Source organism: Dasypus novemcinctus, chromosome 6 (genome assembly GCF_030445035.2).
Source record: "Dasypus novemcinctus isolate mDasNov1 chromosome 6, mDasNov1.1.hap2, whole genome shotgun sequence".
NCBI classification, from domain to species: domain Eukaryota; kingdom Metazoa; phylum Chordata; class Mammalia; order Cingulata; family Dasypodidae; genus Dasypus; species Dasypus novemcinctus.
The window spans coordinates 51780265-51852353 of NC_080678.1; the positions used below are offsets into that span (position 1 = coordinate 51780265).

The 72089-nt window shown below is 39.5% G+C and overlaps 1 protein-coding gene across 1 annotated transcript; it reads right to left on the minus strand.

Moving 5' to 3' along the window:
- Positions 1 to 1619: 1619 nt before the first annotated feature.
- On the minus strand, positions 1620 to 9744 carry IFIT2 (interferon induced protein with tetratricopeptide repeats 2). Its single transcript, XM_004461418.4, has 2 exons — positions 9655 to 9744; positions 1620 to 3815 (listed from the first exon to the last, which is right to left on the minus strand). Exons 1-2 carry the CDS (start codon positions 9657 to 9659, stop codon positions 2402 to 2404), a joined length of 1419 nt encoding a protein of 472 aa, XP_004461475.2. The 5' UTR covers positions 9660 to 9744; the 3' UTR covers positions 1620 to 2401.
- Between the last annotated feature and the right edge of the window lie 62345 nt (positions 9745 to 72089).

Here is a 72089-nt window from a genome sequence, read left to right on the forward strand (position 1 = left end):
ATTGTTACAGTAGTTGGAAGTTTTGATGGGAAATGCCTTTGAATTTTATATAATGTTTTAATTGCTTAATATAAAAATGTTAATATACTCTGAAATTTAAACTAATTGCAACAGGCAAACATTTTGCAACTGAGAGTGTGGCTGATGTTGTGACCTAGGGTCAGCTGACTCTGTTTTGTTTTGTGTCAACCCTGATGTGAGTCTCGGTCCATCATTGTCTACTCAGAAAATCCCAATCATGCCAAGCATAAAATGAATTTCATGGTTTCCCTGAAAATGTTCACGTTTAAAAGAACTTTTTATACACAACATATCTAGTTGAAAACCAAAACAACCCTCCATTATTGGTATCATTTCCTAGGTCCTTGTATTAGCCATTGGCCACCAAGTTAGTCTTTCATTCTGGTAAGTTCCTACTATTATTTTGAAACTGGGCTCATCAAACTTTTTTCTTTTTCTTTTTCACAAAGCAAGTCTCATCCTACAAAGAAATTTTGCTAATAGCTAAAGTAATACAATTTTTCTCCATATGACAACAATCTACAATGACAAATTGGCAACCCACTCTCTCTTTCTCTGTGGTAGGGGACAGTCCTAGTGTGACCTGCTGTCTGTCTTTAGGACCTACAAATACATCCTGAGCTCAGAACCAGGTATACTGACCTGGCAGAATAAAACACAATGCCCTAGTAGATGAGGGGACCGCTGGTATATTCCTTCTCCTATTGTGCTGAGCATATGTAATTATTCCCTGAAGACAGTCTGACTCTGGAATGCATGTTTTATGAGATCCCACTCACACTTCCATGGTATATCTGGCCCTGGAATGGAGGAAGTGGGTTTCTCCCACTGGCACACAGATACTAGAGGGGAGTGCTGCATATGGTACATCTCCCTGAGTTGTCCACAGATTGAGACCTACTGGCTATGGGGGACCAGTGGCCATTGGTGAAGCTGACCTTGTTCTGCCTATTCTCTATGTGAGTAAAAAGTCTTTCCATCAGAATCTGGGTGGTGCTTTTGCTGGCAACCATGACACCTGTATTGGAGCAGGCTGGCATCTCTTTAGGAATCTCTCCTTCTGACTGACACTCTTGCTTACTCTTTGCCTCTCCCTACTGGTGAAACATTTATTTTTCCATACAAGTTTTAAGAAAGGCATTATTTTTCTTTCTAGCTCATTGTAAAGAAACACTTTCAACTTTTTATAAGCTGTATTACAATTGCACACAGAGTGGAGATGACATCTCCCCATATGCCACCTGAAAGTCTTCTACTATGATTCTCTAATGTCATTTCTTTTCCTAGATATATCCTTTTTAGATTTGACTGGTCTCTGCTCTGTTTTTTAAACTATGTTGCCACCTCAATTAATAGGACACTTGAGCTCATGCTGTGTAGGACACTCTAGATTGAAGATTGGCTGGGGAGGAGGTGGGGGCTGGAGGTGAGAGAGAGAGGATACTGTGTTCTCTCCAGGCTTTGGTCCCCCAGCCTTTTGATGGACAGACTTTAGTGTCTATATAATATCAACCTGTGCAGTATCTAAAATGACTCCAAGTGTTGTAGAATTTGAGAGGGGTTCAATTATTTGCATATAGAAAACCAGGACTCAGGAATGATTTTGAGAAGGAAAAATGGTTTATTGACAGCCAGCCGGACTTGGGAGCTTTCTGTTGCAAACCCGAGCCCAAACAAGAATTTTGAGATCCTTTTATACAGAGGAAGGACTAAATCGTTCTTTTTTCAGTGCTCAATAGGTTTGAATTAGCATATATATCTTCCACATCCTAGGTAAGCTTTTAGCATGGACTTCATACATTTTAGATAAGCTTTTAGCACATTTGGTTTGCATTTCCCCTGAATATTTAAAGTTTATAGAGTTTGCATTGATAAACTATTTGCTGGGACTGGAGTCGTTGCCCTGGTTACCAAGGGCAGGCTGCAGCCTCTCACCATCCCACACCCACAAGTCAGGACAGACAGCTTAAGTTAAGGTTATCTCTGAAGAGACAAAGAGCCTCCCACCCATAGCCCACATCACAAGGGTGGAAAAGTTGCAAAAATGGACTACCACATTGTGGAAGTGAATGGTCTGACTGCTTTGTGAGATACAGAAACAAGCCCAAGGCATCACACCTCCCAAAAGTTCAGCGGAGAAATAGCCTCGTTCCCAAGCCCCTGAATCTACACCCTTATCTGGTCCCTCCTCCAGAACCTCTTGGCTTTCTCCATGATCCAGCAATTCAGGTATAAACACCTGGCCCAACAGGGTTCTTCCAAACTCCCGTGTCTGTTCTGCTTAGTCCATGCTTATGCCTTACCGGTTGTTAAATATTTGGACTACTATCCTGGTGGAGGGGTTTTGACTCCCAAGAGTAGCCCTGCAGACATTATATCTCTATTCCTCATTCCCTATCTCAGCTAAAGATGCAAAGGGACGAGGGCTTCCACAGGCCAAATCCCTCTTGGAGTCTTCATCTGCTTGCTGCATTTCTCCATTTGACTCATGAAGGAACTCCAAGATACTCAAAGCCTTAGAATCTGCTACATCCTGAGAAAGCCGCATTACAGAAATTTTTTGCAGTTTGATTTTCATCTTTTCTTTCTCTTTTGAAATATGGTTTATTTTTATGCCCTCTATAAAATGGTGGATGGCCTTGTCTTCACACATCATTTGATATAGCTGAAAGTTGCCATATTGCAGATGGAGCACTTGTTTCATTCGAGGATGAAGATCTTTGCTGAATTCTTTTTGGAAGTAATACTCTGCTTTTTCATACTGACCTCCTTGAATATAAAGGCCTGCAAGATACATGCAGACATGGGAGAGATTTCCATTGATCTCATCAGCTTGCTTTAAATGATCCACAGCTCGTTCTATTAGTTCCTCTAACATCTCTTTTTCCCCATTCGTCTTGCACCTTCCTGCTTTCAGTATTTGGAGGACTTTTGCCCTATAGCAGCATCCGATATGACAATTTAGGTAGGCATTATTTGGCATGTATTCTAAAGCCTTTTTAAGTAATTCTATAGCTCTATCCAGAGCATTTTTACTTCGATAAAATTTTGCTGCACTGCAAAGGACATCTGTTGCACATGGGACTTTCTTTAAGGCTTCTTCAACTAACCTTTCTCCTTCACCTTCTTCATTCATCTTTTGAAGTTTCAGAGCTAAGAGAATTTTAACATACTGGTTGTCAGGATTCAGCCCAATTGCCTTTCTCAGAGGGTCAGTAGGGTTCTGAAGTGGTGGCCAGTTGTCCAGACGGTAGCTTGCAATTGCCAGTCCAGATGTGAATTCAGGATCCATTGGTTTTTTTCCCAGTGCCTTCTCAAAACACACCTTAGCCCTTTCATTCTGCTTTCTTCCACACTTTAACCGTGTCCACCCTTCCTCACAATCCAGCTCAGGACACTCAATTCTATAGGGACTGGAGAACTTCTTACAGACTTGTTTCACCTTATCTATGTACTCTTGTGCTTCTGAGACTCTACCCATGTGATAATAGACCCAGGCATAGTTTCCCCAGGTGACCAGACTTCTGATTTCTGCTTGGGCAGCATGCTGTTGTTGGATTAACTCTTCAGCTTGCTGTAAATATTCCAGAGCTGCCTCGTTTTGGCCTCTGCAGTGGTTTATATAGGCCAGTATGTTGTATGTTGTGGCTATGAATTCACTGTTCTGAAACTCAATCTGGTTACACACTTTATCCTCATAATCATCCAAGGATTCTTCCTCCTTTACCAAGTTCCAAGTGAAATGGCATTTCAGTTGCCGCAGGCTGCTCTCCAAGGAATTCTTAGTGATCTCACTGTAAAGAAAAATAGAAAGATGGATACTCTGAGATACAGCACAAGTTCATTGGATAAGAAATGTGGAGCATGGCAAATATGATACTCCACCTCCTAAATGATGTTAACTCAAGTCAAAAAAGAACGGAGTCTCCTCTTTCCTTTTTAAATTTTACCTCAGGTGTCAAATACCTAGTGAAAAAGGAATTTAGTGATGGTAGTGAAAGACTTGGGGAGAGGGCAGTAGATAGCATCCTGTCCAGAGGCTTAGTTGTGCTAAAAAAGGCGGCTTTTGTTCTTAGCTGCTCTCTGCCTTTGAGGGCCACCCCAGGGGTTGCCAAATCTTTGGGGAGGGGGTGGGATTTCAACAGAAGTTTCACTTTATTTATGTGGTTTTTAAGAAGGAAGGCTGTTTGTTTGCTTTTTGTTTCTGTTTTTTTTTCTTATCTAGCATTTACTTTTATATTTTGGAAACTTTTAGCTTTCATTTTTTCCACTCTTTATGTTTAGTTATGTTGATTAAAATTTGTTATCCCTCTGAAATTCAACTCTATCTTCTATATTTATAGTTCCTTACTTTTCCTTATTTTGCCTTTTAAAAAATATTTATTGATTTTTATTTCTTGTCTAATTTCTTCAACTTTTCAAATATCCTTAATTGATTCCTTTGCCTAAACAAACTTTTTGAGATTTTTCTTTATCAATTGGCTTTTTGTCTCTTTATTGTTTTAATATTCTCTATTCTAACTTTTTTGTGGCTTTTCCTATTTTAGCCATTTAAATGTTATTTTCTAACCATTCTTATTTATAATCATTTCTCCTGGTTTTATATTATTCTACTTCTTAACATATGTTAGCCATGTCTTAAACTTTTGTTTTACAGAAAGTGTAACCATTTTGTTCATTTCTTTTGTACCGCTACATCTGAACTAACAATTTCTGTTAACACACTTTGTTGAGATAATCTATTAATACATTTGCATTTGTTGTTTTAATTTTCTTTTAAAACTTTTTTTCCCTCCTATGTTTGATTTTTTTAAAAAAACTATTGTGGAAACATATATATAGCATAAAATTTCCCATTTTAACCATCTTTAAGTGTACAGATCAGTGGTACTAATTACATTTACAATGTTGGACTTCTATTTCTACCCTCCGTTACCAATACTTTTTCTGCACCCCATCAGAAACTCTATACCTATAAAGCAGTGATTCCCCATTTTCCCTGTCTTCTGGCTCTTGGTAACCTCTAATCTGCTTTCTGTCTATGAATTTACCTATTCTAAATATTTCATGTAAGTGGAATCATTCAATATTTGTCCTTTTATGTCTGGCTTATTTCACTCAGCATAATGTTTTCAATGTTCATCCATGTTGTAGCATGTATCAGAACTTCTTTCCTTTTTACAGCTGAATAATATTCCAATGTATGTATTTATCATGTTTGTTATCATTCTTCTGTTGATGGACCTTTTGGCTATTTTGAATAATGCGGTTATGAACATTGGTGTACAGATATTTGTTTGAATGCTTGTTTCCAATTCTTTTTTGGCTATATACCTAGAAGTGGAATTTCTGAGTTATGTGGTATTTCTATGTTTAACTTAATTTCTATGTTTAACCAAAAAATTGTTTTCTATAATGGCTGTGCTATTTTACATTCCCCTGCAGTTTGCTTTTATAATAGCAAGTAACAATGGGTGGCTTACAGGGAAGCTAGCTCCTTTTCTTATGGGAGAGCTCTTTTTCCTTTAGATGCCTTTGCAACTTGTCTGAATTGATTTTTCATCCCCTTCCATGTAAATTCTCAAAAATAATTAAATAAGTAACAAGGAAACAAAATCAGCAAAGGGAACAATAAAATCCTATATCCTGAGTAACTTCAGAGGTAGGTTAAAAATCATTCCATGTCCCAAAATGTTTCTCCTCATTGAGGTCCTAAAATATTGCTTTTTCTCAGATAAAAAAATATATGGTGTATAATAACCAGCTCTCTTATCAAGAGTGTATATTCTAAATATGGATTCTGACATATACAACTAATAGGTTTCTGGAAAACCATGCAAAGAGACTAGGACCACTTGTGAAATATTTTAGATGTAAGATTGCATTCATGTTTGTTTCATTTTTTATACAGCATGACCTGCCTCAGCCTCTAGTTGGTGGGCACCAAAACTCAAGAGGAAGCTGGAAATGGAACTGAGAGGGAGTGAAGCTGCGAGAGTGAGTCTTCGTGTATTTGGGAGAGTGGAGGCCTGCTGTTGGCTACATTCTGGAAGACTGACATATTCTGTAATACACCCTGCACAGAGAGTGACCCAGAAGTACATAAAGAAGATACAGGATCTTCTTGAGTCCCTCAAGTGCCTCAGTGTCCTGGTCTAAGTCCTCCTAAGGTCGTTGTTGTCCTGTACCTGGGTTTTAGGAAGCAAGCCAGGAACTTTAAACCAGTTCCTGCTCTTTTCTATTTCTGGAAACAAAAGGAGACTTAACTACCCCAAGTAGAATTAACAAACAATAGGAGAAGAAATACCAGTAGGGGAGGCACCCTCGTTCTTTAAAAAGCCCAGACAGGTCTTAGTGCCAAACTAGGTTGTTTAAATCTCTTGATGTAACATTAAGGGAGGGACCCTGGAGAGTGCCTGCCTTGGCATCTGGCACGGTAATGACAATAGCCCCCCATTGGAAAGTTCTTTTCCTTGCTGATCTGTCTTCCAGTTCAGTGAGGTTATAGAAGTTTTCCTTAGCATAGAGCTCTTAGCTCCTTTCTCATTTTATAGAGGATATTGAGAGAGGAAAAGAGTTGAGAATATATCCAACACATATAACATATTGTCAGTTATGCATTTGCAGGAATGATACAATATCCTTATGTAATACCCTTATGTAAAATCCCTTCGATTTTTTATTATTCGAATAAAAATTTAAAGATAAAACATAGAACTTTACAATATATTGAACCCTATTGTAGAAATGGACTATAATTAATAGTAAAGGTATAAGAATGTTTTTATCATGAATTATAACAGATGTATGATTCTAATACAAGGTTGTAATAATAGGGAAGTATATGGGGAAAATATACCTAATGTAAATAAAGGAAGATAGAACTGTTTTAATAATCTTTCATTAGTTGTAACAAAGGTAACTACTGTTAAAAAATAGTAAAATTATTTGAAAAAAGAGCTATCAACTGGCCATTTACTTTCCATCTGACCACGGGGGAGAGAGGGTGGCTCACCAGCCCTAGCTGCCGTACCAGCCCTTCTAGCTTGCTATACCTTTGCTCTATCGCTGTTTTTCTTATTTTCAAACTTAGAGACAAATCTGTTAAGACACACAAAAACAACAACAACAACAACAAAAAAAACTATCATTTATAGTAACAAATATGGGAATCCTGTATTTTATACATGATTGTTCTGTAAACCCATAACTGCTCTAGTTTGAAAAAAAAACTAAACTAAACAAAACTACCTTTGGAGCAACCATTCAAAAGGCATCCAATTTCATTGCTTGATCATGGGTTTTTATTTCCACTGGCGAAGCAGAGCAACTAGCCCCAGACACTTACTGCCCTGGGCTTTGATTTATGCGATTTAGGCTCCTGATCCTTTGAGAAGGTCCAACCATGTACGTAACAACAGCTCCTTCCGCTGTTTCTGAATGAAAGCCACAGTGACATTGTGGCTCAGACCTATAAGCTGCCACTGTCTTAGAGTACTGCTACTCAATATGTGGTTCTAAGACCAGCAGTACCGGCATCAGCTGGGAACTTCTTAGAAATGTACATCTCTGGCCACAACCCAGATCTACTAAATCGGAATCTCTAGGATGTTAGTCCAAGAATGGTCTTTAACAAGCACTCCAGGTGACTGTTATGCATGCTCAAGTTTGAAAACCACTGTCTTAGAGTGCAGGGACAACCCAGGGAAAGCCCCTATTACTGAAAGAATCATGGAAAGTGCGAAGAGGGAAAGATGGGTCTGTAATGTTTTGGGAAAAATTTCTAAGATCATGTTAAAATTCTAAGAATTAGGAACAAGGGCTCAATAGATTCTGGGAAACTACAGAAACAGACATCTGTAAATGTCTCTAATCTTTTTCTGTCAGGCAGACAGGCAGACTAGCAGAAAAAAAAAGCTAATTTCATATGACCTTTCTACACCTGCCTCTTCTGTTACTTTTACCAGATCTGTGGTTGATGCTGGGGTTGGTATATACTCAGGAGACCTGAATCTCTGGACTCTCCATGTGACAGCCAGGCCCTGATCCTCAGCAGACTTGCAACTCCTACTGTCTGGTTTATTGGACTTACCCTGGCCAGCTAACAGGGAGGTGAAGAAGATCAACCATCACACCAGGGAGCCAAGAGTGCCTATAACTGCAAGCAGGAGAATTGCATCCATCATCCATGTGGAATCTAAGCCCCCTCTTGATATAGAGGGGGAGTGGACATAACCATTCCAGGGTCCACAGGATGGAGGAATAGAGTATGGATTAGAGTGGACTTACTGATATTTTACTATAAAACTATTGTGATTAGTAATGGAAGAAATTGTAGCACTGATGTGGAGAAAGTGGCCATGGTAGCTGCTGAGGGTAGGGAGAGGGAAGAAGAGATATGATGTGGGGGCATTTTCAGGACTTGGAGTTGTCCTGGGTGGTGCTGCAGGGACAGATGCTGGACATTATATGTCCTGCCATGGCCCACTGGGTGGATTGGGGGAGAGTGTGAACTACAATGTAAACCACTATCCATGTGGTGCAGCAGTGCTCCCAAATGTATTCACCAAATGCAATGAATGTGCCACGATGATGAAAGAGGCTGTTGATGTGGGAGGAGTGGGGTGAGGGGGTGGGGGGTATACGGGGACCTCATATTTTTTTAATGTAACATTTGAAAAAAAATGAAGGAAAAAAAGCATCATTTCAAAAAAACAAGGTCAGAAAATTAATAGAAGGGTGTGGCCTCTAGGATGTAAGCTCTGGGGCTGGTACCCTGGGTCCCAGAGCCTCCAGGACTGAGGTTTAGATAGCCATGTCCAACTACCCCACCCTCAAACTGGAGACAGGAAAATCTCCCTTCTTACTCAATGAACTAACACTTCCTCCCTAGGGCAATCTTATGCTTCTGGGGGAGGAGGGGATTGTGGAGATGGAAACTATTTTCTCAGCACTCCATCTCCAATAATAAACACTTTAGAAAGGAGGATTCTAGCCAATCAGTACACTTTGGGAGTAAAAACATTTCTGTTAGTTTACCAGCTCTAATGCAAATCTGAGATGAGTGTGTACATTAAAAATAAAATTCATTTTAGCATAAAGTGGTGGTGTTCTGCTGAGTATATCTTTAACAACATCTGCTGAAAATACGTCAGTCTTTTGTTAAATAATAATTTTATTAAAGGCTCTTGACTTAATCCCTTCAAATAAGATGAAAGGAGTGACAGTCTATAAGAGCAGTTCCCCAAATCCGTTTTTAAATGAGGCACCTTCTTGATTATATGTAAATGTGCTTCTCTCTCTGCTCTTTCCCTTCATGCCACACTTCTATTTCTACCTCAGCTCTCAGCCCCACTCCCTAACCTCCCACCCCTGTGAACAGTTCTGACATGTCTTTAGGAAGCTTGACTCTGTGAAGCAGAAAATGACTTTGGAATAAAAATGCCAGCATTGATAAGACAGATTTATGACCTACATAGAAAGGTACATATAGAGGCAGAGTGAGGCTAGAAAACAAACACTAAAACAGAAAAATTCATGAACTTGCCTTCAGTGGGAGTATGGCTACTTAGGATTAGCATTCAAGATTGATTAGGCATTTCCAACAAAATCAGAGAAGAAGGGAGATAGTACCTCATGATTGCTGTGCACTGCCCAGCTGCTCTGCAAGGCTGTTGTTCAGGCTGCTGTACTCCTCAGCTGTCTTCCTCTCTACCTCAGATCAGTGCTCAAGAGACCTATATGTAAAAGCATCCCCTGCTTCCTTCCCTTGTTTGCTGAGATTATTTTTAGGAAAGAGAAACTGAAACCAGAAACTGAAATATTGATTCGAAATTGGGAAGAGTGCTGAGGAGGGTAAATGAGGTAAGAACCAACCCATCAGTGACCCTGCCTGGCCAGTGAGTTATGAGAACATCCTCTTTGCAGACTGGATCTATGCCCTAGGTCTGCTCACATCAAGAAAGGCCAACTCTGAGCAGGATACATTTACAAAGCAGTTCTGTGATGGCCGCAAGGTCAGGGATTTTCCTGTTTGTTCACTGCTGAAACTCAGGTTCCTGCAATAATACCTGGCAGGCGGCGGGCATTCAAACAGTAGTTGTTGAATGAATGAATACATAAGTAGAACTGTGGGCTCTGAGGTCAATCCTTCTGGGTTTGAAACCAGGCTCCATTTATATCCTGGGAGACTCTGGGCAAATTATTGAATGTCTCTGTGCTTAGTTTCTTCCCCTTTGAAATGGGGTTAATAATGTTACTAAGTCAGGGGAAGACTTCATGAGTTAATACAAGAAGGTTACTTAGAACAATGCCTGGCTCATAAGTAAATGTTAGTTTCTATTATAATTAATAACTAAAATCATTAACCAGAGACCAGAAAGGAAGATTTTGGTGTTTGCCTTTTCCAGAGCTTTAGCTTTTCTAACATTCCATGATCCAATGTGATCATGAATTTCAACTGAGCAATTTCTAACATCTCTAAATACTCTTGGCTTCACTCTGCCCCACATTTAAAATCCCTGCATGTACCTCTGAATTCAGCACCTACACATCGCAATTTCCAGCCAAAGTGGTTTTGTTTTGTTATTGTTGCTATTTTTTTTTTTTAGGATGGGAGAAATGTGTTTTCCTTGTTGCTAATTACCAAAACTGAGGTTGCTGAGGTAGATTATGCTGTCTTAGAGAATGTGTTATTTATGCTAGATGCTTCTGCCTAGAGCAGGGTAGAAGCAAAGGCTTTAATTCTTGAAAATCCTCTCCCCTTCAATTCAAAATGCACAGCTAAACCTAGACCCGTTGGAAACCCCCAGTTTTAGATCCTGTTTCACAGTTACAAGTTCTAGAGCTTAGATGGACCCCAAATGAGACAGACTGACTGGAAGATAGATGATTATTATGTATTTATAGAAATGCTCGTTAGGTATACAAGCAACGCTGAAACAGGAAACTTGGAACATTGTGCATGTATATTTGAATTTGCATTCAAGAAAACTATTGGATAAGCATGTTTAAATATAATTAACAAGGGCACTGCCTGAGAAAAGCATGGAGAAAGCTCTTACCCAATGTCACTGTGTTATGAAGTGTCTAGTATGCTGATTTACTCTTCAGAAATCTGCATGGCCAGTGCCTGCGTGGCCAGTGCTGTTACAGATGGGATCCATCAGCTGATCTGACAGCTGAGTTAGCATGACAGTATGCAGAAAAATAGAATCTGAGAAGGGAAACCAATTCTCTACTGGCAATATAACTATTCTGAGGAAAATGAAACTTATCCAGTGAGAGTTCTGATTACTGGTGGCTACAAATCTTTATGTATTTGTGGCTTAGTGTACAGCCTGGGGCTGCCCCTGCCTAGGCTGGGTGTTACCAGGGTTAGGACCTGGAGCAGCTGCCTCAGCTACAGGGTGGTAGAATGAAGTAGTCTTCACAGTATGGCACACCACCGGCAGGATCTGCATTAAAGCTGAGGTGGGGAGCAGGTGTAGCTCAGTGGTTGAGCACCTGCTTCCCCTGTATGACATTGCGGGTAGTGTCCAGTGAAATTTGTGTTACTCTGCCTTCCAGGTAATTCTGATACATGCTGAAGTTTGAAAACTACACAATAAGTAGTAAGTGAAAATATTTTGCTCCATGAAATAAAACTCTTTTTCCTTGAGCTTTTTCAAATTTTGTTTTGTGTCTATCTGAAGAATATTTGACTAGATCTTTCTCTACCTAGAGGGTTAGTTGCTAGTTCAATAACATTCATACATGCTATACAAATTCACAGGAATCTCCATGGGTTCTCTTGATCTTCACAATGGCCAACAATTTAGGAATCATGTGTTCCCACATGATGCAACATTCTTTTCTTCTTCAATTCACAGGTAGACGTGTTTATAATCATTCTCCAATAAACTTTTGCTAAATTGAGATATTAAATAGTTAATAAAATACCTCCACCATATCTGTTTTTTAAAAGTTTAATTCAACACTATTTTCAATACTCATTTTTTAATGCAGTTGGACAGTTTTTGGGAATTTGATGGGAGTAAATGATTTTAGTCCTCCAAGCCCTAAGCAGAAAAAAAGATTCCCCAAGCAATTTGGATTCCTGCCCCTGTTAGAACACTAGCAGTGTTGTTGGGTTTTTTTTTGTTTGTTTTTTTTTTTTTTTGTTCATCCATTCATTAGTTTATTCACTCATATATTAAGAGTAACTACTTATAGAGTACCTAGTATGTGCTAGGCACCCATCTAGGTTACGTCAGTAAACAAAGATCCCTGCCTTCATGGAGAAAACAATAGATGTAATACATCATTTAATTAGATGGTAGATAATGAGTGCTATGAAAAAAATGAACAAGTTGAGAAGGTAAGAAGAATTAGATATGGGAGGAAAAAGAGGGCCCAAGGTCTAATAGCTATGAAGTGATAGTTCTGGGAGCCTTTCTATGCCTTAATTTCTTTTTTGGTAAAATGGGAATTGTATTGGTACTTACCACATAGGGTTTTTATGAAGATTGAAAATGTAATTATATATCAAGCCCAGAGAACAGTGCCTGGCACACAGCAAAGACTCAAGAAGGGTTAGGTATTATTACCTACTATTGCCACCACTCCCAACTAGGAATGGCATTTACTTCTAGGTCCAGGGGCCAATCATTTCATGTGGAGTTTTGACTATAGTGTTGTCAGATATTGATGGCTGCCACTGTGTTGTTATTTCAGATTCTCTTTTTCTCTTTATTCTCTTTCTTGGCCACAGTGAGAAACCAGAATACTTATCCAGATGAAGATGAGTTAGAGTCTGTATATAACGGGATATTTGTGTTATCAGAGAAACAGAAAAGTTTAACCCAGACATAAATATTACAAAGTTTGAGAAAATCAAGATTTTGGGAATGTGTACAAAAGAGAAGAAATATTGCTTTCATAGGGGTCCTGAGTTAGTACAAGCCTAGTCGGTATAATAAAGTATCTTAAAAATATAAATGACAACAGAAAAGATGTTTATTTCTTGCTCACATAACCACCAAGGCTGTTCTTCCTGGAGACCAGGCAGTTTTCCTCCATCTAGCAGTTCAAGGACACAGCTTTCTTCTATCTTGTGGCTCTGCCATCTCCCAGGGCCTCAAAATTGAGGTTAGGGAAGTTATTTCTGCTTCTTAATCATCTTGACCTGGAAGTGGCACACGTCATTTCAATACATATTCCCCTGAGAAGAATGAGTTCATGGTCCACATAGATGTAAGGAGAGGTTGGGAAATGTAGTTCCTGACTAGGCTGCACCTCTCTAGTGACATCTTCGTGTTATGCAAGGGGGAACACTAATTAAACTCCTGTGAACTGCTTCTGTAGCAAAGAGCCATACATACCATTATTCCAAAACATAGACACACTCACATGTTCCCCAAGGCAGTCAACCCAGAGTCCATGGCAATCAGTAGAGGACTTATTCAATCATTCATGTATTTGTCAATTTGATTACTAGAATTAAGAGTTTTAAAATCAAAGCTTCTAAGTATTTCACACTTTCAAACCAGACATTACACCTTCTTTTGGACTCCTTTTGTGCTTACTAAAGGGTTGCAGGATGGGAAAGGTTAATATTCCATTCAGCAACTTTCTTAAAATGATCCACAGCACTTTTCATCATTTCCTGGAGTTTTTCTTCATCCTTATTTGTTGTGCATTTTCGTGCCCTCTGTATTTGTCTGATTTTTGCTTTGTAGCAGCATCCAATCTGAAGATATTGGTAGACATTGTTTGACACTGATTCCAAAGCCCTTTTAAGCAATTCTATAGCTCTGTCCATAGTACATTTATTTCATAAATATTTGGCTGCATTGCAGAGTACATCTATTGGACATAGGGTTTTTGTTAAGGCCTCTTCAACAATCTTGTCTCCTTTGGCTTCTTTCTTGATCTGAAGAGTTAGAGCCAGAAGAACATTAATATACTGTTTATCATATTTAGCTGGATGGCCTCGCTCAGAAGGTGAATGGTGTTTACTGTTGGTTCTTTATCACCCAGACAATAGAGCAGGGGTTCTTAACCTTTTTAGTTCCACAGATTCCTTTCCCAGTCAGGTGAAAACCATGGACCACTTCTCAGAATGTAGTGGCAGATAGTTTTATGACACTCAACATCAGCATGTCTTCAAATTAAATTTTAGGATTATTCAAAATTACTCCAAGCTCAAGGACCCAATGAAAATTTCCATGGACCCCTGGTTAAGAACCCCTGTGATATGAATGTGATTGCCAATCCAAGGAAGAATTCTGGGTTGGTGGGTGTTGGAGAAAAATGGTGCTGACTGGGCCATGGAGACTGATTGCAGGCATAAAGTTTATTGGGAAGCTCTCCCAACAGAGGGGGTCTGAAGAACAGACTTCAGCCCACTCCTTGAAGGGCGGGGGGGGATTTGAATTTATACAGAACTTTCCTAGATGGGGAAATGATAGTTGGTGGGAAGGGGTTGAGGTTCAGGGGCCAATAGGAATCTCTGGAGGTGAAAATTTTCCCTTGTATGTCTAGAGGGTGGTGGGTTAGGGAGTTAGGTTTTCTTGGAATGCTGCAGGAGCAGGTGTTCCTTTGATCTGCAGGGTGTAAAGGTTTTTATCTCCCTTTGACATGCAGGTAGTGAATGTTTCCATTTCTCTTTGATATGCAGGTAGTGAAGGTCTCCATCTCCTTTACTCCTGTCTCTATGTGGTTTGTTTGTTCAACTTTAGGTTGTGCTGTGCCCTCAGACACACAGGCTTATGGGAGAGGGGGTTTCGCTTTCTCCAATGCATTTCAGGGGGAACTGAGCTACAGCTTGTTAATTACTGCAAACCTAGTGAGGAGGAACCTCTAACATTACTGACTCTTTGTTTATATGTATATATATTGGGGGACATGGGTATTTGGGTATATAGTACTGGGCAGGATGGGTGGGTAAGGGGATTTGGGGTGTTGGCTTGATCTGGCTATTTCCTGCTCTCAAGGGGTGGAGAAAAGAAGTTCCCTTCCATCCTGTACAGTGGGCTGTTGTTTCAGGTCCCGCAGGGGTTGATATTGTTGTTCACGCAGGAGAAAGGCACCATTTATGTATTCCTGGGTTGTTGACTGTACGATTTGGTGTATAAATCAGATAAGAAGCTGTAAGAGACAAGGACTAAAAAGAAGCAGCAGCAATACTATTAGTAATGGTCTTATAATGGGTAAAAGTATTGATTTTAAGGGTGAAGAAAGTAAGAAAGGAATGAGAATAACCATGACTGATTTCCGGAGTTATTATCTTGGGTTCTCTGAATGATTTTTATGTTTTTTTCCAAGACTTTAAGACTTTCTTTTATCTAACCAGATCTGTTAATGTAAAAACAACAGGTTTTATTTATGATTGCACAGGTGCTTAGGACATCCTGTTGGATTAGGGTCAGGGATGGGGTTTTGGGGTTATCAGTTATCTGTTATTGGGGCAGGGGAAACTTAAAATTCTCAGCTCTGTTTGATATGGTTGGGTGGAGAGGGAGAGCAGGAAGGCATTGTGGGATTTAGCTATTGTTCCTTTTTCCACAATGAGATATTTTGGCTTCTGGCTCTATAGCTGGCATTGTATTTTTGCAGCAGGAGAAGATCATGTACATGATTATGGGTGACATCTTTGATGGTTGTCTGGATAAACTGAGTTATTGTATGGAAGATGTGAGGACCTACTGATAGGAGAATGAGAATTATAATTGTGGTAAGGAGAGGAATTAATCAGGAAATTTAGGGTGGGCTATGGGCTTATTGCCTCCAGGAGTCTGAGGAGAAGGAATGATAAGATTATACATTCAGCATTAAACATTAATGGCATTAATGGTTGACAGTGAAATTAAATGATTTGATGGGTTTATATACATAGAGTTTTAGCTGACATAGGAGACTTTAGATTATTAACTGTGGTTTCATAATGATGTTTTTGAGTGATTTTTCATGTATTTAAGATTCCCAACCAGCAGAGCTGCATTGACCAGTACGGTGATCAAAATTACCACATTTCCCCCAGTTTATATAGTTTGAAGCATAGGGAACAACAATTTATTATTATGTCCCCTTTTGGGCTTGGGGCAGCTGGCACTTTAACTTGTAATTTAAACTTAGTCCATTGTTGTAAGGATTCAGTTACAAAGTTACAAGAGTCCCTTTGCAGTGTCTGCATACCTTGCCCCTTCTGAGAGAGGGAGGAGTCTGATGTAATCCACTTGCCATTGTGCTACTGTTGAGGAATAAAAAGCATAAACTTACAAAATATCTAACAAGCCACTCCTACCCCTGCTTCTGTGGATCGGCCTGTGAGGGCATGGCCTTGCAGAAGAATATCAAATAACTCCCACCCCTGTTTCCATAAATCAGCATGTGAAAATATGGCCTAGTAGAAAGATATCAAACGAGTGACTTCATCCCCCTGCTTCTATAAATCAACCTGCAACCTTGCAGCTGCCTTCTGCCTCTCTAAACCCCCTGCTTGCAAAATTTTGCCTAGCAACGTGTTAGCCAATGAACAAAAGTTATGCTGACCCCACCTGAAATCCTATATAAACCTATGAAAACTGGAAAAAGGGGCTCAGAATTTGGAGATTGACTCTCCTCTGGGCCCCTGCATAATAAAACTGTTCATCCACCTTTCTGGAGTACCGGTTGTGCGTTTCTACGGCTCAGAACTCCTGGCTTTGCTGTAACACTGATGTGGGCTATGGGTGGTAGGCTCTTTGTCTCTTCAGAAATAACCTTAACCTAAGCTGTCTGTCCTGACTTGTGGGTGTGGGATGGTGAGAGGCTGCAGCCCTGCCCTTGGTAACCATGGCAACGACCCCAGTCCCAGGAAACAGTTTATCAATGCAAACTCTATAAACTTCAATTATTCAGGGAAAATGCAAACCAAAGGTGCTAAAAGCTTCTCTAGAATGTATGAAGTCCATGCTAAAAGCTTACCTAGGATGTGGAAGATATATGCTAATTCAAGCCTGTTGAGAACTGAAACAAAGAACAATTTAGCCCTTCCTCTGTATAAAAGGAACTCAAAATTCTTGTTCGGGGCTTGGGTTTGAAACAAAAAGCTCCCAAGTCCAGCCGGCCATCAATAAACCATTTTTCCTTCTCAAAATCATTCCTGAGTCCTGGCCTTTCTATACACAAATAATTGAACCTCTCTCAAATTCTACTATATTTTTGGGGGCTCTCCCGGGATTGCAAACGAAGGCCAGAGATGGTAGCATTTTGCTGCCCCTTCCAAATCCCCAAGGAAGCCGGGAGGACTCGGGTGAACCCCAAATCTGGTGCCCCTGGATTAAGTTTAATCCAGAAAAGATGTGGGCCCCACCGGAATCTTCCCGACAAAAATCAAGGGCAATGGAAGGTCTGAAGACAAAGATTCTGGGAACGAAAAAGAACTCTGAACATGGAAGAAGATAAGACTCCCCTGGTGAGCACAGTCTGGAGAACCCCAGCTTTAATTGCTAGGGAGGGAGGCTGATCACCTCCTGAGAGAACCCTAGTAGCCCCAGAAAACTGGGGGGAAGCCGTTCTCTCTAGGTCTGGAAAAAGGTCTGGTGTTTTGGGTTTGTCTAACTGCATGTTAGAATCTGGTACTGGTCTTATATCCACTGAAGGAGTGGTGGCTTGATTATAATAAGAAGGGTTGTTTATAGGTTCGAGTCCTAACATCCTAGAAATTGGTCTGGATTTAAAAAAATTTGGTTACAGGAAAATGGTTTGGCTTTTCTAATGAAGCTTAGGCTGGGTGTAAAGTTAAACATTGAAAAAGGTCTAGCTGGAATCTTTTGTTATGGTGCTGAACTGCGAATGAATTGTCTTTATGCCAGATGTTAATGTTAAGTGTTCTCTCTAAGATTTGTGATGGCTGTGGGGGCAGCCATGCTGAAAAAAAACATATATAGAGAACTTGTGGGTCAGATTAGTGGCCTTTGTGCTTCTGTCTGTGTCAGCTCAATGCTGGTGTTGGAGTTGGGTGGTTATGTAAAGTAGTGGAATTTAATTGAGCTGGAACCCTCCCTTGCCATTGGCAAGGGGGTGAATTGATTATGGGGCAAAACTGAGGAGCCTGGATGTTTGCGGAGTCTGGAGTCTGGATGTTTATGCATGCTCTGTTGCCTCATCTCTGGTCTGTCCCTTTGCTGGGGTTTGAAGGCCGTCTGTGTCTACGCCATGCAACTGGGTTTGTTGGGGCTGTCCCAGTCAGGGTGGCTGGGTCCCTGGGAGGGGTGCCGAATTTGAGTAGGTTCTGTCTGCCCATTTTGGCAAAAACCTGGAAAGGGGGGAGCAGCTTGCCCCTTTCCAGTGAGTCCACACCTTCTATTCATAAGCCGCACTCCTATTTGATCGCTGTGCACCCGACTGCCTGGATGGGGGAAGGTGAAAGGGATGAAAAGCAGAATCAAAATAAATGCAGTAAATTTCCCTCCCTAGGGTGTCAAAGGCCTTGCATTCTGCCGAGGTTCTTTACTTTTCCAAATCTCTCTCTCTGTAAGACTGTAGAAATACTTTGAAATGTTTTAGAACTGTAAACTTGTCTAAAAAAAGAAGGCTATTGCTTGAAACAATAAACCTCTCATCACTTGATAGCCTTTTCAATGGTCTGGCTGGGAACTTCAGGGTTGTAAGACTACAGAGGGAAAAGGAAAAAAAAGAATAAAATGCCACTTTGAAATCTGTGTTTGGCTTTTGTCAGTTGCTGGTGCCTAAGAATTCATGGTAAAAAGGTAAAAACGTAGTTTAAAATGAATCTTTAAATGCCAATACTCTCTTACTGGTGAATTAAATGCTTAACTCACAAATGAGAATTTGTTCCAGTACTAGGAAAAGGCAGAACTTCACAAGATTGTTACTAATAAAATTCTTGTAGCTTAATTAATAAAAGTATCCAATTCACCTTAAAGTTAAAACTTAATAAAAACTATAACTAAGAATTAAGATCATTTATAAATGCATTTATATTATAATACAGTGGAAAGATAATAACTGAAATTTAAACTGGGTAAATTTAACCTGAAACTATTATTGTAAGTGTAAATTCTAAACTAACCTTACCTTCATTTATGGTTACTTCAAGCCTAGCCTCACCCCTTCCCTTCCCTTTGCCTATAGTTATTTCATAACAGCTTCTGCCCCTATGGTCCAGGGAAAGGCATACTTGGGAACATCCCTGTCTCCTGTCCTATTGTTATTAGTAACCCTGCTTTCTCTCATGAATCCAAGTGTAAACTAAATTGCTGCCTGGAGGAATTCCTAGCCCTTGGGTTTAAATGACCACTGGAGTTTTATTATCTCCCAAGGACTGGGGGAATAAAGGAAGTCTCCTGCCTTGACTGTCAGTGTTCCTAAAAGTGGCAATTTATGAGAGAAACCAGTCTCCCTGAGGCTTCAAATAGCCTCGGTAAATATACATAGAATTAATCTTGTTGCTTATCAAAATTCTGCTAAATTCAAAAAATATAAAGTTCTGAAACAAAAGAAAATGGTGCTAAAGCATTGGGAACATTTTGGTTACAGGCCATTAGTAAAGAAACAAAATTCTTGTGCAAAACTGCACAGTCATAGTGCAAATTAAGAAAAGTTTCAAAAGTCTTCAAAATGTTTTGCAGTCACACTTATTTTGTAAAAAAAAAAGAAGTTTTTAGTAACTAAAGTTATGTTTTTGTGTCAAACTATTCATGTCTGCCTATTTGCTCAAATTGTTGAGGTTAAATATGCAGTTATAAAGTAGTATATATTTCTGGAACCCAAATTAAGCTAAACAGTATATAAAATAATGCAAATTATAAGTAACATCAATGAGTTGTGTTTCTGTGTCTAACTATTTGTGTCTGCCCATTTGCTCAGTATATTTCTTCATACATCAGGATGATAATATCAAATTAACAAATGAAAATTCTTAAAAGAGCTCTATTCAAATTGTTAAAAATTAAATATGCAGTTATATATGTGAATAATATTCCTGGAGCCCAAATTTAGACTAAGCAGGATGAAAAAGTCATATGAAAATCTGATTATAGGTACTAATGGGAAAGGGCCTCCTCTTTGCAAGAGCTTTGAAGGCAGGACTGGGTGTGGCAAATTAAACCTATCTACTAAGCTGGGAAATTAAGAATCAGTTTGCCCTATAATTTCCCAGTTAAAACCTTTTGATAGCTATAAAATAAGGGTAATTAGTGGCTCTGTTGACAAATTTCAGTTAATAAAGAAAAGTCCATAAAAACTATGGAGAAATCTTTCCTGGATTATGATTAAACATATTAGGTAATTGTGTAATGTGTTTTGAAACCTGGTAGTCAGTATGCTTTTAAAAATTATTCATTTTCATAACATAAACAAAGGGAAAAAGTTTAAGCTTCCTGTAAAGAAAAAAAAGAGAACATTCCTTGCATAAAATATAACATTTTCAATTTTATTTAGCTTGAGTGTAATTTCCCATAGTTTATAAGTTACCCATTAACTAAATTAACATTATATGTACAAAATCTTTAGAGTAATAAAAATTGTAAGTTCACGTTAATGGAATTAAGCTAAAGACAAAAGATTGTAGATATGCTCTCTTAAATAAATAAAGTAAATTTCTTTGATTAATAATTATAATTTAATAAGTTTATTCTAATGTAAGGTAACTAGTCAATGTGGTTGTAGTCAATTATAAAGAGTTTGTAAAACATCTTCCAAACTAAAAATGTTTAAATAGTTCTAGTTCTAGAAGTCATTGTTAACTAAAAATTTGGATTGGTATTGGTGGCAAAGAATAACTTTGTGATAATAAAACCTGTCTGAAGGCCACCACAAGGTGCATATTTAAGTAAATGGTAATAAAAAGTTATCTTGATTCCATTGGGAATATTCTGTTTTCATTTTAACAATGAAAAATTGTTTTTCCCCCCTATTACTAAAGTAAAATACCTACTATTATCTTCATGGTAAAATTGTATAAGTAAACAGTCATTTGATATATGATGTGTTGCATTAAATTGTTTAAAATATATATAAAAACAAGAAATAAACTTTAACATTGTCAAACTCTTTTGTGCATTCAAACCAGTCCTTGTATACATTACAGGTTGCCTCTCCATGTGAGTTATTGGCTAGGCTGGCCACTGACCCCTCAATTAGAAATATTTACTATATCAGCCTCTAGTTCTGCTCCTTAAGTTGATGGAAACTATGTTGCAGTTTCAAGCTCCTGCAGCAGCTGATGATGACTTGGTACAGCCAAGTGTACAATAGATATCGCCTCCAAACTGGTACTGTTCCATAGCGCCAGAGAGCACGATGCACCAGGCTGGTAGAATACTGGAAACTCTCTCTAGGATCAACAATGCTGCGACTTGCTCACTGTGTGAAGAACATGCTAAGTGGAACCATGATACCAGGATACTGTAGGTAAAACTTATACACAATTGGCATTATGGCCTGCTCCCATGGAGAGGTAACACGTAAAGTATTACAAACCTGAAACTTAAAACTATTCATTGCAACTCAGAATCCTTATGCATTAAATAATACATTAATTAATATTAAAGTGCTGTACTTTTATCTGTACTACATATATGCCTAATAATTTTAACGTTATCTTTTCTATTCTGGATCAAGTTCAAAAGTATATTAGACATGTTAAATTCCTGGTAACTTTAATTTCTAAATAGTTAATAAACATGTCTATAAAATAAGGCAACGGTCTTAGCCAGGCTCAGCCAACTTACTATTCTACTGTACTCTACTGTGTAGCAAAAATAAGGCTTGCTTGCCAATAATGGGTCACCTATTAAACAGTCAAAATTACCAGAAATCATACAATTAAAACCAAAATGTAAAAAATCTTTATTCTTAGTTCTGATCCACTCCCACAGCTAAAATCTAAGAAAATTTCCATCTTAGTGCACTAATCCTGAATGAAACCAACTGTCCAAAAGGAGCATCTAACAGAACACGTTGAGTGCCAATTATTAAACAGCCTGAAATGCATCTTCAAAACAAATCTAAGTATCTATTGCAATTTCTCTCTGAAAATAACTTAGAGAAAAAAATATGTATATATACTATTCCCACCAGCTTTTAAAAAGGGGTGCCATCTTTATAAGCACCTAATCTTGTCTACCTCTGTAGACCAATGTTCTCTTTTAAAAACAGGTATTCCAAAATTTTAATTAAGTTTGTTTCTTTCAGAATGAACATCTTATTAACCATATGAAAACTTCATCCAACTTCATATAGAATGCCAGATCCATCTTCCTCCAGTTAAAATAAAATAAAAGTTTTACACCTTTAAGTAATGACTACAGCCCATGGCCAGCAGGAAGCAGTTACAGAAAAGAGATCATCTTCCTTCAGCACCCCTTTAAGATTAAAGGTGTAAACTCTTTTAGGATAAAACAAAATTAATAGATGGATTTGGAGCCTAACTGGAATTCTGCATGAACACCGGTGGCCCCAGGATAACTGCAGGCCCCGCCACAGGATTCTGCTGTCCAGAATAAAAATTTCTAAACTTCTGAAAACAGGATCCTGGATGCTACACTAAAAATTAATAAATAAAGTAATCAATCAAAACAACAAATAGCCATCCACCTCATAGCTCCAACAATAATTATGCCAAAGTTTAGCAAGTTAAACTTCGGCATAAGGGGGGAAATGATGTGGGTTATGGGTGGGAGGCTCTTTGTCTCTTCAGAGATATCCTTAACCTAAGCTGTCTGTCCTGACTTGTGGGTGTGGGATGGTGAGAGGCTGCAGCCCTGCCCTTGGTAACCATGGCAACGACTCCAGTCCCAGGAAACAGTTTATCAATGCAAACTCTATAAACTTTAAATATTCAGGGGAAATGCAAACCAAATGTGCTAAAGCTTATCTAGAATGAATGAAGTCCATGCTAAAAGCTTACCTAGGATGTGGAAGATATATGCTAATTCAAGCCTATTGAGAACTGAAACAAAAGGACCATTTGGCCTTTCCTCTTTTTTATAAAAGGAACTCAAAAATCTTGTCCCGGGCTCGGGTTTGAAACAGAAAGCTCCCGAGTCTGACCGGCTGTCAATAAACCATTTTTCCTTCTCAAAATCAATCCTGAGTCCTGGTCTTTCTATACGCAAATAATTGAACCTCTCTCAAATTCTACTACAACACTGCTGAAGTCTGTGCTCAGGCAGTATGTCTCATCCAGTGAGGTCATTGTCACAGTCATTGGAGTGAGCATGATGGACACTCATGGTGATGTTCATGAGCTGCTGGTGAGTGACAGGCAATTGGAACTGCTGACCTGGGCACTACAAGGTCTGGTATCCACGATATTTGCTTTTTCGGTTGAGCCCCCTGCTGCTTTTGTGTTTTAAGGTGTAGCCCTGGATTTTCGTGAGGGCATCTGCCTTAACAGTCCCAAGAGAGATGTTAGAGGAGGGGGCAAGGATATGATAGTTACCTGTCACTGCTGGCAGGCATCTCAGGTGTTCTTCCACGGATTTCTCTTCTCCACAGAGGGCAGCTCACAACAGTTCATTGTTTTTGTCTTGCACTTTGGTTTCTTCTCACAATTGTGACTAAAACTCAAGTCGTATTTGTTTAGAAAGTTCCCCCTGCCACAAACTTCACCCAAAGCCAATATTGGTACTGGCTACATCAAATTCACAGGGTAAGTTAAGATCCACCCCCTTAGTGCTTGAATCTGTGTTATTGTTTTAAAAGCAGCCTGTTGTGGGTGGGTGGGGAGGCTTTCATTTCCATGCCCAACTTTTTCTGATTAACACATATAATGGTTTTAATATCTGAGCTAAATGAGGGACAAAGGGTTTTCAGTATCCCAATAATATGAGAAAACATTATACTTCATCAGTTACAATTACAGGGTACAGTTTTTTGTTTTACTTAACTAAACACCATTTAAGAATGTGATAGACAGTCAGGACTTTGTAGCTTGTCCTAATTGTCTGCCTACCTCAGGCTCTTAACATAAATCAGTTGTTTTATTTTAGGACAAAAATATTATCTTTTTCTTAACAATAAAACATTCTATACACCCTACATACATAAGTTACTAAAATGATTTTGGAAACTGTCTCAAAGCAAATTTTTAGAATATTCAATTATCATGATTATATTAATTAGCAGATATTTTATTTTAGCAGTGCAGGAAAAACTACTTTTCTCATTATTTTATGAAAACTTAAGATTTCCAATAGAATTAAAATTATTTTTTCCCTATTACCACTGTAATATGCACATTGAGATGGCTTCTAATCATCAATTCAGTTTCTGTTTAATAATGACTTTTTGTAATTAGCTATTTGAATGTTTCAGTATAAGCAATGCTTTTCCAAACTTTTTATAACTATTCATAACTGTATATAGTTACTTCATTTCAAGACAAACTCCGCCTTTGCAGAACACATTCCCTTACTCAATGCTACTACAATACCTTCTACAACTTGCCATATGCATTCAAGTTTTGTCTTACATATTTTCCTTCTATTTTACGAAAACCCACCATCTTATCTTAGGACAAAATACACTTTTTGGAACAAATTTATTAAATTTCAGTCAGCACTCCTACAAACTTTTCACTTTTTTCAATATCTTACATTTCATTCTGTGAAGAAAAATAAACTTCATTTTAATTTAGACAAGAACCATCTTTTATGAAGAGATTTGTAGCAATTTTATCAGTCAAGACATAATTTTCATCACTTTAAAGATTTTATTAGCATTCATACCTATTTATTAATATAAGTACTTCTTTAATTTTTGGCCATTTGAACAGAGGTCTTTTAGGAATGAACATACCATCCGGAGGTATTAAAATATACATTAGCAGTGAACAAACAAACACAAAAGAATTACAACACACAGGAACATAAAGTTTATTAATTTGACTCAAAATTCTTACTCCTTTGGTATGGCTATTTTTACTGCCTTTAAGAATTTTTTTTTTTAATCAATGTTGATTGTAATATGCAACTTTGTTTTTGGAAACACTTTCACTAGTAATCAAGAACAGTTAGGAATATTTGAGCAGATAAATGCAATTAAACTTTAACAGTTTAGATAGACAGATATTTAGCACATATATTTTGGATTATTGCCTTTTAGGAATATACTTAGACTTAGGAGTCACCTGAAAGCTTATTTGTAAGAGGCGAGCAATTGTAAGTTAAGGAAGGTTATTAGAGACAGCTGGATATTGGTAAGTTGAGAGGCATCTGAGGAATAGGATCTGAGAAGGTGTTTGATTTTGGAGAGATCAGACTGAGAAGGGGATGTGCTTTCTGCCTCAGCCACTTCCTGGAGAGGGAGGACAGGAGCTGGGGAAGGAGCCTGGAGAGTAGGGAGTTGGGCTTGGGAGTGGGTGGTGGGTGGGGAGAAGGGAGCGGGTTCACAGGGAGATGCGGGAGCACTGGAGGAGGATGGAGTAAGTTGGGGTGCTGATGAGGCATACAGTAGTGGAGGAGAGGCGTGATCGGAGAGATCTGAGTTGGAAGAAGGGTTTTCCATGTACGGAAGGCAAGGAGGGGCAGGGCGGGGAGGTGAGCTCCAGCTCCACTGCCTGTATGAGGAGGGGAGAAAGTTGGGGCAGAAGGCGGTGAGGCCCAGAGGGGGAAGAAGATGAGCTTGAGACTGAGGAAGGTGGGGTTGGACATGAAGTCCAAGGAATATGTGGAGGAAGTGCAGGGAGAGTCTGATCAGCTGGATCAAAGTTCAGGTTTTGGGGGGATTTGGGGGGTAGAAAGGAAGATGAAGAAAGCTTTTGAAGAGGTTTTTGGTGTAAAAGAAGAACAGGATTGACAGAGGGAGGGGCGGATACAAAGATGAGAGAAGGCTGACTATAAGGAATCGCGCATGTCTGCCACTGCTCTGGATAAAGTTCTTTAAGCCTTGGAGAACTTGGGAATTAAAAGTGTGGTTTTCACCATTGACTTTCATTGTCCAATTGGTATTGCAGCCACACAAAGATTGAATAAAAAATGAGTTTTTTGGGTCTGATGTCTCCTTTCAGGTACAGCATTCAAGGTTGTGAAGGAGACAGCCCAGAGGCATGGTTTTGCGGGGGGGGGGGGGGGGGGGCAAACTTGAACTCCCCATTTTAGGTGGCTGGGGTGAGACTAAGGATGTCTAGGACAGGGGAGATTCTGAGTGAGACAGGCATCCCCGAATCAGTCAAGTATCTCTAAGGAAACAGGAAGCTGCTCTTGGAGCCAGCCATCTCTGGAGCCAAAGGGTTTCTTCCCAGGATGCAGGCATACTGCCTACCGTGGCCCTCGGGAAATGGTGAGCATCCTGACCTAGCACAAGCTTTTCCCAGTGAGTTGTCCTGGACAATGGAAAAGGAGAGAGAGACACACAGCAGGATCCTCGGTGGAGAAATCCTTAACTCACCCAGCCAAGATTCGATGTCCAGTGTTGGATGGGCATTCAGCCATGGCAGAGGGGAGATTCCTCACAAGTCAGTCAGTCTTAACATGACCCCAGTCCTGGGTTTTTGGCACCACATGTTGGAGAAAAACAGTGCTGACTGGGACATGGAGACGGATTGCAGACAGAAAGTTTATTGGGAAGTTCTCCCTATGGAGGGAATCTGAAGAATGGACTTCAGCACACTCCTGGAAGGGGGGGATTTGAATTTATACAGAACTTTCCTAGGCAGGGAAATGATAGTTGGTGGGAGGGGATTGAGGGTCCGAGTGAGGTGCAGGGGCCAATAGAAAGCCCTAGAGGTGAAAATTTTCCCTCATATGGCTAGAGGGTGGTGGGTTAGGGAGTTAGGTTTTCTTGGAATGCTGCAGGAGCAGGTGTTCCTTTGGTCTACAGGGAGCAAAGGTTTTTATCTCCCTTTGATATGCAGGTAGTGAAGGTTTCCATTTTCCTTTGATATGCAGGTAGTGAAGGTCTCCATCTTCCTTTACTCCCATCTCTGTGTGGTTTCTTTGTTCAACCTTTGTGTTAGTGCTGTGCCCTCAGACACGTAGGCTTATGGGGGAGGGGGTTTGGCTATCTCCAATGCATATCAGGGGGAATTGAGCTACAACTTGTTAATTATTGCAAACCTAGTAAGGGGGAAACTCTAACAGTGGGTTTCTCTTGCAGAACTTTATTGAAACACTCCTTAGTCCATTCATAATACTTTTCGCCCCATTTTAAAAGTGCCCATTCTTCTTCACAGTCAATCTCTGTGCATTTGGTTCTATAGCAGCTTGCAATCTTCTTGCAAAGATTTCCCACTTTGTCACTATAAGCCTGTGATTCTGGAAGTCTCCCCATACAATAATAGACCCAGGATAGTTTCCATAGGTGACCAGATATCTGATTTTTTGCTTGGTGGGTCTGTCCCTGCAGAATAAACTCCTTTACTTGCTGGAATTATTCCAGAGACTCCTTGTTCTGGCCTGTGAGGTGTTTAACATGGGAAAAAAGCTTGTACATGATTGCTTTGAAGGCTGTGTTTAGAGACTCATTCTGATCACACACACTGTCTTCTGAATCATCTAAGAAATTTTGTTCATCGTATAGATTTCAAGTGAAGTGGCATTTCAATTGTGGTAAGATATTTTCCAAGGAATGTTTGGTGATGTGAGTGAGCAGATGGACAGAGCAACAGATTTGGGGCATGGCCCTTGACCACTTCTGAGAAGGTGCTAATCAGAATATGAGAGCCTTTTCAATCCTCTAACCACCCTCAAATACTAGTAGCTTACCCATGGTCATGTGGCCTCTTTTGTATACTGTTTCAAGCTGCCTCAGAGAAGGTGATGTGAGAACTGATGGACCAGGCATGGGGGGAGGAGAAATGCTTGTCATACTAGCACAGAAAGCCAGCACTGATCACTAACAACACTGGCTGAAAATTGACTCAGCAGTCCCCAGCAGGCCAAATCATGTGTAGGAGACCATTTCTTTCCACCCAGATTAGATTCATTCCTAGATTTGACTGAATAGTCAGTTCCTCCTGCCAACCTATCTAAACACAAGCCTATCAGTCAGAGGAAAAGGAGGGAGATAGAAAGAGAAGAGGACAAACACACATCTATACAGAGTTGGGGTGGGAGGAGTAGGGAGGAAGGAGAGAGAAATATTTGCTTTTGTCAAGTAACTATCACAAGAGAGATGAATACATGTATCAGTAAAAAGGAATAGTTCAGAAAGTTACTCTGTGCCCAAAAGATGATTAAAAAAATTTTTCTTACAGAAGTTTTATGTAGGTTTACAGAAAAACCATGACTAACATACAAAGTTCCCATATAACAAGCAATTATTAACACCTTGTATTAGTGTGGGGCATTTGTTGCAATTGATGAAAGAACAGTTTAATAATTATACTATTAAGTATAGTCCATGGTTCACCCTAGGGTTCACTGTGTTGTACAGTCCTGTCCTATGGATTTTCTCTTCCATTAATTTTGTTTTTTTTAATGTTACATTTGAATCTAAGTTGCTTTATGACAATTTTTAATTCTTCCACTTCCTAAATGTGTACTATGTGCTGTCTTCTCACCAATAGCAGGTGTGCAGTTCAAAAAATTTTGTTAAACATACAGAAGCACATTGATTTGTGTGAGAAGATGATCAAACTCTATAGCTAAGACAAAAGCAGGTTAGTGTGTGTTCTACCATATATATAATACAATAGAACCTTGGGAAAGAAGATAGATAATGACAATAAACCCAAGAACTAACATCTGTTGAGCACGATTATGTGCCAGACACTGTTCTGGGTCCTTTACAAGTCTTAACCTAGAGGAACAAGGGCTGTTATTATCTCCAATTTGCAGATGAGGGAACTGGAGCACAGGGGGCGTTAAGTAACTTGCTTGAGGTCACATAGTTTACTAAGTGACAGGAGTGAAATTTGAAACCAGGCAGTTCAGCTTTGAAGTCAAAACTCTTAACCATTAATCTAAAGCTATAGATAGCAGCTACGTAAATATCATTCCCTTATTTAACAAGTTATGTGTGTGTTATAGCTACAAATGTTTGTTGAACAAATGCATGAAGTTATATATCTACCTGTGTCTGTCCATCATTCACGTATTCAATAAATATTTGGCCAGGTGCCATTTTAGGGACTAGGTACTAGGTACTTAGCAATACAGAAGATATACGAGGTCCTTATTCATTTGCAACTCACATTCCAGTGGGAGAAGACAGCAAAAACATAACAAACAAGGGACTATACAAGAAAATATCCAGTTGTGATCAGTGCTGTCCTGATGAAATTAAAATCTACAGCATTGGTCAGGAGTTGCCTGGGTATGGGGGTGGTGGTGGGGGCTGACTTACTTTAGATAGGGTAGTTAGAAGAGACCTCTCTGAGGAGGACATTTTTAAGCTGAAACATAAATGAAAAGAATGAACTAGGCATGCAAAAACCTGGGGGGTGGGAATGGGAGCCTTTTCAGGCATAGAGAAGAGCGAGTACAAAGACCTCAAGGCAGACATGAACTGGCTCATTCTTGTTCAGGAAAAAGGCCAGTGTGGCCATTGTTAGGGGGTGAGTCCTGTGAAATAAGATCTGAGAAAACAGGCAGTAACTTGACCACATGGGGACTCATCAGCAGGGTAAGTGGCTTGGATGTTATTCTAAGGTAAATATAAAGCCAATGGGGGCGCTTAAGCAGAGGAGTAACTAGATTTTATATATATTTCTTCTTTTTTTTTTAAAGATTTATTTATTTATTTATTTCTCTCCCCTTCTCCCCACCCCCCGATCCCAGTTGTTTGTTCTCTGTGTCTATTTGCTGTGTCTTCTTTGTCCGCTTTTGTTGTTGTCAGCGGCATGGGAATCTGTGTTTCTTTTTGTTGCGTCATCTTGTTGTGTCAGCTCTCCATGTGTGCAGCACCATTCCTGGGCAGGCTGCACTTTCTTTGGCGCTGGGCGGCTCTCCTTACAGGGCGCACTCCTTGCGCGTGGGACTCCCCTACGCGGGGGTCACCCCTGTGTGTCAGGGCACTCCTTGTGCGCATCAGCACTGTGCATGGGCCAGCTCCACACGGGTCAAGGAGGCCTGGGGTTTGAACCGTGGACCTTCCATGTGGTAGACGGACGCCCTAACCACTGGGCCAAGTCTGCTGCCTAGATTTTATATATATTTGAACAAGATCATTCTGGCTGCTATGTGGAGAATAGACTTTAGGACGGCAAGTGTAGGAACTGGCAGAAGTTACAGCAGTGGTCCAGGCCAGGAGTGATGGTGCTGGGTTTAGTGTGCTAGCAGAAGAGAGTGAAAGAAGTGAAAAGAGTTGGGATCTATTTTTTGAAGATAGACCCAATAGGACTTGCTGAAGATTCGATGTGAGGTGCAAGGTAAAAAGAGAAATTAAGGATTTTATTATGTTTTTTGCTTGAGCAGCTATTAATAACTGGACAGTGGTAACATTTATTGAGATGGAGAATACTAGAAAAGAAGTAGGTTCATGGGAGAAACCCGGAGTTTTGTTTTGGAATTGTTAAATTGAAATGCCTATTGGACATCCAAATGGAAATGTTAAGTCAATAAATGGGTATGATGAATGAGTCTAGAAAATAAACTGAGACAATGACAAAGATGGCCCTACCCATATGGGCCCAGCTTCAGATAGACAAAAATAGTATAACATGGGCAAACCTGCATGAACTGTCTGCATACTGCTTACCCCTATAAGAGGACTCCCAAGGATGTCTATGCATTCCCAGCCCCAAATTATTCCCCTCTCCTTTTTTCTTGTCATCTCGGTCCCAGAATTTTGTTCCACTGAACAGTTTAGAGGGTCAGAAGTCTGGGCTTATCCCCTGGGTTCCATGCTTGAGAGAAGAGATAAACAAATCTCACTAAATGTTATTATTCAACCACCACCCTGTTCTTTACAAGGTCTACCTGTGAAGAGACTTACTAGGGCCTCTCTCTTTGTAGCAGGAGCTCCAGGACCTCTGTGCCTGTCCCTCTCTGGGATAAGTGGAAAGTAAAGGGTCCACAGTAATGAATTTCCTTTACTTCTCTTTCCTCCCAGGTTGTCCCTTCTTTACATTCTGACTATTGATAAAATACCATAATACCACGTGCAGTTCCAGTGTTTAAGGGCTTAGAGAATGTAGTCAAACACACATATGCATGCACTTGATTAATTGATATAGGATTGTATTTGCTCCATGATATTGTGTAAGAAACTACCTCTCTTAAAAATAAGAAGGGATGATGTAATACTCTGGGGCTAAAACCATTTCTAGTCCTGATGGGGCAAGAGAAGGGAGAAGTTACTGGAATCCAAAAAGAGAGTTGTAAATAGAAGACCAACTGCCAGGAGCTGTAGACCTTATGAGAGGAAAATTCTGCAGGGTGAAGCCCCAGGAGTAAATACCTCAATATTTCCCCTTCCCTCTGATCTCCTGCTGGGCTTCCCTTTGGTCAAACTCACTGGGTAGCCAGAGAAGAGTGGAGTTCAGTAATGTCTATAAAGGTTGGCCAACTGGGTCACAGAGCACCATGCAAAAGGATGGAGAATGGATTTGGAGGGGCAAATGGTGACTATTTAGTACAGATTCCATGAGCCCATGGCTTTCAGGACAGAGTAAAAAAATTGGAATAATGGCCCAAATGTTCTGTATTCCCTACCTGCTAGGCCCACCACCCTTTCCCTCTGGTCAGTAGTCAAATACCTTATAGCTACAAAGATAATGTAAATTCCATACAGAGATGGAAGGAAATGCCAAAACTACCTTGGCCCCCCTCTCCTTTTTCTGAAATCTCCTACTAATAGCTTGTCTAGGAAATTTCATCTCATTTAAATAGGAGTAATAAAATAGGAGTAAACATCATATCCATTCAAAGATTCTATAAAAAAGAAGTAAAAAAAGAACACACAACTCTTGGACATATGAAGGAAACTCAGAAAAAAAAAAAAATTCCCTGAAACAAAATACATCTCAGCACTAATTTTAAAAATTGTTGAAGCATTTATAGCCATGAAAGAAAATCACTTGTTTTTTTTCATATTGATGAATTAATGTAACATACAGATTTGTACTATGTATGTATGAGTGTGTATGTGAGTGTGTGTGTGTATTTTTAAGGGAATAGGTGGGTATCAAAGAAAAAACTAAATCAAGATGAAGAATTTCACAGCATGGTAAGGAGAAACGTGAAAGTGTTCTTAGGCAAACAGGAAATGAAGCAGGGAAAGATTACTTGTACCACTGCTAAGTGGACGAGGGAGATTTTGTCAGTTTTACCTGGAATTATATGCTTTCTCAATAATGTACATTCAAGAATTACATTTTAAATTTTTAGTTGTTTTTGTTTTTCTTCTTCAAGAAATTCCAGTGCTGTGTATGTTGGATGTCCTTTCCCTATATTTTGTATATCTATCACTATCTCCCTAATCCTTTCCCTGTCTTTATTTCTATCTTATTTTCTTTACTTTTGTCCTTTTTAAAATCCTATCTTGGGAAGCGGACTTGGCCCAGTGGTTAGGGCATCCATCCACCACATGGGAAGTCCGCAGTTCAAACCCCGGGCCTCCTTGATCCGTGTGGAGCTGGCCCACGCGCAGTGCTGATATGCTCAAGGAGTGCCATGCCACGCAGGGGTATCCCCGCGTAGGAGAGCCCCATGCACAAGGAGTGAGCCCCATAAGGAGAGCTGCCCAGCGCGAAAGAAAGTGCAGCCTGCCCAGGAATAGCGCTGCACACACAGAGAGTTGACACAGCAAGATGATGCAACAAAAAGAAACACAGATTCCCAGTGCCACTGACAACAACAGAAGAAGACAAAGAAGCACACACAGCAAATAGACACAGAAAACAGACAACTGGGGGGGAGGAAGGGAGAGATAAAAAAAACAAACAAATAAATTGATATAAAAAAATAAAAATCCTATCTTTAACTCATTTTGCTTTCTTATAATTTCTTCTTCACTTCTGAAGTGGCATTGTCACCTGAGGCTGGGGATTGAACTCTGGACCTTATATGTGGGAAGTGAGCACTCAACCACTGAGTCACATCAGCTTCCCTGAACTGGTTTTATTGTTTGTTTTGCTTGTTGTTTGTTTTTGTTTTTTTCAGGAGACACTGGGAACTGAACCTAGGACCTCCTATTTGGGAGGCAGGCCCTCAACTGCTTGAGCTACATCCGCTCCCCCAATATCTTTCTTGACCAACTCCGAAATCCTCAAATTTGAACTTACTATAAGGCCTAAGCAGATAGAAGTCATTGTTTGCTTGCAATGATCTATTGTTCAAATTTAAAATACTGTAAAATAAACAAATGACTTCCCTATCCTCCAACATACCTCCCAGATCTGCTCCCTGTTCCCATGGATTTCTCATTGTGGGTTACTGAACTATATTTTGAAGTTTTTTATCTGGTGGCACTTGCCTAATAGTACCTACTTAGTGCACACAGGGTGGGACCTTACCTGCTGGTGAGGGCAGCTTTTTCCTCCATTACCCAATGAGGAGACAGACTGTCAGGGAGACAACTGCAAAAGTGAGGAAAGATTCAGGCAAGCCAGACATGTTAATAGGGAGAGTTTGAATAGATTTAGTGCCCCTAAAGGAAATTCACAGTGCATTTCGCCTTAGAAGGGCACTGTAGTCTCACAGTTCAGCTGAATTTATTCCCACTTAGCTTTTCCCAAACTTATTCGATTATTGGAAATCCTTCTTAGAGATACCTACTAAACTCCTGTTAAAATTCTGTGGCACAGGAGTTTAGGAAATGCTGACTTAGACTTTGAAGGAGCAAGTTGTTTACGAACTGACTTCTGAAGAGATGTTGCAGAAGACAGTATCTGCCAAGTTAAGGAGAGTTGGGCTAAGGTCTGTGTTTGTTTTCTTGAGTTCTCATGTAATGGAACCAGTCTTGTTGAGCAAATTGAGATTCAAATCATAGCATCTAGATTCAAAGCAATTCTTCTAGAATTACCTACCTACCTGCTATCATCATTCTTACTGAACTATTAATGATCCCCAAGTATGTATGTGTGTGTGTTTGTGTGTGTGTGTGTAAAGGGAAGAGACAAATATATAAATGTATAAATAGATCTATCGATAGATATTTACATATATTCATATCTATCTCTCTATATCTATCTAGCTATCATCTATCTATCTATCTATTTGAGAACTTTAGCTCAGACTAAATAATAATTCCAACAGGTTACTGGATGTCTTCACCTGGTATTGTCATAAATCAGGAGTTGGGAAACTACAACTTGTGGACTAAATCCTCTCCTCTGCTTATTTTGTATGGCTCTTGAACTGAGAATATTTTTTACATTTGTACATTTTTATATTTTTAAAGGGTTATAAATATACACACACATAGAAAACATATGAAATGCCTAAAATATTTACTATTTGGCTCTTTACAGAAAAAGTCTGTTGATCTCTATCATAAATGAACTGAATAGGTCTAAAATGGAACTTACCTTTCCCCCAAAACTCCTTTTCTTTTTCTAGGCCCTGTTTTCATGAAAAGCCCCACAACCCATCCAATCATCCAAGCCAACTCATAGATTAGTAAAAATCTGAAAGAATATTTTATGTTTACTGTCCACAATGACCAAGATCTGCTTAGGGAAAAGTTGTCACCATTAGAATATGTTTTCCTCAATAGGATACTCTGTTTCCTCTTCTCCATTCTTCTTGCTAATGAACCCAAGGATAGGCTAGCACTCCTGGTCTGCAGCAGGTGTCATTTGTCTTCATGGATTATTTGATAGCTCTGAAAGCTGCTTTATTGCAGTTTAGGAATTATTTCCCTGTAGGAGTTAATTAATTTTTGAATTCTCTTTGAAAGTGATGTCCTGCTTTTTCATATTCCACTGCCTCTGTGTACATATGGGCCAAGTATGGACAGGTAGCAGAAATATTCTCACTGGACTTAGTAGCTACCTCTAAAGAATTTATAGCATGCTCCGTTTGAATTGGTATATTTCATTCATTCCCATTTGTTTCATATTCTTTTGTACTTTCTATTTGTTTTGTTTTGTTTTTTTCCTTCCAAGAATAGTCTCAGATCTGGTGAAGCAGGTAGGCTATTATGACAGTTTGAAGATTTTGGTGGATTCCAGAAAATATTATGTACTTGAAGCTAATCCATTCCTGTGGTTATGAGACCCTTTGATTGGATTAGATTCAGTAGAGGGAGCTTTGATTAGATTACTTTATTGAGGCACGACCTGGGTGGGTCTTGGTCCTTTTGCTGGAGTCCTTTATAAATGGGAGAGAGAAAAAGCCATAGACACACTGACACATAGCTAAAGGCAATGGAGAGAGAGAAATTCCCGGAGACTAAGAGAGAGGTTCCAGAGGCCAGAGGCTGGAATCAGCAGAGTACAGAGGCTCAAAAAGAGGTCCCTGAGAGGCCCCAAGAGAGGAGGTCTTGAAGAGAGGGGAGAGATGAGCCATATGCCTGATCACCCAGAGCTGACCTTGGGGAGAAAGTAAGCCTGAAAGAGAAGGCAGAGACCTAGGTGAGCAGATGCCTCCATATACCTTCCCATGTGGAAAGAGTCTAGGATCACCAGTAGCCAATCTTCAGTGAGACAGCATCTCTCATAATGCCTTGATTTGAACACTTTCACAGCTACAGAACTATAAGCTTTTAATGTAATAAATCTCCATTATCAAAGCTAATACATTTCCGGTACATTGCTCCCACCAGCCTTTTCCAAACTAAAACAGCTGGTTTTGGTGAGAATTCATAAACTTTAAAAAGTAACTCAGAGTTTTTTCCAGATATCCTTTTCTGTGTTAAAATCTGCCCACACTGCAAAGTATCTCTCGGTTGTGGAGTTTGCCTCAAGACCTCTACTCTTACCCCTATAATTCTGTTTCTTCATGGTTCTTCTGAAAGTTCAAGACCAAAAGAAAAGTTAAAGTACTGGTTGTCGGGATTCAGCTCAAAGACTTTTCTCAGGAGATATATGGATTTCTCTGTTGGTTGTTCTCTGTCTTTCCTTCTGGCTTGGTAAGAAGCCCTGGTCTTTAACTGAGAGTAATAGCAGGACCTTGCATCCTAACAGTGCATTTAGAAATCTGTAGTGTCTGCCTCCTTGCAGATGGGAGCCTTCTCTACTCTCATTTTCCTCCGTCTCCCACTCAGGTAGAAAGCTAAGCTGTGGATGCTTCTCCAAATCTCCCCAACTGAAGGCTGCTCAGGGCCTTCAACACTCTCTTCATCCCAAATGGTAATTTGTTCTCTCTTCTCTTCTAGAGATTAAATTGGTGGGAAATGGAACTCTTAGATGCTAAAGAGGAAGGAAGAGCAAGCTTCCGTTCATTTTTAAAGCTTTGGAGCCTCAAATGTACACATCACATCAAACAGGATCTCATGGCCAGTACTGCTCAGAACACGTCTCACTTCCTTCTTTTCGAGTATTTCTGTTAACATAGCAAAAAAAAAAAAAAACCTTAATTTTCTGGGGGCAAACCACCCTCTTGAGTAAGCTGCTGTAAAGCCACAAGCAGTTGTTGGCAAAAAAGTCTCCATTCTGTCTGTTGATATGTATGCAGATATTATGAGCACTTAGACTATATATAGATTATTTATATATTTAGTTTATTATATGTTTATTTTTACTTAGTTATATTTATATATTCATTGTTATTATATATAATATATAAAGTATTAGTGTTTTATCTTATATACAACATTTTTATATGTAAATAGAATAATTTAACATTTAAATATATGTACCTATTATAAATATTATATTTATAATATATTATAGATATTAATGTATTAGATATATTTCTATATTATATTTTAAGATAATATTTAAGACAATATATAATTATTTTACTTATAACTAATAATATTAAAATAATTATTTTATATTTTATTTTATTTTATTATATATTATATATGACATAAATCTCTATATTCTAAGCTTAAGACTTTACATTTTCCACAATTCTACTATAATTTATGAGATTCAAATTGCTTTAGAAAATATAAAGATTCGGAGGCTGTCTTTGTAATTTCATTTACATACATTTATTTATTTATTCATTTTTGGGTAATATAACAGAATGACAGAACATTGTCAGTTCCTCCAACTCTGAAGTAAAATAGAGCAACTTTTTAGCTCTGTGACCTTGAGAAAGTTACTTAACATCTCTCTGCCTATGCTTCCTATCCCCTATGTTTGTTGAAAGGATTAAGTAAGATAAACCAAGAAAAACATCGAGGTATCTGGTAACCTGTTAGTAAATGTTAGGTATATTATATTATTACATGAGCATTTCGTGGGTCCTCTTCCAGTTTCCCTGACACGCTGGAGCAGAGAGAGATTCCTAATCTTATATGCAGGCCGCCTGGCATGGTGACTCAGATGCCAGTCATTCTTGGTTGGGATTTTAGCTCTTGGAAGCATTCCAACCCTGGCCTCTTTAGCTTGTCAAAAGTCTTCTGTAAGAAGAGCAATAGTCTTGTAACTTATTCTTTGTTTTTTTCCAGCATAGATATGAAGTCATTTGAACTGAGGAAGTAAAACCAACCTCTTTTTTTACTTTGAGAAAACATTAAATTACTTGGGTAAGAATTGTTCCTCTTGTCCTGCAGTGACTCCCTTGCTGGTCTTAACAAGGCTCTTGGCTCAAGCCTGGTTCACACCAGGAGCATACTGTGATCAAGGAGAGAGAGGCAGGATTATAGGAGGGGTTCTCAAAATAACAAGCCATCACATTTTGTCCCTCACATTTATATAGCTCTTTATATTTTAAAACTAGTTTTGTAATTCAGATTAGTGAGGCTGGACACTTGAAAAAACAGTCAGGGGAGCAACAAACTATGTTATCCTTACCCGCTCCCATTGAGAGCAGTGGGGAGGAGGTTGTTATTTGGGCAAGTAAAAGACTTGTGGGAAGTTAGGAGACTTTTCAGGCAGAGTTCAAACTGGAAGTTGTGCTTTGTTTACTTGGAAGATGAATGAATGAGTGGATGAGTGAAAGAAGACACCTTACTGCTTCCATCCCAGTCCTAGCCCTAAACCTAATCATGACCAGCAGAGGCTGTTTTAAATAGTTTCATCCGTTTAAAAAGGATTGTCAATAATTGTTCTCATTACTTTCTCTGTATTTTTCTGAGCAGGTAAGGATAAATTCAGAATTAATCTTTTGTCCATCCATCTATCTTTTCTCAGTCATTAATTCACTTAGTCAACAATTAGTGAATTTTGGCTGTGTGTCTTACATTGTCCTATTCCTCTAATGTTCTGATTTTAATGCAAATACAAATAAAAATAGCTAACAGTTATTGATCTCTAACTGTGTGCCAGAATTGTTTTAGATGTTCCACGTATACTGTTGAGTTTAATTTCTGAAACAGTTTCATGGTATATATGGTGAATATCCCATTTTCAGAGATGAAGAAACAAACAAAAGGGACTAAATAACTTGCGTAGAGCTGCACACTTGCAATGGTATTGGCTCTTTGCATCAGCTTCCAGTTGTCTGGCTCCAGAACCAGGAAGTAGATTAGGAAGAGGCAAGTGGGGCACCTATGGTGCAAAATTTAAAGAGGGACCCACCTTACTTGCTGATTCTTCTCTTGCACAATCCTAAAAGTATCTACTTAAATATTCTTCCCTAGGTGCCTCACTTGTTGTGACCGTATCTTCCCTGCTAGAAACATCTTCAGGATCCTACTGTTGTTCATCTCTGTAGCCCCAGGCTCTAGAAGAGGGGCTAGACTGACATTTGCTACAAAATCAGGCTACAATGAACAAACCTTGCTAGTTTGTGGGGAAAAGTCTATTGATGCATTGCCTGGTTGTGCCTCCTCCAGTTATGAGAGTAAGGATACCTTTACGTTAAGGAGGTTTGAAGGATGTTCATTGCCATCATCTGTGATGTTGGGCAAGGGCCGTATCAGGTTTCTGGTATTTTTATTATTTCTTTGTAAACTGTCTTTGGATGTTAATTTCTATTTGTTTTAGAATAAACATTTTTATACACACATATAAATGAATGGAACTGTGGAGTTAGTCAACCTTCCCAAATTCTATCTGGACCAACTATTAGTTGAAGAGATAATATGTGAAGAGGCAATTGGTAATAGTCAAGAATTGTGTCAATACTAACTATCATCTTTTTTCTGTTTTCAGTATAATGAGAAGTGAATGACAGAGAAATACCAGTAAAATAATGAATTAGAGTTATAAGAACTGACTTTGAGGGTTCTTAACAAGGCATTGTTTTACTCAATAAATCAAAACAAAGAAATATATTACCCCACTTTAATAACATTAATAAAAATAAATTTTAAAACTAGTATATACATCTGCATATATATATATGTGTATGTGTATACATACTGCATGGGATTATATAAGAATGGAGGAAAACAACAAACAAAATCTATTAAGCTGAAAAGAGGGGGCAAATGTGGTCCAAGTGGGAAGAAAGGGAGATGGAGCAGCTAAGCAAGAAAAACAGAGAAGACAGCACACCAAAGCGCTTATATATGATCATATTTGTGTACTTCTGCATTACGTAAAATTATATATGTATGAGGAGTACATGAACTAAGAAATTAACTTGAAAGATGTAAGAAAATATTCCTTTGGACATGTGAGGTGGGTGAATATAGCAGGACTTCAGGAGAAGTCCTGTGCTATGCTTGCTCTGGGGACCATCTTACTCCCTTTTCGACCCCACTCTGGGGTTGTCAGGCTAGAAAATGTATCACAGTTATGTACTGTGTTGCCTTGCTAGAGATGAAATTTCTGCATGGGTTTTTTTTTTTTTTTTTCATTTTTTAAAAACCCTCCTTCTTTAGCAAGAAAGATTTCTGAGAGCCACCTTGGGATTCCTGAAGGTAGTCTCTATTAAAGGTAGGAAAAAACAACTTTCAACTAAGATACCTTCCTTAGAAGGTACACAGCTTAGAGAAACCCCATGAAAAGTCTACAAAGATGAAAAAGGTCACCTCAGAGGGTCAGGCACAAGGCAATTATTGGGAAAAATGGAGCCTAACAATTTCTATTGTGGTTTGAGGGTTTAAAAGATTAGGCAGACCACTGGGGGATCGGATGGATGGAGCAAAGCGATCACCTCCCGAGATACCTACAAGGCTTGATCACATAACAGAGAAGAGTTATAATAGGATTGTTGTGGAGATTGACTGGAGAAAGGAAGACTCAATGGGCCACACTCAGGGGTCAATATAGGACACAGTAATTGCCCTCTACCCCAAACTTTTGTAATACTTGAATTTTTCAAAATGGAAACTCTGGAGTAGGTTACCATTATGCCTTCCCTAGGAGTGGTGTACCAGGTAACAAATTTAGGGAACATCAGCCCTGGACCCATCTCTGAGTAGAGGTCAAAACTGTTGCTAACTGTATTGGGTGTGAGTCAAGAACAGATTTAATACACACACACATATGTGTATATATATAATAGCTTGATCAGGTAAGCTTGGCTGTTTGCTTCAGACTCTTCACTAGGGAAAGTGCAGGAAGATGGTACTGAGGAAGATTCCAAATTAGCAGAAGGGACTAGGAAAACCAAGTTGAAAATATACCCTAAAATCCTGACATCTTTCCTAGTTGCTAAAACCAATTTTGGGGGGAAAGTGGGTGAGCAGATTGGGTGGAATCTCCTGCTGTCTCTACTCTTTCACGTGCCTCAATATTAAATACTCTTTAATGTCACAGTCGCTCACTCAGGAATGCAGTTTGTGGTTTAATGTCATTCCCTGGGATGATTGACATTTTGGGCCAAATAATTGTGATGGGGGGCTGTCCCGTATATTGTAAGGTCTTCAGCAGCATCCTGGCCTCTGCCTACAGATGATGTCAGTATTATCCTTCCCTCCAGCTGTGACAATCAAAAGATGTCTTCAACGTCATCCTTTGGGGGGTAAAGTTGCTCTTGGTTGAGAACCACTGTTGGCCATGATCTTTCCCGATTCAGTCAGAGTCAACCATTTTGTCAGGGTGAGTTAGGACAGTCACTGCTGGGGCTCACCATAAGGTGAATGTTAGGTGAGTATTGCACTGCTGAAATAGCTTCCCTTCCTTCCCTGGAGAGGGGGTAGGAAGAGGTAGGCTGGGGGAAAGAGTAAAGGACTGTATTATGATTTACTGAGCTCCTCCTATATAGCCAAAGTTCTGGAGAATTTTACAAGGTTTATCTAATTATCATTGACATTCTTATTAGACATCAGAGAAAAGAGGGCCTCAGAGAAATGGAATGAATTGCCCTAGGTCACAGAACCAGAAAGTGGAGGAACAAGAAGTCTCAACTGGTTCTGTGGAGTTCCTGCACAGCACTCAGCCTTCCAGGCTGATAAGGAGCTAAAGTGACAATTTTTGTTCAAATTGCTACTGTTCAGAATTGAGACCATGTAAGAAAAGAACTTTTCTTTCCAAACTTCAACCTCACCCTCATCCATCTCCTGCCCTATTGTTAACATCTACAAATCTTAGTTTTGATGATGGATTGAGTTACAGTCTGGTGTGTTTACCCCTTTGGGGCCTGCTGTCCAGATCTTGCAGAGTATTTTTTATCATCTGGCAAGGCTGCCCCAGCTGGCTCCAGTGTCAGTAAAGCCCAAGCTCAAAAATCATACCATATTTTCAGAATTAGCAGATATTTCCTTCGATGTGGGAGACACTGTGATGGTGACTTTATATACATTATCTCTTTTAATTCTCACAAAAAGCCTACAGGGAGAAATGGAAGGACTGTAACCATGATGGAGTATTGAGCCTTAATTTAGGTACTTTACATATTTTACCCTATGTAACACCCTAGCAATCCCATATATAATTATTAATACTACTTCCATCTCACTGGTACAGAAACCTGGGCTCAGAGAATTTAGTGGACTTGCCTAAGGTCTAACAACTGGTAATCCACTTTTGTGTGAGGAAGTCTAAGTGGTTTTCACCATAGCCCAGGGCCTGCCTAGCCTCATGTATGGCTTTCTATGCTCTTCCCACAATCTCCTTCTCCAGATCCTCCTCTCAAAATGCCTTATACCACTCTGTGCCTTTTCCCATGCTGTTCTTTCTGCTTGGAATGAATTTATCCCCTTGATTTCCATGGCCAATACCTCCTTGCCTTTCAAAACTCTGCATATCCTTTTTTTATGCATTCTATACAGACCACTGCCCCTAAAGAGAGAATTAACCATCCCTTGTAGCACGGTGACACCATTTGTATACTTCTATCATAGTACCATATATCCCTTTATTCTCTCATTTGGTCACATGTCTATCTCCTGCTACTACAACTAGACACTTCCTTGGTGCAACACACTTTAATCAATTTTGGGTGTCTATTACTTAGCACCTAGCGGAGCACATAGAAGGTGCTCCATGAGTGGATACAGAGTGAATGAATGATGAAAAGCATCTACACAGATGTAAGGTGAACTAATTTTTAATATTATCTTTATTATATCATAATAACGAAAAGGAATTCCATTAACATGTATAAAGATCATGGGGAGGGTGAACTAGCATCAAATAGATGGACCATACCCAGAGGATGAGATGTGGGGTCAGAAGTCAGGGCTTTCTTCCCAGAGAAGACAAGTTCCAGGTTCAGTCCTGAAGCCAGGTGTGCAAAGGGATTAGTAGAAATCTGGAGGAACAATTTAAGGGAGATGGGATAAGGTTGTGAATAAAGCAGTGAGGAAGGAATGCTACAATATGTACAGGGTAGGGGAGTAAGTGAGTTGGCTACAACATAGGGGCCTTTTCTACAATAGGAGCTGAACAAATTTTACAGAAAGCATGACAAGGTTTTATAGCCAGGTAACATCCTACAAGTCAGTTTTCTTTCTGTGAATGGCACCTGATTCTGTGTTCTGAAGCTGGGTGCCAAGTTGTCTGTGATCTGGTAACATGGGAGGCATCTTTTCCACCCTGGTCAGAGCTCACAAGGGAAAAGCAGGAAATAGTGGTGTGGGTTGAATTGTGTGCCCTACCCCAAAAGATATATTGATGTGCTAGCACCCAGCACCTCAGAATGTAACCCTCTTTGGGAATAGTCATTGCAAATGGAATTAGCTAAAAATAAGGTTCTGCTGGAATAGGGTGGGCCCCTAACTCAATATGACTAGTGTCCTTGTAAACACGAAAAAGGAAATTTCGATGGAGACATAGACACAGGAGGGGAGTATACCCTATGAAGATGAAGACAAGAAAGAAGGCCATGTGGAGATGGAGTCAAAGATTGGAGTTTTGCTGCTATAATCCAAGGAATGCCAAGGATTGCCAGCCACCACCAGAAGCTAGGAGGGAGGCATGGAGCTGATTCTTCCAACAGACTGCAGAGGGAGCACGGCACGGCCAACCCCTTGATTTCAGAATAGTAGCCTCCAGAACAATAAATTTCTGTTGTTTCTAGCCACTCAGTTTGTGGAACTTTGTTACAGCAGCCTTGGAAAATCAGACAAGTGAGTGTCCAGAGAATCAAAAACAGCCGAGTGAAGGCAGGCCTTCTTCAGTCAGAATTTGGCCAGGTCCACAGAAAATCCTGATTTTGCTTCTCCCACCCCCTTAGCCTGAACATATCCTAAACTCATCGAGCCACTTCTTCCTCATTCATGAAATGGTGATAAGATTATTGTAGTTTTAAATGAAACCCTGTTGACAGGGCCTGACACAGAGTAAGCACTCAATAAATGTTGGCTCTATTATGACATGGTGACATGGTGGTTCTAAAGGATAACAGTGAACAAGTTGCACAGCTACAAGATTCCTGGTATCCCCTTTTCTCCTGCCACATCTCTACACCACCACTACCACCGCCACTACCAAACTGAACTGTAGAGTGAAGCAAAGAAATATTTACCTCATGATTTTAATATATGTAGCTGCTGGCCTCAGTGAGTCAAACCCTTTCATGACTCTTGAAGAATTTAGCTCTTGGTATTGACTCAACGATGTGTTCTTTAGCTCACAAGGAGCCCAATATGAGGATTGCTTCTGTGTTGTGACGTATTTTATTTCTGCATGTATTTAAAGTTATCTCCTTATTACTTCTGGGAAGAATGAAATATATACAGCAAAGTACCTGGGCAAGAATTGTACTCTCCCTTTTGCTGTTGCAATGCCTTTGTTTGGACAAAGTCTTTGATTCCAAGCAGGTGGGGGATGGTTGGGAAAAAAGACTGATTCAGTTATGGGCCCTCAAAGTGGCAATATTCTCTCTTATCTCCCATGCACGAAACTTTATACAGTGCTGTAAACTTTTTTTTAAAAATTGGGAATGAAATAATTAAGTAGCAAAAGTCCAAGAGATAGTGTGACAGTTTGAGATTATTTTATGAATCCCCAAAAAAGAGGATTGTGTTTGTAAACTAATCTACTCCTCTAGGTGTGATACCTTTCAATTGCACTAACTTCGACTAAGGGGCCTTTGATTAGATTACTTGATAAGATCAATTTAGGGTTTTTGATTGGGCCATGTAAGTGAGGTGTAACTCAGGTGGAGTTTCCGCCCCCTTTCTAGGTCTGTTATAAACAGACACACAGAGAAAGACTGACTGAGACAGGTATAAGAAGAGAGAACTCTGCCACTTTTGATCCTGCTATGTGACAGCCAAGGCCCTGGGGAGAGATGAGCCATTTGCTTAATAGCTTACAGCTGAGATTGAGGAGAGCAGAACAGCTGAGGCTGATATTGGAGGCCTAGAAAGAAACAAGCCTTATGCCAGGAGAGAGACGACTACAGGATTACTTAAACACGAAGCCTCAAGAGTCTGGAGCTCAAGAGGAAAGGGTGAGCCCAGAGGGGAAGGCAAAGACCAGACAGAGATCTGTGGTCATCTTGCTTCAACACATGGCAACTGACTTTGATGAGGAAACATCTTTTGTGGTGCCTTGAGCTGGACTTTTTATGACCTTAGAACTGTAAGCTTTTACCCCAGATAAACCCCCTTTATTAAAGCTTTATTAGTCATCCAAAGGGGTGCTGATGCAAAATACCAAAGATCTGTTGGCTTTTATAAAGGATATTTATTTGGGGTAGAAACTTACAGTTACCAGCCATAAAGTGAAAGTCATTTCCCTCACCAAAGTCTGTTGCCACATGTTGGAGCAAGGTGGTTGCTGACATATGCAAGGTTTCAGGCTTCCTCATAATCTTTAGGCTCTTGGTCCCAGCTTCTTCCAGTATTATCTGTAGGCTGGGATAAATCTTGTCTCTCTCCCAGGGCTCATTTCGCTCTAGGCTCAGCTGCTCTGTTTTCTCCACAAGGTCAGCTGTAGACCATCAGGCTTTCTCTCCCTGGGGCCTCCGCTGTATTTATGGAGCTGTCTCTCTTCCTCTGTATTCTTCTGTGTGTTTACTTTCTGGGGCTCCAGCATCCAAAAAAATTCAAACTCTCTCCTCTGCCCTGTGGTTATCTCTGTGAGTGCCCACCCACCAAGGGGGCAGGGATTTGACTTCTACAGATGTGGCCCAATCAAAGCCTTAATCATAATTTAATCAAGTAAAAGTAAAACCTCTGAATATAATACAATCTAATATGCCCATAGGAACAGACCAGTTCACAAACATAATTCAATATCTATTTTTGGAATTCATAAATGATAACAAACAAGCTACAAAAGCCAACAGATTTCTGGTACTTTGCATCAAAGTCGATAGGTAAGTATATTTCTTCTCATCTGGAAGATGAGTGACTTATATCTTTACAATATACCTTTGCTGCAGCCATGCTTAGAAGGAAATATTTGTAGAGACATGTTGGGAATTTGCAGATCACTGCAAGAGACATTTTTAAATATTTCAGAAATGATGTGCTTCCAGAATTTTCAGGATTGCAGAGGTCTGTCCTACAAATCCAGAAATAGCTAAAATAACAGAAATACAATCAATGAAGTGTATGCTAGCATACTTATCACTTATTCACTTATTTATTCTTTCGGTAAATTTTGTTGGGTGCTTTAAGTGCAAGATAAAAAAGTCTGGCTTTCCTGGGCCTTACAACCTAGTCAGAGGAATAGCAAGGACAAAGTTTTGTCATCCTCAAATAATTGTTACAGTTGTTTTATTTATTTATTTTTTAAAGATTTATTTTTTTATTTTTTTATTTTTTTATTTCTCTCCTCTCACCCACCCCCAGTTGTCTGCTCTCTGTCTACTCGCTGTGTGTTCTTCTGTGACCACTTCTATCCTTATCAGCAGCACCGGAATCTGTGTTTCTTTTTGTTGTATCATCTTGTTGTGTCAGCTCTCCGTGTGTGCGGCGCTATTCTTGGGCAGGCTACATTTTCTTTCATGCTGGGTGGCTCTCCTTATGGGGCGCACTTCTTGCGCGTGGGACTCCCCTACATGGCAGACACCCCTGCCTGGCATGGCACTCCTTGCGCGCATCAGCACTGTGCATGGGCCAGCTCCACATGGGTTAAGGAGGTCTGGGTTTTGAACCGTGGACCTTCCATGTGGTAGGCAGATGCCTTATCCATTGGGCCAAGTCTGCTTCCCGTTACAGTTGTTTTAAATAGATTTGATCTAGAAGAGCTCCTTACAAATACTGCTAAGGATATAAATATTCCAAATCCTGGTACCCAGCATGGACAGATTTAAAAACAAACAAAACAAACAAAAAACAACTTCCCTTCTAGAAAGATATGAGAACAGGGCTGTTACTGTCTGGGCAAAATTCTTAACCTTTATATGATTTGAACCCTGTTGGAAAGCCTTGTGTAGCCTATGGCATTCCAGAAGGACAGTACACTTTTCAAGAAGGTTTTTATGAGTTTCTCTCCTTTCAGTTTCCAGTAACCATTTAATCTCTTTAGATCAAGGAGTAGTTAACAGCTGGGCTGCTGCTAACCCAGGGTATTGTGATTCCCTTACACCATAAATAAATAGTACCTTTATAAATCAACTCTCCTTGAATTATCCTATTTTGAGAGTGTATTATGTTTCCCGTTAGGATCCTTACTGATACCGGTTGTGATTCCTGTTTTCATAAAGTTAACGCTGGGCATTTTGGGTATATAACACAAGAATAGAAAGAAAGTATAAAAATATATACTGTGTTCAGCAACTACCGTGGCCACTGTCTCCACATCAATGATATAATTTCTTCCATTGCTAGAGTCATAATAATTCTATAGTAGAATACCTGTAAGTCCACTTTAATCCATATTTTATTCCTCCTTCCAGAGGACCCTGTGATGGCAATGTCCACTCCACCTCTAAATCGAGCAGGGGGCTGAGATCCCACATGAGAGGGAAAAAGAGGTGTGATATTGGGGCATTTTGGGGACTTGGAGTTGTCCTCAATGATATTGCAGGGACAGATGTAGGACAATATATATCCTGCCATAACCCTCTGAATGGACTGGAAGAGAGAGTAAACTACAACACAAACTGTAACCCATGCTGTGTAGCAGTGCTCCAAAATGTACTCATGTCAATGTGGGAGGAGTGGGGGGTGTGGGGAGTGGGGTATAAGGGAATCTCTTATATTTTTTAATGTAACATTTTGTGTGATCTATGTATCTTTAAAAAAATAATTAAAATGAAAAAACAGATGCTGTGGGAGGGAGGTTGATGGTTATAAACTAGGTAATCAACTGATATATCTTTTTTTTTTGGTTGTTGGGAACATTTAAAATTATTTTGATTATAGAAAATGGTACTGTAAGGTTTTCTGAATCTGAATGCCCTGAAGTCAAAAGAAAAATTCGGAGGTACAATGCTCAGCATGAAGAATATTCTAATTTTCTTCCTGGGTTATATAATGGGTGTATTAGCAGTGATTTCTTTCCCCAAACAAATTGCCAAAATTGTTTAATGTTTTACCTAGGATATATTATATCTGAAGATTTTTAAAGAGGCTCTTCCAAAGTCACTTAAAAAATTGCTTTGTTTTGTTCATTGCACTTTCAACTAATATATCTCAAGTTTCATATTCCTAGTCACTATCACCTTATTCTTGTTCCTGATGTCTCATCTCCGAATGGATTAGATAAGCTGAAAGGATGTTTGTAAAGCATTCTGCAGGAATGATCAGGATACTCTCTACACTATTGCATTCTTATTGCCATAAAGTAATTGTGTGATGGTAATTCTCACTGCAGTTCTTAGAGTGATTTACTGAGCTTCTGGTGTGCACAGGCATGGAGTCACAGAGCATTTCATAGACAGTTCTCAGTCTGGAACAGATTTGCAGGGTCACTTGGTAGAATCTCTTTATTTAATGGAAAACGAGAGAGACATTAGTCAAAATGGTTTTCTACAGAATCTCCTTATTTATGAAGGAATAATAAAATAGTATCTCCCTTGTTCCTCAGTCCTCTAATGTTGAGTTTTCTCTCCTTAACTTTTGAAGCACTTTACAGATCTCAGCAGGACAGAGATTTGAGAACTTAAATCTTAGGAGAAACCAAAAAAAAAAAAAGAGTTTAGCCTATGGTCAAGCACTATGGACATGATGTGGTCACTGACATACTTCCTCGAGGTACCTGCCTCCTTCTTTGTACCCAAATATAACTGACAGTTATGGCATACAAAAGTAATCTTATATTTCCCATGTGGAACAAGTCGAGGTGGCCTCCTTTAAGCCCTCACAGAAGTATTGTAAAGTAGCAAGGGTACAAAAATCATGGCAAAATGCAAAACCAGAGACAATTCTTTGCTCTGTTCTATTGCCTTGACAATAAATTATAGCTCACAGAAATGAATATGTTCACAGATGAAGAAAGCATTGAAACATTCTAAATGACTAAGTCCCTGCCTAGCTCTATAAGATTGTCCAGACATTCCTAACGCACGAAATTTAATAGCATCTCAGTGAAGGGCACATAGTATAAGAATCCCCTAGGATTTGTGTCATATAAAAAGTGAGGCTTCCTGGACCTATGCATTCTTCTTACTCATTTAAAAGTATCTTGAGGGACCAAGCTCCTCCAGTAGTTTACTCTACTTCAATCCAGTGTTACTGTTGCAGTGTCATTCAACAACGCAGCCATGCCACTCTGAATGTTGGATGAACCCTTTCACTCAGTCATAAGTATGGCCATGCCAATTTAATCTCTCTCCTCTCTAAACTGGGTCCTTTCTTTGTGTTATATTCCTATATGACCTCTTTCCTGGCAGTCAAAGGTCTTATTTACCCTGTCTATTACAACAGTGTTGTTTATTGTTCCATGTTTTCTTTCAGTCTTTTTCCCATGGTTTTCAAAGGTACCGATGTAATTATCATGTTGGGGAATACTATGGGTCAGGTTTTGGATAGAGGGACTTGTTGAAAAGTCTGCAGTTAATGGGAAAACCCACAGAATGGAACATGGCAACTGGATATTTTAAGGCAAATTAATCCTAGCAATGGAAGATAGAATTGAGAGATGGCAGGAAGTTAGGAGACATTTAAGGCAAATGGGGGCAGAAATGCAACAATATAAAATATCTACACTGAGGCATGGAGAGGCAAAAAAAAAAAAAGAAAAAGAAAAAATACAGGATAAAGAAAACAGGAGACTTATAGGCCTGGCAAAAGATCAATTACACGGTAACAGTGGTCCAAGAAGTAGAAGAGATAAGATAAGGGTAGAAGCAATATTTGAAGAGGTAATGGATGATACCAAAATTGAGAAAAGATATCAAGTCACAGATTCCAGAAGCTCAGCAAGCTATTAGCAGGATAAATTCCAAGAAGATGAGCTATTAGGTTTACTGTAAGGATAGTTTCCCTTCCACTGCCCCATCTAACCCATACGTTCCTTTATTGGTGTTTTCTTGTTCTATCATTAAATACCTTAAAATCTTATCTGAGGGCCAAATATATAAAGCTCTTTGCTGTTAAGCATGGGAAACCTCTTAGTTTGCTTAGTTTTATCCACACTCCTACCTCCTTCTTAATGGTATTTTGAGAAATAGCAACCAGTTCCTCTGACTTTGCTGCATACACAGCAAAGTTTTGGCCAAAATTCTTTTTCAAAATATAAGTATAATAATCCCAGGGGAATCAGTTCAAACAACAAAACATTGCTGCTTGTCCACTGAATGTTCTGTGGAAAAGAAAGTTTATGCCACAATATGTAAGAGTACCAAATATTGTACTACTTATTACACCACTTAATGCTGAATCCTATAATTTGACCATAATACTGACTATACAGTTGACCATCTAAAGGGACAGGTCATTTCTTGAATTGGCAGACTTCCATTTACAAGCATGTTTTAACTGTAACAGCTTGCCAGATTTACTTTGGCTCACAGGCAATATCTTCTATGAGATTCTAATATCTCAGTGTTTAACACTAACCCTTGTACATCCTGAGTTCTCAGTAGATATTGACTCAATAAGTACATTTGTTAAATGTAGAAGAAATTAAAATAATTCATATCTTAAAGAACAAAAGCATTCCTTCTGTAGCTCTTGGTTCATGCAGTTTAAATCTACTTATTTTTTTTTAATTTATTTTTTTATTATTGGTTCTGTAAAAATATTACATTAAAAAAAAATATATGAGGACCCATTCAACCCCACCACCCCCACCCCATCACTCCCCCGCCAGCAACACTCATTCCCATCATCATGACACATCCATTGCATTTGGTAAGTACATCTCTGGGCACCTCTGCACCTCATGGTCAATGGTCCACATCATGGCCCATACTCTCCCCCATTCCATCCAGTGGGCCCTGTGAGGATTTACAATGTCCAGTGATTGCCCCTGAAGCACCATCCAGGGCAGCTCCAAGTCCCAAAGACGCCTTCACATCTCGTCTCTTCCTGCCATTCCCCATACCCATTAGCCACCATGTCCACTTTTCCCACTCCAATGCCACCTTTTCTCTGTGGACATTGGATTGGTTGTGTCCATTGCAACTCTATGTCAAGAGGAGGCTCAGATTCCACATGGATACTGGATGCAATCCTCCCGCTTTCAGTTGTAGGCACTCTAGGCTCCATGGTGTGGTGGTTGTCCTTCTTCAACTCCATCTTAGCTGAGTGAGGTGAGTCCAATAAATCTGATTGTAGGTGCTGGAGTCTGTTGAGGCTCAGGGCCTGGCTATCACATTGTCCAGAGATTCAGATCCCCTAAATATATCTTAAACCCTGACACCAACTACAACTCCAGCACAGTAGCATGAAAGTCTTATGAAGAGAGATCCCATCTGAGTCCAGATTCATCACGCATAAACACCAGCTCCAAAGAAGGGCCATCTGACATGGCAGTTAACCCCATCTGCCATGACCATAACACCCATGGATCTCTTTAGCCCTCAAAGGAACCAATACCTGGGGGTTGTATCTACTTTATCTGTCTCTTAGACTCTGCTCAGTTGTGCATAAGGGCAATCCTTCTGACAGCCTCCAGACTCTTTTTTTTAAGAGACTCGTAGCCATATAAACTCATTTCTCCTATATATCCTTTTAAATTGGTTTACTGCAAAAGGATATGTTTACTGATTTCATATGCTATTAGAACTTCATTAAACTAAATCTGTGTTTCTCAAGCAACTTTTGGTTGATTAAAACTTCCTGTGTATATTTATTTATTGACTTGGCATTATATGTCTGCAGGGTGGAAGATAGGAAGGGTTTCTACCAGGGTATATAGGAAGAATCACAGAAATCAAGTCATTTTCTTGAACATTTAACCAAACATATTAACTCAATATCTCTAGTTATTTAGTAGGAACTTCCCAAAATATTTTTGGTAGACTTTTCCATAAAATGAACATATATTAGATAAAGCCCAATACCAATAATACCACCTTGCATTGCTTTTATGGTCTGTCTTTCTAAAGTTGTGAGACTATTTTGGCACATCTCAAACTGAAACAGTGATTCCAAGTTTAGAAAGCCTAACAATATTTTGTCATGGTTTGAGGGTTTAGAAGAAAAATGTCCAGACCCCTAATGTGTGAACTACTGGGTAGTATGGGTGGCAAGGGGCAGGTGAGAGCAATACAGGAAAGCAGATGAAGAAATCGAAGTGTCAGACAGCAGAATCTTTCTAAACAGGCAGTGCTGAGCAAGCTCATAGGATGGGAGGTGACCATTCCTGTGAATGCAAGGAAGAAATGCTATACTTGAGTACTTCCATTGCCCACACTGTTGCTAGAAGAATGAACTCAGATTCTGAGCTTCAAATTGAGGAGCAGCTTCTTTGTCACCAGCAACTCTCCCCAAAGTTAACAAGCCCCAGCTCCCTGGTCACCATGTGCATCCAAGAATGTTGCCAACTTCTGATCATTGGCCCTCATTTGCCAAGGCCACTTTCTTCTCATCCATCAGTGATCTTTCCCACCTTTGGCTTCAAAAGTGGTAAATAAGTTGAATGGAACCTCCCTCTCATGATGGGAGTCAGTTCCCTAACCACATAATAGGGGAATGTTCTTCTGGGTTAGCCCAAACAATCACATTCTGGGGCAGAATGGGGCATTTAGTTACCTCTTCCCCAAACTGTTTGATAGGACTTTTGAAACACTTGGATTTTTAGGTTGTAAATGCACTGCATGTGCCAAAGTAGAACTGGAGGAAGGGCTCCATCCCTGAGGTGAGACCAAACCTATTGTCATTCAGTATCTGGGCCAGGCTAGACTGATGTGGGCTATGGGTGGGAGGCTCTTTGTCTCTTCGTAGGTAACCTAAGCTGTCTGTGATTTGTGGGTGTGGGACGGTAAAAGGCTGCAGTCCTGCCTTGGTGACCATGGCAATGACTCCAGTCCCAGGAAACAGTTTAGCAATGCAAACTCTATAAATTTTAAATATTCAGAGAAAATGCAAACCAAATGTGCTAAAAGCTTATCTAGAATGTATAAGGTCCATGCTAAAAGCTTACCTAGGATGTGAAAGATATATGCTAATTTAAGCCTATTGAGCACTGAAACAAAGAACAATTTGACCCCTCCTCTCTGTATAAAAAGTACTCAAAATTCTTGTTCAGGGCTCAGGTTGAAACAGAAAGCTCCCGAGTCTGGCTGGCTGTCAATAAATCATTTTTCCCTCTCAAAATCATTCCTGAGTCCTGGCCTTTCTAAACGCAAATAATTGAACTTCTCTCAACTTCTACAACAAGACCAGTAGATGTTCATGAAAGTTATAGCTGGATCAAATGGGTTTGCTTTTTGCTTAGGATAGTTCACTGAAAGAAGCCCTGGAGGTGGTAAAGAAGATTAGGAGGAAAAGAAGGGAAAGTGAAAGCCAAACTGGAAATAGGCTCTGACACCCTGGTATCTACTTTGGATGGGAAGAACTGTTCTAGGAAGAAAAGGTTGAAGAAATTCATGAAGACTTAATGGAATCTCCTGCCTCTTTCTTTCATTGTGGCTCAGCTATCAACAGTGATATGTTAATGTACTTTATTTATTTATTTTTTTATTGATTTTGTAAAAATATTACATTAAAAAAAAAAGAGGTCCCATTCAACCCCGCCACCCCCACCCCACCACTCCCCTCCCCCAGCCACATTCACTCCCATCCTCCTGACACATCATTGCATTTGGTAAGTACATCTCTGGGCATCTCTGCACCTCATGGTCAATGGTCCACATCATGGCCCATACTCTCCCCCATTCCATCCAGGCCCTGGGTCGATTTACAATGTCCGGTGATTGCCCCTGAAGCACCGTCCAGGGCAACTCCAAGTTCCAAAGGCACCTCCACATCTCATCTCTTCCTGCCATTCCCCATACCCATCAGCCACCATGTCCGCTTTTCCCACTCCAATGCCACCTTTTCTCTGTGGACCTTGGATTGGTTGTGTCCGTTGCACCTCTATGTCAAGAGGAGGCTCAGATTCCACATGGATACTGGATACAATCCTCCTGCTTTCAGTTGTAGGCTCTCTAGGCTCCATGGTGTGATGGTTGTCCTTCTTCAACTCCATCTTAGCTGAGTGAGGTGAGTCCAATAAATCCGATTGTGGGAGCTGGAGTCTGTTGAGGCTCAGGGCCTGGCTATCATATTGTCAGTCCAGAGATTCAAATCCCCTAATTGTATCTTAAACCCCAACACCAACTACAATTCCAGTAAAGTAGCATGAAAGTCTTATGAAAAGAGATCCCATCTGAGTCCAGTTCCATCACGCAGAAACACCAGCTCCAAAGAAGGGCCCTCTGACATGGCAGTGAACCCCTTCTGCCATGACCATAGAACCCGTGGATCTCTTTAGCCCTCCAAGGAACCAATACCTGGGGATCGTATCTACTTTATTTGTCTCTTAGACTCTGCTCAGTTGTGCATAAGGGCAATCCTTCTGACATCCTCCAGACTCTTTTTTAGAGACTCGTAGCCATATAAACTCATTTCTCCTTTCCTTTTCCCCCTTACATTAGGTCAAACAGCATTTTAAAGTCATGTTATTATATGTAGACAGGGATATTCTGCTGATCCGCATCGAACCTTCAATTCAAGGTCATTTTCCAGTTGCATCATCAGTTGGTAGTTGATAGTGATCCCTCGGTGCCAGGGAGGCTCATCCCAGGTGTCATGTCCCATGCTGGGGGGAAGGCATTGCATTTACATGCTGAGTTTGGCTTCAAGACTGGCCACATTTGAGTAACATGAAGGCTGTCAGGAGGAAATTCCCAGGCATAGTGCTGCTCTAGGCCTTGTTCTTATTTCAGGCATATAGGCTCACAAGCATAGTCATTAGTATCAGGGGCTCACTGTTGGACCCTCATTCCTTCCCGGTCCTTGCTGCTGCACCTGGGGGACTGCCGCTGCTCCCCTAGGAACCACGACAGAGCACCACCGGCCAGGAACCCAGTACCCCCCCAGCTGCAGTTTTTAATTGTTGCCACTATGAGTATATCCAAACATTACCATGCACCCTGGACATATGCCCTGTATAGCTCCCTGTCAGCCATATATCACCTGTCAATAGTATCCTGTACCAGTATTCCTCCGCTGCCATTGTTGAACCTCTCTGTGATCCAGAACTTCCTGAAAATTGAAGCCCAATATAATGTCAGGATCCCTTACTAGTAAAATGGCATATAGCGATGGGTTTAAAGGTTAGATATATAGAATACGTGTTGACTTGGAAAAATTCTATATCTTATCTTTTTCTTTTTCTTTTTTTCTCCTTAATTATTGAACTTCTCTTCACAAGAGCCCTAGACCACAGCAATTCATATATACAATATACAGCACTCCCACAAATCCACCACAAAACCTTTTCCCTTCCACAGCGATACTCTTACAACCTATTCACATCATATTTACTTAAAGTGATGTACAGAGTCTGAGACAATAGCTTTCAAACAAGGTGACATCTGTGCTTACATTGTGGTGCATACTTTAGGATATACAGTTTTCTAAATTGTTAGTTAACCCGTTTTACATTATGGTTTACATTATCTGTCTATCGTCCCCTATATGTTTATGGTGTAATATTACATGTTTTATATCCATCCTTGTGTACTCTCGCGAAACCCCTCTCTTACCCCACTTTTACCTTGGTTCCACACATTTAACATCCATTTTCCCATCCCCTTGGTGCCCACAGTGACAGCCAACCTCCGTTTCCCGAGGAGCCACGTCCAGAGATACTTGCAACAGTGTTCAGGGCCTAACTTGCTCAACAGCCCCAATGCCCTGGGAGCCACCCTTTCTCTCGAGAGATAGAGTTCCCTCTATTTGATGGCATTACTCCTCCCCAGGATGTGGGTCCACCCCCACTCTCACTACTTGGGTCTCTACCCAATGGTACCACTCACTCTGGCAAAATGAGCATTCAGACATTCCCCAGGAGCCCGCCCTGCATCAGACCATCCCCTCCGAGCATCCTAAACAGGTAACCCTCTTAATTATATTTTGATACAATTTTCTCAGCATTTTACTCTCAACCAACACCTGACGCTCTCCTATGTTCATATGCTACCCCTCCCTCCCCCCACTTTTTGGACAATATTACCCATCCGCCTGTCCCCAGCCCCCCTCAAACCCGCAAAGTCCCACCCAAAGGCAACCCCTTGCCCCCATTTTATCTCTTCTTTGTGTTTATACTTACCGCCAGCTCATCATAAATTCCACCCCTGCAGACGTCGGCTCACATCCTTCCTCCACCCCCCAATTTCCTGTAAGCCTATCGTTCAGTCTCTAGCTCTCTGAGGCAGCTTTCTTATTTCATATCATTGAGGTCATGTAGTATTTGTCCTTCAATGCCTGGGTTGCTTCACTCAACATAAGGTTCTCAAGATTCATCCATGTTATCATGTGTGTTTGTAGTGTGTTTGTTCTTACAGCCGAGTAGTATTCCATTGTGTGTATATATACCACATTTTATTGATCCACTTATCTGTTGATGGGCATTTGGGTTGATTCCAACTTTTGGCGATAGTGAACAATGCTGCTATGAACATTGGTGTACATATATCAATTTGTGTCCTTGTTTTCAGTTCTGCTGGGTATATACCCAGCAGTGGTATTGCTGGGTCATATGGCAAATCTATGGTTAGTTTCTTGAGAAACCGCCAAACTGTCCTCCAGAATGGTTGGATCCTTCTGCATTCCCACCAGCAGTGGATGAGTGTTCCCCTTTCTTCACATCCTCTCCAGCATTTGTATTCTTCTGTTTTTTTCATAGCTGCCAATCTTATGGGAGTAAGATGGTATCTCATTGTAGTTTTGATTTGCATTTCCCTGATAGCTAGAGATTTGGAGGATTTTTTCATGTGCTTTTTAGCCATTTGTATTTCTTCTTTGGAGAAGTGTCTGTTTTAGTCTTTTTCTCATTTTTTAAATGGGTTGTTTATCTTTTTATTTTCAAGATATATGAGTTCTTTATATATGCAAGTTATAAGTTTCTTATCAGATATATGGTTGCCAAATATTTTCTCCCACTGTGTGGGCTCCCTTTTTACTTTCTTGACAAACTCCTTTGAGGTGCAGAAGGCTTTAATTTTGAAGAAGTCCCATTTATCTATTAGTTCTTTTGCTGCTCGTGCTTTTGGTGTGATATTCATGAATCCATTTCCTATTACAAGGTCCTGTAGATGTTTCCCTACACTGCTTTCCAAGGTTTTATGGTCTTGGCTCTTATATTTAGGTCTTTGATCCATCTTGAGTTGATCTTTGTATAAGGTGTGAGATGGTAATCCTCTTTCATTCTTCTACATATGGCTATCCAGTTCTCCAGGCACCATTTGTTGAATAGGCCACTCTCTCCCAGTTGAGAGGGTTTGGTGGCTTTATTGAATATTATATGGCTATATATGTGAGGTTCTATATCAGAGCTTTCAGTTCAACTCCATTGGTCTGTGTGTCTCTCCTTATGCCAATACCATGCTGTTTTCACTACTGTAGCTTTGTAGTATGTTTTGAAGTCAGGTAGTGTGATTCCTCCAATTTCGTTTTTCTTTTTCAATATGTCTTTGGCTATTCAGGGACTCTTTCCTTTCCAAATAAATTTCATAGTTAGTTTTTCTAGTTCCTTAAAGAAGGCTGTGTTGATTTTTATTGGGATTGCATTGAATGTGTAGATCAGTTTTGGTAGGATAGACATCTTAATAATATTCAGTCTTCCTATCCATGAACAAGGAATATTCTTCCATTTATTTAGGTCTTCTTTGATTTCCTTGAACAGTCTTGTATAGTTCTCGGTGTATAAGTTTTTTACCTCTTTAGTTAAATTTATTCCTAACTATTTGATTTTTTTAATTTACTATTGTGAATGGTATTTGTTTCTTCATTTCCTCCTGATCTTGCTCATTATTGGTGTACAGAAATGCTACTGATTTTTGTGCATTGATCTTATAACCTGTGACTTTACTAAACTCATTTATGATTCTAGAAGCTTTGTTGTAGATCTCTCAGGGTTTTCTATGTATAGGATCATGTCATCTGCAAATAATGAAATTTTGACTTCTTCCTTTCCAATCTGAATGCCTTTTATATCTGGTTCTTTCCTCAGTGCTTGAGCAAGTACTTCTAAGACAATGTTAAATAGGAGCAGAGACAATGGGCATCCTTGTCTTGTTCCTGAGTTTAGAGGGAAGGATTTTAGGATTTCTCCATTGTAAACAATGTTGGCTTTAGGTTTTTCGTATATACTCTTTATCATGTTCAAAAAATTTCCTTGTATTCCAATCTTTTGGAGTGTTTTTATCAAGAAAGGGTGCTGTATTTTGTCAAATGCTTTTTCTGCATCTATAGATATAATCATGTGATTTTTTTCCTTCAATCTGTTTATATGGTATATTATGTTGATTGATTTTCTTATGTTGAACCATCCTTGCATACCTGGAATAAATCCCACTTGGTCATGGTGTATAATTCGTTTAATGTGTTGTTGAATATGATTAGCAAGTATTTTGTTAAGTATTTTTGCGTCTAGGTTCATTAGAGAAATTGGTCTGTAATTTTCCTTTCTTGTGGTGTCTTTGTTTGGCTTTGGTACTAGGGTAATGTTGGCATCATAGAAGGAGTTCGGCAATGTTCCTTCTGTTTCAATTTTTTGGATTAGTTTCAGCAAGATTGGTGTTAGTTCTTTCCAGAATGTTTTGTAGAATTCACCTGTGCAGCCGTCTGGCCCTGGGCTCTTCTTAGTTGGGAGATTTTTAATGACTGATTCTATCTCTCTGCTTGTGATTGGTTTGTTAAGATCATCAATTTCTTCTTTCGTCAATATGGGTTGCTTATGTGTTTCTAGGAATTTGTCCATTTCCTTTAAATTGTCATTTTTGTTGGAATATAGTTTTTCAAAGTATCCTCTTATGATAGTCTTTATTTCTGTGGGGTCAGTGGTGATATCGCCTTTCTCATTTCTTATTTTGTGTATTTGCATCTTCTCTCTTTTTTTCTTTGTTAGTCTCGCTAAAGGTTTGTTAATTTTGTTGATCTTCTCAAAAAACCAGCTCTTGGTCTTGTTTATCTTTTCAAGTGCTTTCTTATTTTCTATTTCATTTAGTTCTGCTCTTATCTTTGTTATTTCCTTCCTTCTTCTTCCTGTTGGGTTACTTTGTTGTTGTTTTTCTAATTCCTTCAAATGTGCAGTTAGTTCTTCAATTTTTGCTCTTCTTTTTTGATATATGAATTTATGGCTATAAATTTCCCTCTCAGTACTGCTTTTGCTGCATCCCATAAATTTTGGTATGTTGTGTTATCATTATCATTTGTTTCAAGGTAGTCATTGATTTCTTTTGAGATTTCCTCTTTGACCCATTGTTTTTCTAAGAGTGTGCTGTTTAATTTCCAAATCGTAGTGTGAAACCTGGGCCTCTGTCCCTTGCAAATTTCCAGCTTGACTCCACTGTGGTCAGAGATATTGTTTTGTATGATTTCAATCTTTCTGAATTCATTCAGCCTTTCTTTGTGGCCTAGCATACGGTCTATCTTGGAGAATGATCCATGTGCGCTTGAGAAAAATGTATATCCTGCTGTGTTTGGGTGCAATGATCTATATATGTCTATTAGATCCAGCTCCTCTAATATACTGTTCAAATGTTTTGTTTCTTTAGATTCTCTTTTGAGATGTTCTGTCCAAGGTAGATAGTGGTGTATTAAAATCCCCCCCTATAATTGTAGATGCATCTATTGTTTCACTTAGTTTTTCCAGTGTTTGCCTCACGTATTTAGAGGCACCCTTGTTAGGAGCATAAATATTTATGATTGTTTGATCTTCTTGACAGATTTTCCCTTTCACTAAAATGTAGTATCCTTCTTTGTCTCTCACAATTGTTTCACATTTAAAGTCTATTTTGTCTGATATTAATATAGCTACTCCTGCCTTTTTTTGGTTATTGTTTGCTTGTATGATTGTTTTCCAGCCATTCACTTTCAATCTCCATGCGTCTCTGGGTCTAAGATGTGTCTCTTGTAGACAGCATACAGATGGGTCATATTTCCTTATCCAATGTCCCAGTCTGAATCTTATGATAGGTGAGTTTAATCCATTGACATTCAGTGTTATTACTTTCAAGGAATTATTTGTGTTAGCCATATTTTGATTGGATTTGTGTTTGTCATATTTTGTTTGTATTTTTTTTCCTTCTATTTTTGTCTTTTTTTTGTTGCTCTTATACTCTCCTCCAACTCTGCCTGTCCTGTTTTTTCCTTTCTTCCTGCAGAACTTCCTTTAGAATTTCTTGAAGGGGAGGTTTCTTGTTGATATACTCTTTCAGTTTCTGTTTATCTGTGAATATTTTGAACTCTTCATCATATTTGAATGCTAGTTTAGCTGGATAGAGTATTCTTGGTTGGAAGTTTTTTTCCTTTAGTACCTTGACTATATCATACCACTGCCTTCTTGCCTTCATGGTTTCAGATGAGAAATCAGCACTTAATCTTATGGAGCTTCCCTTGTATGTGATGGTTTTCTTTTCTCTTGCTGCTTTTAGGATTTTCTCTTTGTCTTGAGCATTGGATAATTTGGGGTGGGCCTGTTGGGGTTTATGACTAGTGGAGTGCACTGTGCTTCTTAGATATGTACTTCTGTCTCTTTCAGTAGATTTGGGAAGTTTTCAGCCATTATTTCCTGCAACACTCCTTCTGACCCCTTTCCCTTCTCTTCTCCTTCTGGAATGCCTATAATACGTATGTTTGAGCGTTTTGCATTGTCATTCAGGTCCCTAAGTCCTAGCTGGATTTTTTAAATCTTTTTATCGACCCCTTCTACTATCTGTTTGATTTCTGATGTACTGTCTTCCACATCACTAATTCTCTGCTCTGCCTCTTCTAGTCTGCTGATATTTGCTGCAAGTGTATTTTTGATTTCTTGAACTGTGGTGTTCATTCCTATCATGTCTGTTATCTTTTTGCGTATGTCTGCAATTTCCCCTCCAAGTGTTGTCTTCATGTTGTTAACCTCTTTCATTACTTCATCAAATTTGTCAGTGATAAATGTTCTGAGATCTTTCATTGCTTGTGCGAAGTTCTGCTCCCCTTCCTGATTTTTGGTTTGTTGATTGGATTCAGCCATGTTTTCCTGATTACTGGTTTGGTTTGTAGATTTTTGTTGCTGTCTGGTCATCATATTATCTTGACAGGTTTAATCAGTTCCTTAGCTTCTTTGTCTCCTCTTGGAGATTAATTAGCTGTTGTTTTTGCGTAAGTGTTATATCTTCTCTTTGTCACTTTGTTCTTCTTATTCTAAGTTCTTGTTGCTGGTTAAGTTCACTTTAAAGGAAAGTATTAGTGCCAGGGAAAGGCAATTGTGTAAGCAAGGAAAAAGTGTAAAGTAGTATTGGTGATATATGTTAACAAAGCAAGAATATGAGATCTGGGAGGATGGAGGTTAGATTCGTGTAAATTGTGTGGCATTATAGCAGTAGGTAGAGTACCTATTATGAGGTAGATGACTGAATATGGGAGGAATATGGTATGAGCTAAAAAGCTATTGTTTTCGTGAGAGAGGGAAAGAGAAAAGAAAGGTAATAGTTTCAGGAGTGGATAACAGACAGAAAACAAAACAAAGGTATTAGAAATTAAGAGTTAGACACTTTGTGGATCAAAGAAAGGGAGGTGGGAGGTGGAATATAGGAGAGACAGTAGATGATGGCAGATATCAAGATGTAGGGGAAAGGGGATAGTGTAGCCTAAATCAGTTCACAGAGAAATGAGACAGTGGAGGATGAGAAAACCCAGCAAATGTGAGGTGTTCCCTGCCGCACCTATTGTATAATTGAGTTAAAATAAAATAAGTAGAAAATGAGGGACAAGAGGGAGAGAGAAAACAGAAAAAGAAAAGAAAAAAAAAGAAAGAAAGAAGAGAAGAAATGAAGAAAGAAAAAAGGGGGTGGGCAAAGGGTGGGGAACAGGTAGGGGAAAAAAAGAAAAAAGAAAAAAACAGATATACACGGACCACAATTGCAACACCAACTACAGCAACAACCAGAAAAAAAAAAATCCCTAAATAACTGAATAAAAAAAAAAAAGACTTTGGGGGATACACTGGGAGAAAAGACTAGGGGATAATGCAATATTAGCAATCAGGACATTGAAAAAAGTAAAAAAAAAAAAAGATAAAATGAAAATAAAAACAAAACAAAATGAAACGATAAAGAAAAACGCAAACGTTGCAGGCTAGGGCATTCAAGTACCTCAGATGGACCTCAGGGCGTGATGGACTCAGGGGTGGAAAGTCTGAGATGTTGAAGGCTCAAGAGGTGTGAGACTCTGGGGTGTGGGCCACCATAGTTTAGGGGATTCAGACCTGGCAACCTCAAATCTGGTCAACAGGAAGTCTAGGAGCCTCACAGTGTAACACAGCCCTCAGGGATCCCCGCAGCTGGGTGCCAGCCCTATGGGGGAAGTCAGATCTGCAAACTCTATATTATGTCTGAACCCTGCAATTCACTTACTCACTAGGGTTTATGTGGGTATATCGTCAATTCAGCTTTTGGACAGCTCCCCCCCTGTGTTCCCACAAGACGGCCACGTGAGGGCGCCTCTACACCGCAGCCAATTTAATGACGCAGATCCGAAGCCCCGCCCGTGAGCTGGGCTTTAGTTGGAAACGCCGAAAACATATTCCAAAACCAGAATTCCCAGGCTTCGCAAAATATTCCCCAGTTGGCTTCCAGACGTGTTCACCTCCCTCGCCGCACCCTGTAACACCCTCCCAATTACATCCCTTTATTGCCAACAATCTAATTCCGTTGCAGATCTGCAGCCGGGCTTGTGGGGGCAGGGCTCCAGGTGGAAGCGCTATTATTTGTGTCCGCAATCAAAAATTCCCCCGCTTCACAACAAAACACTGTCTGTCTCCCCAAATCAATCCACACAGGCGTCCCATCCCATCAACCCCCCAACAGCCTGCTCAGGGCTCGCGAACTCCCCAGCACCGCAGAGCCACCAAAAAGCTGAGCCGCTGTGCCGGTACCATGACTCCACCCACCCCCGAAGAGGGAGCAACCCATGTGCAGGTCTCACCTCCGGGAAATAGATCCCAAATTATATCTTATAGACTAATCCTCTCCGTTACCTTTCCACCAAATTGATGTCCAGACACTTCCTGCTCTGCAAAAATCCCGAAAAAGCCCGTCCTCGGAGAACCTCCAGCGGTGCCTAGCCGCCTCTTCCCAGGAGAGACCGCAAGGCAAGTTCACTCAGCCACCATCTTGCTTCCTCCTCCCTGACCTGTTAATGTACTTTAAAGTGATGGTAGTAACTGCGAATGTTCTTCTTGAACTTGGCAGTTTATATTGTCCCCTTCCCAAAAAGAGATTGTGAATTGAGACGTGATCCCAGACAAGGGGCTCCCAGGATTTCTGATGAAATGTGAACAAAGACTTTGGAGTTGTTTCAATGGAAGGCATAAGGAATTAAATAATAATATGGAAAATATATTTAGTATATAAATTGGATAGGAATCTTGTAAAAGAATGCTTCTCAAACTTTAGTGGGCCTGTGAGTCACCTAGAGATCTTGTTAATATGAAGATTATGATTCTGTAGGTCTGGGTGAGGCCTGAATTTCTGCATTTCTTACAATTTCCCAGGTGATGTCAATGTACTGGACTATGGCAAAGTTGTAAAGGCTGGGACTGTCTGACAGCACCAACAGAATGGAGATATGAAAATTCAAGGTGCACTTGGAAGAGCTGTGATTCAGACAGAAAAAAATAGACATTGAGACTCCATGACTCTGCTCATAGTAAGATGACATAGGAGCTTTAGATTGTAGACAAAGACTAGGAAATAGAGACTTTGTGGCAATTTGATATTATTTATGAATTCCAAAAAGTGTATTTGGTTGTTTGTAAACTGGCCTGTTCCTCTGTGCATGATACCCTTCGATTGATTTAGATTCAAAGGTAGTTTATTAAATCAAGATTAGGCTGAGATTCGACCACATCATCAGGGCAAGATTGAGTCCCTGCCTCCTTGGTAGGCTATCTAAACGAATGCTCAATCACTAATCCATGCAGTGCAGTAGTGCTCCAAAATGTATTTACCAAATGCAATGAATGTGCCACAATGATGAAAGAGGTTATTGATGTAGGAGGAGTGGGGTGGGCTGGGGTGTGGGATATGTGGGAACCTCTTATATTTTTTAATATAACATTTTTCATCATCTATGTATCTTCAAAAAATACAATAAAAATAAATGCTCAAAAAGTAAAAAAAATAAATAAATAAAAAAGAGCACAGTAGTAGATACACAGAATAATACAGAGGACATGGCAGATGTAGACATGGCAGACGCCTGAGGAAAAGAGATGAGCTATTTGCCTGATAGTTTACAGCTGATTTTGTGAAAAGAAGGAACAACTGAGCCCAGGAAGAAATGGGCCCCAGAGGAAGAGAGACAAGCCCTATGCCACGCTACAGCTGAGATCAGAAGAAGCTGGGGGAAGCAGCAGCTCAAGTGATTGGGCTTCCATCTATCATATGGGAGGACCCAGTTCAATCCCCAGGGCCTCCAGGTAAAAGCGTGCCCATGCAGTGAACAACGCAGCAAGATTATGTCACAGCAGGGAAGAGTCAAGGTGAGACATGACAGAAACCAGGAACTGAGGAGGTGCAAGCAACGGGGAACCTCTCCCCATATTGGAGGTCCCTGGAATAGAAGCGTAGAAGAGAAAATGAGAAGAGAAGTAAAAAAAAAGAGAAACAGGCACAGAAGATTGCACAATGAAAGGACACAGACAACAAAAACAGCAGGGGAGAGGGGAAGGGGAGAAAAAAAAGAAGAAGCTGGGACCATGGAACCTTAGGAGGAAAGAGGAAGGCTGAACCCTCGCCGGCATTGCCTGCGAACTTGCTTCAACACATGGCAACAGACTTTGGGTGAGGAAGTACCTCTTTTGGTACCTTGAGTTGGACTCTTCAAGGCCTTTTAACTGTAAGCTTTTACCCCTCAAAATACCCTTTATAAGAGCCAACAGATTTCTGTTACTTTGCATAAGCACCCCTTTAGCTGACTAATACAAACTTCAACAAGTACTGAATGGAGAATGGAAGGGCAAAGAGAACAGATGGTGAAGAGAATCCAGGGATTACCAGAGACACAGTCCTATTTAATTAACACCTCATTCCCCGCATAGTAGTTTGCAACTGTTAGATTTGTATATTGTATATTTTGATTTTGGAAGACTAGAGCAAACCATTGTATCCTTGATCTTAGAGGATACAAAGGGTATGTAAATCCTCAGCACTCAATATGTAAAAAATTCTCTTTCCAATGATCTCATCTCACCTCCTCTCCCCTCCCTTATTCTAGCTTGGAGAAGCCAGCAACAGGGATAGGGGATCAGTGAGTAAAGAAAAGAAACCCTGGAATAGGAAAGAACAGATCACATGCCCCTTTCTATGGGCAGACTCTATCACAGGGCCAGCCAGAGATGGAAGAGGGAGGAAATTTGAATTGGGAACTGGGATTGGAATTGGACAGGCAGAGCAAGGGATCAGCCTAAGGGGCTGTGGACCCAGGACCCCCCTAAGTCTTCAGTACATAGCTGCCTGTGTGACCTAGGCATAAGTTAAAGGGTAAAAACCCTCCCCAGAGGGAAGAGAATGTATGTATAGATGTTATTGTAAACTATCACCTTCCCAAAGTGGTAAACATCCTTCCTACCATAGGTAGTGAAAACATGACCATACCCTGTGTGGATGCTTCATGTGACTGTAGCAGGAACTCTGTATTCACAGCCTATAGAATGTCCTTGTTCTAAAGACATTCCGCACAAAAGTGGTGACTGGACTCGAACTCAGCTCAAGTTTTCTCCCACAACTTAGAGAATTATTCTTTCTCTAAGCTTGAAGAGCTGAGGGCTATAGTTTTCTGCTCTGCCTGAAGGCTTAAGCTCTGACTCACATAGGGAAGGAGGAGAGGGTAGTGAATAAGGGAGAATCTAGAAAATTAAGTCACATCTGCTAGTTCCATTTTAGGTGCTTCCTTAACTACATTCAGCTCTGTACCTTCTATAAATATGTAAATAACTTCTACAGTGCTTGGCAAGACTGACCTTATTGAGTATAATTGTGAGAATGACCTGGGAGTCTGTAATTGGTTGAAATCTAGAGTCAACATTGGTTTTCATATTCCTGGGCTTTATAGTACAAAGAGGACCCTGTGGGAGAAGCCAGGCCTGCTCGCCAGTGAGGCCACTAGGACCTTTGTGCAGGCCTCAGTCTGCCCCCTTTCACTCCTTTTCTCCTGAAGGTCCAGTGATTTGGTGTAGTTCCTGCCTTCTCTGGGAGATTCCTCTCTAATGAAATGAGTGGTATAGACAAAAAATAAAATTACCACCCTTCCTCTACATTAATATCTCCCTCGTTTTTTTTAGCCAACAGATCACTTTTTTCTTTAAAACATTTTTTCCACAATGATTATATTTAATTGTTGTGCTACCATTGTGAGATGCTGTGGCCTTGGTTAAGGCGCAGTTATTATCTGGGAAAAGGGCACAAAGAATGATCATCCAGAAAATAAAAGCAGGTGTACTTGAGATTTAAGAGGACCTCAGGATTCTCCTAATTCCTGTTCAGTGTCTAAGAACAAGAAGGAGATGAAGTGGGAGTGACAATCATTGCCAGAGCCTGATAAGGAGAATTTATTAAGTAGGTCAGCAAAAGATATAGAAGGACAGTTTAACAAAGAAAAATTACTCATTTCTTTAGAGATAATGGCCCTCTGAACCCCATTGTGTTGTCTTTCTTTTCACCTCTGCGTTCATACAGGTTCTCCTACAAAAAGTGGTGCCTGAACAGGGACCAGAATTGCGCCAGAGTCCGGGGATTTCCAGTCGAGCTGGTAAGACAGACGGCCTGTCCCCTGCAGCATCAGGGTAATGGGGGATTCCCAGTCACAATGGAATGATATATACAGTTGTTGCATAGGCTTTTAGAAAGTACTGGGAATAAAACTAAATCGAAAACATTTAGAGAATTGTTTGTTTTGGTACGACAATATTGTCCCTGATTTCAACCACAAGGACAACATTTGTTGGATGTGAAACAATGGAAACTAGTTTCAAAAACTCTATGAAGAGTGTATCAAGATGGACATGTTATTTCTTTAAAAGTCTGGTCATTAACAATTTTTTTTACATTAGCTTTGCAACCACTACCAAGTGAGACTGAGAATACTGATTCTGATTTTACTTCTGATTCTGAGTTTAGTTCTTCCTCAGATACTTCATCTGATGAGGAAAATAAATTGCTCAATACTGCTGACCCTCCTTATTTTATTTCTTCATGACGGATATGCCCTCGGGCATGATGTAAATCTTGCAAATGTGAGGAAAGACAAACAGAGATAGTGGATGAACCAAAACCTACCAATAATTATGGGACTTTTGCATTAGATAATAACAAGGAGGAGGAAAAAAGGGCCTACCCCTCCTCCAAAAGAATATTTTACTGCATTACTTCAACAGGATATGAATACTCCTCCAGGTTATTCTGCTAGAGTAGATCTTGCTCAAGGACAAACAGGGTTTATGAAGGGAATTTCTCAAGCAGATGGAGAAGGTGATCTTGATGCAGCTAAATTAATGAATGCTTTTCCTATTATAGTTACCAGCAACCACCTGATACACAGCACCCTCAGGGTTGGGTGCAATTTAATCATGAACGTATCAATTTTAAAGTCACAAAAGAAATGAAAACTGCTTGTGCCCAATTTGGTGAGAATACCCCATATACATTTGGGCTATTACAAGGAATGGCCCAGGCCCATAGACTCCCTCCATGGCATTGGGATATGTTAACCTCTGCAGAGTTTTTACAATTTAAAACCTGGTGTTCTGATGAAGCTCATATTGTGGCTTGTCGCAATGCACAACAAAACACGGCCATACCCATCTCTTTTGAACAATTAACTGGTCCAGGGGCTTGGTTTGGGATTCAGCCACAGTTACAATATAATGTTCTGACCATAATTCAAGTCTGTATGTGCTGTTTAAATGCATGGAAGTAAATTTCTGCACCAGGAGAAGTTTCACAATCTTTCTCTAAGGTTATTCAGGAAAATTCTGAACCTTATGTTGAATTTTTAGCATGTCTTGAGGATGTTATAATAAAACGGTCACAAAACCTGAAGTGAGAGATATGCTGATGCATACGTTGGCCTTTGATAATGCTAATACTGAATGCAAAAAGGCTTTATGACCTATTAAGGCAGCGGATTATTATAAAAGCCTGTCAGGATATTGGTTCAAACACGAATAACACAGCAATGCTTGCTACAGCCATTCATAATAAGCCTAAAAATAATAAGACTATGGCTTGCTTTAAATGTGGTAAATGAGGACATTTTCAGAATGAATGTCCTCAGCCTGGTATGTACCATAGCTTTGCATTTTAAAAACCTCCTTCAAAATTGTGTCCCATTTGATTTAAGGGCTTTCATGGGGCCAATGAATGTAAATCCAAATTTTGAAAAGATGGCAGTCCTATTCAGTCAGGAAACCTTCACACAGGGAACAAACAATATGGGGAACTAATTGAAGAAAATGTACCCAGTCAGCAATGACCTGTTACATGTAACTCAATCAGACAATTAACTGCAGCTACACGTAGTAGTGCTGCTGTTGACATTCTGATGCAGAAACGAGACTCATTTCTCCAGTTTTAGGAGTGCAATTAATTAGTACACAAATTTTTGGTCCCATACCTAAAGGATCAGTGGGTTTATTGTTAGGAAGCGTAGTTTAACACAAAAGGGAATATTTGTTCATCCTGGAGTGATTGATGAAGATTCACAGGAGAAATTAAAGTTATGCTATCCTTTTTACAAAATTATCAAATCAAAACAGGAGATAAAATAGCCCAACTACCTTTGCTACCTTATTAAAAAAACCTTTGAATCATGATCCTATTGTTAGAACTGGAGGCTTCGGGTCTACCAAAAAAAAGATATATTGGCAAACATTTATAGGGGATGAGTGACCTGAAATATTTATTCTCATTAACAATAAATCTTTTATTGGGCTTGTTGATACTGGAGCAGATGTATCTATAATTGCTAAAAGATTTTGGCCAAAATGATGGTTGTTACAAGTACCTACTGTTTTCACAGGGCTAGGCACCATGTCAGATGTATATCAGAGTGCAGAAATATTACCTGTTGTGGGACCTGATGGACAAAACAGCGCTCTGCAACCTTCCGTTGCTGATGTTGCTCTTAATTTATGGGGAAGAGATTTACTCTCTCAATGGGGTACTACTGTTTCTATACCCTCCCCATCTCCAAAATTGGATGCAGTATTAACTCAAGACATTCCTCTACCTTTAAACAGAACAGGTTTAGGATATTCTTTTGATGTGGGCTATGGGTGGGAGGCTCTTTTTCTCTTCAGAGATAACCTTAACCAAAACCGTCTGTCCTGATTTGTGGGTGTGGGATGGTAAGAGGCTGCAATCCTGCCCTTGGTGACAATGGCAACGACTCCAGTCCCAGGAAACAATGCAACTCTATAAACTTTAAATATTCAAGGAAAATGCAAACCAAATGTGCTAAAAGCTTATCTAGAATGTATGACGTCCATGCTAAAAGCTTACTTAGGATGTGGAAGATATATGCTAATTCAAGCCTATTGAGAACTAAAACAAAAGGACCTTTCCTCTTTGTATAAAAGGAACTCAAAAATCTTGTTCTGGGCTCGGGTTTGAAACAGAAAGCTCCCGAGTCCAGCCAGCCGTCAATAAACCATTTTTCCTTCTCAAAATCATTCCTGAGTCCTGGCCTTTCTATACGCAAATAATTGAACCTCTCAAATTCTACAACAATAGTAAAAGATCTAAAAGATTGTTTTTTTTACTATTCCTCTGCTTACACAGGATAAAGAGAAATTTGCTTTTACTATACCAGTACCTAATAACCACAAACCCACATCTAGATATCAATGGAGTATGTTACCACAAGGTATGATGAACAGCCCTACACTTTGTCAGTTTTATGTAAATATGCCATTAGATAAACTGAGAAATCAATATCCTTCAGCTTACATTATACATTATATGGATGATATTCTATTTGCCCATAGTGATAAATAAATTTTAAATTCTATGTATTTAAAATGTACTGAATTATTTAAAAGCTTTGGGTTATCTGTAGCAGAAGATAAAATACAAAAAACTACTCCTGTTAAATATCTTGGATATAAGGTAGAAGATATTGCTGTCTGCCCTCTTAAATTATCTATTTGTCGAGATACCTTACACACATTGAATGATTTCCAAAAATTACTAGCAGATATAAACTGGTTATGACCTTCTTTAGGAATACCTAGCTATCTTCTTAAAAAACCTATTTAATATCTTAAAAGGAGATACAAACCTAGACAGCCCACGAACTTTAACTGCAGCAGCAGAAAAGGAATTACAGTTAGTAGAATCAAAACTTAATCAACAGTAAAGTGAATCAAACAGGATCAACCCATTACATTAATCATACTGCTAACTGTACATACACCTACAGGAATAATTTGGCAATCTAAAGACATAATAGAATGTATATATTTACCTAACAAAGATCAGAAAAAACTTTTCACTTATACTGATAAAATTAGTACTCTTGTAGGAAAAGGTCACCAGCAAATTAAACAATTACTTGCTAAGGATCTGGAAAAAATCATCATTCCCTTGGAAACTTGGAAACAAAAGTATTTACTGAATTATGGCAAAACAATTTTTTTTATGGCAGGCTGCTCCAATTTTATTGGGATACTTTATACACATTTACCACCAAATAAATTTCTAACATTTTTTTCAAAACAAGCTTTTGTCATCATTGTAATGGTACAGGACCAGTCAATAAAAAATGCTAGTATATATTTTACAGATGGAAATGGAAAGGGAAAAGCTGGATATTATGGGCCCACTAGAAAAATTGATTCTAAACAAACTTCACACCAAAAAGCAGAGGTGTCAGTCATTATTCAATTACTTTCTGATGTACATGAACCCATTAATATAGTAGCTGATTCTGCCTATGTTTGCTATACTGTTAACCATATTGAAACTGCTTATCTTTCTGAAAGTATGGAGATTGATTTACTTTTGGCTAAATTACAAAATCTTATTCATACTCAGTCACAACCCACTTATATTACGTATATCTGATCACATTCTACTCTCCCTGGACTGATGGTTCATGGAAATAATATTATAGATTCTTTAATTGGAAATGTTTTACAAGATGCACTTCCTTTTCATCATATGATACACACAAATGATAAAGGCTTAAAGGCATGCTTTCCTTTACTCACTACAGAACAATCAAAATATTTATCATCTGTCAATGTTTTCAATGTAATCAATATACTCATCCCTCATTAAATGAAGGTGTTAATTCATGAGGTTTAAGTAATGGTCAATTATGGCAAATGGATGTCACTCATATTCCTCCTTTTGGCAGATTAGCATATCCATGTAACTGTACATACATGTAGTGGATTTACTTGGGCTTCTGCTATGACAGAAGAAACTGCAAAACATGTTATTCATCATTGTCTTGCCGCTATAACTATTATGGATGTGCCTAATAAGATTAAAACAGACAATGGCCCTGCATATACTAGTAAATCATTTTGTAATTTCTGTAAAGCATGGAATATCCAACATGGTACTGAAATCCCCTGTAATCCTCAAGGACAAGCTATCATAGAAAGAACTAATGGTATTTTAAAGGCCTATTTATATAAATTTTTAAATAAAAAAGAGGGAAATGAAGAGACATCCCCCATAGATATACCAGAGATGGATTTAATTAATGATTTTTTGGCTAACAGTTATATTAAGCAAAGCCCTTTGCACTCTGAATATTCTTAACATTCAGGCTAATACTCATACATCAGTGGCTAAATGGTTCTGGGAAGGATAATCAGGACATTATGAAAATGTTCAACATCTGATATATTATAAAAAGCTTTTAGATAATACATGGTTCCCTGCTACGGTTAAAGTGTGGGGTTGAGGGTATGTTGTTGTTATTACAGAGGATGGAGAAGAGTTTTGGATACCTTCTCATCACATTAAGCCTTGTTACTGCTCTGCATAAAGTAAGTACAAATGAAAATTATACATATTGAACTTACATTCCAAATCCTTCCTTATTGGAAGCTCTTACATGGGCAGATGCTTCTTATCCTGTATATCTCCATGATTCTTTGGGTTTTACAGGACCTGTTGATCATTGTTTGCTCCCGAAGAGCAAAGGCGAACTTTTGAAAATGCTACATTTCCTTTCATACATTGTCCTTTGTG